At 39.5% G+C, this 72,089-nt stretch overlaps 3 protein-coding genes across 5 annotated transcripts in view; 2 read left to right on the top strand and 1 right to left on the bottom strand.

Annotated features, from left to right (window-relative positions):
- The window catches only part of LOC135462485 (colorectal mutant cancer protein-like), a 105,192-nt gene extending 92,172 nt beyond the window's left edge, over positions 1 to 13,020 (top strand). The window contains 8 exon segments of the mRNA XM_064739711.1: positions 849 to 960; positions 1,407 to 1,800; positions 3,079 to 3,265; positions 3,733 to 3,967; positions 4,988 to 5,170; positions 6,556 to 6,773; positions 7,873 to 7,975; positions 8,958 to 13,020. Of these exon segments, the coding sequence (XP_064595781.1) occupies positions 849 to 960; positions 1,407 to 1,800; positions 3,079 to 3,265; positions 3,733 to 3,967; positions 4,988 to 5,170; positions 6,556 to 6,773; positions 7,873 to 7,975; positions 8,958 to 9,035 (1,510 nt within the window). The 3' untranslated portion in view covers positions 9,036 to 13,020.
- A 9,213-nt stretch (positions 13,021 to 22,233) lies between these two features.
- Positions 22,234 to 42,192, bottom strand: LOC135462791 (uncharacterized). Its single transcript, XM_064740051.1, has 8 exons — positions 42,036 to 42,192; positions 37,975 to 38,004; positions 36,182 to 36,281; positions 34,380 to 34,510; positions 32,935 to 33,025; positions 31,402 to 31,538; positions 29,745 to 29,774; positions 22,234 to 24,896 (listed from the first exon to the last, which is right to left on the bottom strand). The coding sequence occupies exons 1-8, from the start codon at positions 42,079 to 42,081 to the stop codon at positions 24,832 to 24,834; spliced, it is 630 nt and encodes a 209-aa protein (XP_064596121.1). The 5' UTR covers positions 42,082 to 42,192; the 3' UTR covers positions 22,234 to 24,831.
- Positions 42,193 to 57,741: 15,549 nt separating this feature from the next.
- On the top strand, positions 57,742 to 68,162 carry LOC135463110 (uncharacterized). 3 transcript variants are annotated; one of them, XM_064740429.1, is made up of 7 exons: positions 57,742 to 58,157; positions 60,866 to 60,898; positions 63,226 to 63,555; positions 64,407 to 64,484; positions 65,314 to 65,754; positions 67,220 to 67,298; positions 67,845 to 68,162. In XM_064740429.1, exons 1-4 carry the CDS (start codon positions 58,073 to 58,075, stop codon positions 64,460 to 64,462), a joined length of 504 nt encoding a protein of 167 aa, XP_064596499.1. In that variant the 5' UTR covers positions 57,742 to 58,072; the 3' UTR covers positions 64,463 to 64,484; positions 65,314 to 65,754; positions 67,220 to 67,298; positions 67,845 to 68,162. The 3 variants fall into 3 exon arrangements, 2 of the variants coding, with proteins under 2 accessions (XP_064596499.1, XP_064596498.1); XR_010443520.1 differs by lacking the exon at positions 64,407 to 64,484 and having other exon boundaries at positions 57,752 to 58,157; positions 63,226 to 63,956; XM_064740428.1 differs by lacking the exon at positions 64,407 to 64,484 and having other exon boundaries at positions 57,754 to 58,157.
- The last annotated feature ends 3,927 nt before the right edge of the window (positions 68,163 to 72,089 follow it).

Raw genomic sequence — 72,089 nt, 5'->3', positions numbered from 1 at the left:
GTAGTAGATGGCCAAATTTTAGACCCCTGTTAATTGACCAGTGACATTGTGTGTTCATTTCCACCTCTTACTCATTAAGTGATATTATATCTAGCAAATCTAGCTCTTGAGTACATCATGAAATTATAAAACAGTAAATACACACACACACACACATATTTTGTACTTTAATTCTTCAACATTTTTGCATATGTGCAGTGTGTTTTTTCAAGCATATTCTGACGGCGTTAGTCTGTGTTGACTGATAAAATTGTACATTTTGTGAAGCTTTGAAATTGGCCAATTAAGCAAATGCAGTTTTGTCTCCAAAATGGATTAAAGAATGTGCATAAATTGCACTTAAAGTTGCTCTTTTGTATGTAAAAAGGTGGAGGAATTTGGGTACATAGTACTGTATTTCACCCTAAAGTATAGCCTTGGAAAATGGACAGTCAAGAGCACATAAATGCCATAATTTGATACTTTCGATGCAAAGACCAAGGGTTTTCTGATAAGAAAACTTCACTCAAAAGGAGACTCATGGGAGGCCCCATAAGGGCGTCAAACAGAACCCAGCAAAATGTTTCATGTAAACTTCAGGTCTAATATAATATTGAGTAATTTATGCATTCGAGATAACAGATGAGCTACACATTTGTTAAAGCTGTTGTTTGAAGGAATTCCACATTAGCTGAGTTGAGAGCACGGGACTTCACCTGGAGATCGGAGTTCAAATCCCCATGTGGCCCACAGAGTAAATCCTTCTACTCAATCGTTATATGTGTAAATTATTTTGCCTTTGTTTCACTAGGAACAATAATGACCAGTGGAGCAGTGGAGTGACAGTTTTTTCCATTTTCTGTTTTCAGATCGGCAGGAAGTTGTGAAAACTTTCCCGTGGCCAAAATTGCAGAATTGAAGAAGCTGCGTACAAGTTCCACTGATAGGCAGGTGTTGGGGTCAGAACTGTCATCGTACGGGGTGAGTTCTTTTTTACTGGGGCTTTGAGATGAAACATAACAGATGTAGATTCTTGGCTGTGAAACATAGACAGATGTAGACTCTGAAACGGTAGTATCCAGGGGTTGATCCCAAATTGAGTCCTAACTAAGACTTGAACATTGGTAATCTTGGCATTGTCTTCCTTGGCGTTCAACATAAGATGAGAAGGCGAAGTACTGGTGGGCCTGGTGTCAGAATAATATGACCTGGTGGGTCTTTGTGTCTGGTGTATTCGGCATGGTGTTCCAGTGAGGCAGCACCATAAATATGTGGTCATTGTGTCTGGTCTGTTACAAGTGGACACCATCGGGATATGACTGAGCTAACGTTTAAAATAACCTTAAGCCCCAGTAATCAAAATAATAATAATCAATGAAGTCTCTCCACCAGTGAAATATAGACAGATTATTTTGTCTTTGTTTCAGCTGCCGAATGCCAAGTTGGCGGAGCATCTGGCTCAGAGTTTGCAGGAGTGCTCCAACATGCAGGAGATCATACAGACACTTTACAAATGTGGCAGTGAAATATCCGACAGCAATGTACGCGAATTTGAAATCGAAACCGAACGATTGTCCAGCAAAATTGACCATTTGAAATCTCAGAATGACTTGCTGCAGCTAACGCTCGACGAAAGTCGGGCACACACGGACAGATTGAGTGTTCTCATGGGAAAATACGAGTCAAACAATACGGCACTGCAACTGGCCATAAATTATTCAGATCAGGCGTTGGAGGCGTTTGAGGTGCTTGTAGCGCTACTGGAAAGTGAGCAAGGCGTGCTACTGGCAAACTGCCGTGCGGCTGGGTTAGGGAGTTATGGTGAGTCAGTGGATTTACTCTTGTGTTTAAATTAACAATAAGAATACATATGTAACTTTTTTACATGCCGATTATGTGGTATGTTGAGCGTTGGCGTCTAAGAACAGGGAAAGCAATGTTAAACGAAATGTTAGGGGTGGTATCTCAAAAAGTACTGCCGATATTGGGATCAGGGTTTGCACTTGTGTAGAGGACAATAGCACAAGGGGGATATGCCATCGTTGATATGATGTGTGCATATTAAATACCGTAAATTACCAAATTCCTGACTTAGTGTATTGTGTATTAAAATCAGTGTTAAACAAAATGTTAGGGGTGGTATCTCAAAAAGTACTGCCGGTATTGGGATCAGGGTTTGCACTTGTGTAGAAGACAATAGCACGAGGGGGGATATGCCATCGTTGATATGATGTGTTCATATTAAATACCGTAAATTACCAAATTCCTGACAGTGTATTGTGTATTAAAATCAGTGTTAAACAAAATGTTAGGGGTGGTATCTCAAAAAGTACTGCCGATATTGGGATCAGGGTTTGCACTTTTGTAGGGGACAATAGCACAAGGGGGATATGCCATCGTTGATATGATGTGTGCATATTAAATACCGTAAATTACCAGATTCCTGACTTAGTGTATTATGTATTAAAATCAGTGTTAAACGAAATGTTAGGGGTGGTATCTCAAAAAGTACTGCCGATATTGGGATCAGGGTTTGCACTTTTGTAGAGGACAATAGCATGAGGGGGATATTCCATTGTTGATTCAGTGTGTGCATATTAAATACCGTAAATTACCAAATTTCTGACTTAGTGTATTGTGTATTAAAATCAGTGTTAAACAAAATGTTAGGGATGGTATCTCAAAAAGTACTGCTGATATTGGGATCAGGGTTTGCACTTTTGTAGAGGACAATAGCACGAGGGGGATATTCCATTGTTGATTTGGTGTGTGCATATTAAATACCTTAAATTACCAAATTCCTGACTTAGTGTATTGTGTATTGAAATCAGTGTTAAACAAAATGTTAGGAGTGGTATCTCAAAAAGTACTGCCGGCTTTGAGATCAGGGTTTACACTTGTTTAGAAGACAATAGCACGAGGGGGATATTCCATCGTCCAACTGATTTACTGATCCACAGGATACAAAGTGGCTTTAAGCTGCTCTTTACAGCGAGAAGGTTTAGTTCATAATGTAATCATCTTTAATAAATGTGAAAATGCATACAAATGCACCAGTGTGAGATAATCCATGAATAATATTTGTCATCACTTGTGTAGGTGAGATTGATGACCAGGCAGAAGTGGCGTCCATCTTACAAAGAGCAAATCATGCACGCAAAACAGCCGAAAACGTAGCCAAACACTTACTTCAGCGACTTGACCGAAGTTGTGGAATCAATGTACATATACCAGTATGCACTGCACCGCCGTGGGAAGATTTATCGTCCAATGGGAGAACTGGCAGGTAAGCACGTACAGCACAGCTTAGTGTTGAACAGTTGTTAGAGAGTTTGTTCATCTGTAGTCCTGGTTAGAAAGTTTGTTCATCTGTAGCCCTGGTTAGAGAGTTTGTTCATCTGCAGTCCTGTCCAAGCACCCAAGGGGAGAGATTTACACCTTGTCTGTCAGGTCATAAGTCCTTCAAGAAAAAATTTCCCAGACTTATTTTCAAATCAGTTATTCTTATTCAATTGAAAAGTGGCATGTGCCTTGGCAAGTTTTATTTGACTTACTTTCAACATTGTTATTAAGGGATAACAAATGTGCCCTCAATGGAAAAAAATAAGTGTTGTTTTTTTTTCATTTCTGCATTGTTATCTTAAACACTGCACATTTACAGTCACCATTTAACAGATATGTTTCAAGAATCCTAACATAGCAAACATTTGAAGAATTTCAAACTGAAGTTATGAAATGTTATTGTTTTCTCAGCACAACCAGTTCAACAGCAAGCTCGGGTGATATGGAATTCAGTAAGATAGATGAGCAGCGGCTTCGTGACTATATCCAGCAGCTGAAGAATGATAGAGCCTCTGTGAAAATGACAGTGATGGAGTTAGAGAGTATTCATGTGGACCCCCTGTCAAAGACGCCTTGTGGAAGCCCCGACTCTCAGAAGCTTGACTTAGAGAATGCTGTGTTAATGCAGGAGCTTATGGCTATGAAGGTAAGGTATAGCATTGGTAGTATCACTGTACCTTGTGTATCTCATGTTACTTTGGAATTCAGCAGACAGCTTGCAGGATGAACCATTAAAAACTTTTGAATCTACCATTGGGATGACAGAAGGCAATTCTGATTGGTTCATTTGTTTCAATAACTTTTTTACAATGGAGAGTGGGAAAAAGCTGAGTGCATGTAATGCTGCAGAAAACTGAGATCATATATGTCTCGCCAGACAGAAGTCGTCACTGACTGAGTGGTGAAAGGGTCCTCTTGAATACCTTACCTTGCATACCTCACGTGCTCCTGTGGCAAAGTGGATGGAGCTACAAAACGAACCTAATGTCACCTTTTTAAGGTCAATAGAACTATCAGAATCAGGCAATATGTCCAATTTAGTTATAGGAGAAATTTTCAGTAATTTATCATGCTGGTCTGCCCAGTGTCACTGTAAATGTGTCTTTAGTGAGGCAGCACTGTAAAGACGTTGACCATATTTAGTGACATGACTGAAATTCTGTTTAAACTAAAGCTGCAACAATAAACAGCAGTATGACATACAGATGCCTAACACTTCAGCAGAGCATGTTCAAATCCTGCTCCGGCTGATATGGCTGTGGCTTTTAAGACTGGATTTCCTCTCACCATAATGCTGGCCACTGTAGTATAAGTGAAATAAGCTTGAGTATGGCATAAAACACCAATCAAATAAATAAATAAATAAATAAATCAAATCTAACACTGGAAGGAGACTGCTTTGGTGGCTTAATTGTTAGATCATCTGTCTTGAAGTCTTGTCATTAATAAGACTTCATAAACGGTACTGGCTGCAGCCTTGTTTGACCCTCAGCACTGTGGGATTAGAGTAAGAACTGGGTGAGCTAGGTGGGGCGGTATGGACTCTCACTGAAAAATTCTTAAATACGACGTAAACCCGAAAGCTTAGATTCGTATATTTCAAAAATTCTGGAGTACTTTACATAAACTCCAGTCGGATAAGTATTGATGTTGTTGTTGTATGTAGGAGGAGAAAGCGGAGCTCAAGGCTCAGAACTACCTGTTGGACAAGGAGAAGCGCGCCCTGGAACTGCGCCTCAGTGGGAAGGAATCGCAGGAGCAGGCGTACCGCGTCCAGATCGACCATCTCAAGTGTGAGGTGGAGCAGCAGCAGGAACAGAAGCGACGTGGGGATGGTAGACAGAAAAAGGTATAGTCTACCTGTGGATGGTATGCTATGGGGATGGGTGACAGAAGAAGGTATAGTCTACCTGTAGATGGCATGCTATGGGGATGGTTGGCAGATAAAGGTATAGTCTACCTGTAGATGGCATGCTATGGGGATGGGCAGCAGAAGAAGGTATAGTCTACCTGTAGATGGCATGCTATGGGGATGGGCGGCAGATGAAGGTATAGTCTACCTGTAGATGGCATGTTATGGGGATGGTCGACAGAAAAAGGTATAGTCTACCTGTAGATGGCATGCTATGGGGATGGGTGGCAGAAGAAGGTATAGTCTACCTCTAGATGGCATGCTATGGGGATGGGCGGCAGAAGAAGGTATAGTCTACCTGTAGATGGCATGCTATGGGGATGGTCGGCAGAAGAAGGTATAGTCTACCTGTAGATGGTATGCTATGGGGATGGTTGGCAGAAGAAGGTATAGTCTACCTGTAGATGGTATGCTATGGGGATGGGCGACAGAAGAAGGTACATTCTACCTGTAGATGGCATGCTATGGGGATGGTTGGCAGAAGAGGGTATAATCTACCTGTAGATGGCATGCTATGGGGATGGGTGGCAGAAGAAGGTATCGTCTATCTGTAGATGGCATGCTATGGGGATGGACGGCAGAAGAAGGTATCGTCCACCTGTAGATGGTATGCTATGGGGATGGGTGGCAGAAGAAGGTATAGTCTACCTGTAGATGGCATGCTATGGGGATGGGCGGCAGAAGAAGGTATAGTCTACCTGTAGATGGCATGCTGAGAGCACAGCCTCTGTCACTGGGACACCTACATGTTCACAGTCCTGCTCTGCAGACAAAGGGCCACTTTACATTTCTCTCCTTAATCCGTAATTGGATCCCGATCAGGATCACTTGCCAATGTTTAATGGATCGGTCCATAGCCCAAAAGAGTCAATATGAAATTTGTTGAGACAAAGCTGCTTGCACTAAGCAGATAATTTTGTTTTGAAGTGACCTGAAGAGTCCTGTGGTGAAAGCTGCACTGAGTAGACAAAACAGCTGAAAAAAAAAAAAAAAGAATGAAGAACGGGGATGGGAAGGGGGAGGTGAAGTGCACACACGTAGAGTTGACAGCTATTGCCAGTAAAAAAAAGACCGTAATATTCAATGTAATATATGTGATGCTCCCAAAACAAGCTATACATCAACGAATTCATGTAGCTTTCTCTGTTATCCAGACTTGATTTATGTGAAAAGTTAAGAAATTTTGCGATAGTGATCCCAGAATACTATTGTAAGAGTGACAAATCCTTGAGTACAACATTAATCAACAATCTAAAGAGAAATAAGTACATACATGTAAATAAATAAATAAAAAAGAAAAAAACATGATTGTGTTGTTTCAGGAGGAAGACCAGTTAATAGCAGCAAAGTTACTGGCAGAGAGACATTCACATAATCCAGCAGAGATCGCAGAGGATCTGTCAGAGTCTCTACGACGGGAGAAAAAGCTGAAGCAGAGGGTTCAAGAGTTAGTGACAACGCTGGAAAAACTGTCGCGGAACTCTGAACGAAGGCACCAAGAGTCGGCAGAATTTGTGAACGATCTCAAGAGAGCTAACAGGTTAGTGGGCTAGAAGAGAATGATGCAGGGGTGTTAAAGAATGTTAAACTGAAATGGGTTCATGTTGTGAAAACTAAGTAGTGTAATTTGGAAGAGAAGGGGTTAATGGTGTGAAAATGCTGAGAAGAGAATGATGAAGGGATGTTAAAGAATGTTAATCTGAAATGGGTTCATGTTGTGAAAACTAAGTACATGTAATTTGGAAGAGAAGGGGTTAATGGTGTGAAAATGCTGAGAGGAGAATGATGAAGGGATGTTAAAGAATGTTAATCTGAAATGGGTTCATGTTGTGAAAACTAAGTACATGTAATTTGGAAGAGAAGGGGTTAATGGTGTGGAAATGCTGAAGTCTATTGGGAAAAAGGGGTGTAAATGGTGTGAGAATTGTGAAGTCTGTTAGGGAGTACATGGTGTAAGAATTTTACAGTCAGTAAGATTATTGTTTTAGGGCAAAGATGCAGTTATAGCAGGAACATTATTTCTATTCTATAACCCTCCTCAAAATGCTTCAAGCGAGTGAAAAGTAATTAAATAAGAAAAAACTTGTGATTTTTGTCAACAAGTATAATACCCTGTCTTATAAATGGACTCTTCCATGCCAGGTATGTTACGCTATTGCATATGCGAAAGGAAGTCTAACAGAAGACTTATAGTCTTTGATTGTCTTCTTTTCCTCTGGGGCCTCCGTGGCTCAGTCGGTTAAAGCGCTAGCGCAGCGTAATGACCTAGGAGTCTCTCACCAATGCGGTCGCTGTGAGTTCAAGTCCAGCTCATGCTGGCTTCCTCTCCGGCCGTACGTGAGAAGGTCTGGCAGCAACCTGCGGATGGTCGTGGGTTTCCCCCGGGCTCTGCCCGGTTTCCACCCACCATAATGCTGGCCGCCGTCGTATAAGTGAAATATTCTTGAGTACGGCGTAAAACACCAATCAAAAAAAAAAAAAAAAAAAAAAAATCTTTTCCTCTAATACCAAAATGGTTAAGGGTTATGGAATTTAGGATGGATGGACTTCCCAGATTTTCTGTTTTGAGATCACGTGTTAGACATACTGTCTGTGAAAAACTACAATACTGAAAGAATCTGATGTCTCTTACATTACAGTGCCTTGATATCTGCATTTGAAAAGGCAAAGAAAAAGTACCAAAGTAAATTAAAGAAGCTGGAAGTACAAATGGGTGCTATGACAGAGCGCTATGAAACACAGGTGAGTGTGACCATCAGTATTACAGTCATTGTCCTTGTTCTGCCATATTTGCCCTGTTCCTGCCATATTGGTTCTGTACAAATGGGTGCTATGACAGAGCGCTATGAAACACAGGTGAGTGTGACCATCAGTATTACAGTCATTGTCCTTGTTCTGCCATATTTGCCCTGTTCCTGCCATATTGGTTCTGTACAAATGGGTGCTATGACAGAGCGCTATGAAACACAGGTGAGTGTGACCATCAGTATTACAGTCATTGTCCTTGTTCTGCCATATTTGTCCTGTTCCTGCCATATTGGTTCTGTACTTGCCATAGTAGTTCTGTACTTGTCATATTGGTTCTGTACTTGCCATATTTGTTCTGTTTCTGCTATATTTGTCCTGTTCTGTGCTTGCCATATTGGTTCTATACTTGCCATATTTGTCCTGTTTCTGCCATATTTGTCCTGTTCTGTGCTTGCCATATTGGTTCTATACTTGCCATATTTGTCCTGTTCTGCCATGTTTGTCCTGTTCTGTACTTGCAATATGGGTTCTGCATTTGCCATATTTGTCCTGTTTCTGCCATATTTGTCCTGTTTCATACTTGTCATGTTGGTTCTGTACTTGGCATATTTGTCCTGCAGATGTCATGAACTTGCAATATTGGCACTGTTATTGCAATATTGGCTCTGTTCTTGCAATATTGGCTCTGTTCCTGCAATATTGGCTCTGTTCTTGCCATATTGGTTCTTCACTTGCCATATTGTTCCTGTACCTGTCATATTCATCTTGGCTCTCCACATTCTGTAAGTTTGTATAGGCTTATATACCTCATTCTAAAATCAAAAACAGTTTAAAAAAAGAAAATTATTAAACTCTGGATAAAGCTGTCTTTCTAAACATTTTATTACATACTTTGTAGAGGGTTGAAAGCAGTTGTCTCTGGTCCAGTGGGACAGTCTTTGATGAAATCTTAACAAGGTTGTTTATTTACTTTCAGATAAATCTCTTGAAGCAAAGAGTGGCCCTGCTAGAAGAGGAAACATCCAGGCCACCGACCAATGAAACGTCTTTATAGCATTTACTGCAGATCTGAAATTCTAACCCTGTGATTGGCTGTGTTCATTATTTGTTTCCATGACAACCCATGAGATTATTTCAGATACCTACAGTGTACATGTATATTTATGCCACCATGGGAAATGACATTTTTAATTAAGTGAATGTACAAATGTGCAAGGTGATTTACCTTTTCTGAGATTGGACAGAATTCTTGGGATTGTAGAAGCCATTGGAAGCTGTGTTGACTATACGTTGTTGACATTGTTGACATGTGGAACTGTCTGTGCCAAGAACTGCTCTTGTGACGTGAACATATAAATGTAGCTACAACCGTGCTCTTTCTTGTATGTGTAGCTGAAGGGACATATGAGCAGGTTGTGGATTGTTTTGTGAGCAACAACGACAACATCTCTTTGGGCTGACCCCGGAAAGGAGTGTCATACATCAACCACGAGATAAAAAGTTGAATGAAGTTGGAAATTTTTCTGGCCAGATGTGTTGAAGTTGTGCAAGCTCATCGAACACAGCTCTTGTTCGCAGAGAAACATGTACTTGTCTGGCAAACAGTGAAATCGGCGAAAGTGAAAGTGTTCATAGAAAAGTGATTTCCCGGAAGTTTTGCCCGATGTTTTAACAACATAATTCTCTGGACTTCCACATGTTTGTCTGTAGTGTACATGTATAATGCAGGGTACAGGTAGACGTTTTTATACAGGCCTGACTACGCCTCATCCATACCCTACAGCTCAATGTGTGTGAATAAGGAGGTTAGTGCAACTTCGGAACCTCATAGGATGGGATTATGTGTATGACGGAAAACCACTGGCAATCCGTGGCATACTTGTATGCAGAAGATAACATGTGAAATAAACCGAATTCATGTGAAATAAACCAAATTCATGTGAAATAAACCGAAGCGTAACAGAGCAAGCATGCCATTCTGACTTACAGGATTGTGCTTCCTTGTTGAAGTTAGAGTCAATATTATCTGGGTGCTTCTGGTTGGATAATTGGGATGTAATGATCTGTATGGTAAAAGCTGCGAAAGGCATTCAGCTAGTCTGCCAGAGTTTTGACTGTGGTGAGTCTATGGTGCATCAACTGGTGGTAGAATGGTGCCTGGTACTCCTCTGCAAACATTAGAAAAGGAAAAAAACTTCAAAATGGAAGGCTATATGTATGTTGGTGTTGACCTTGCGAGAAATCACTGATAGTCTTACCCTATTGACACTGCAACTAGAAGAAGGATTTTGGGACAGCTGCAATTGTTGCAAAAGAATAGCTACAGCAAACATTTTATGTGTGATTAATGCTAGCTTGCAAAATGTTTCTTGGACTAGTTTTTACTTAACTTATTTCATGCGGTTTTGTGCAAGACATTGAGCTGAATTGATTTGGACAGTTTTGTCTTCCTAGGTCTTACTGGACATGCAGTGAACCTGAAGCAAATTTGGACACTTTTGTCTTGCTGGGTCTCACTGGACATGCAGTGAACCTGAAGCAAATTTGGACAGTTTTGTCTTGCTGGGTCTCACTGGACATGCAGTGAACCTGAAGCAAATTTGGACAGTTTTGTCTTGCTGGGTCTCACTGGACATGCAGTGAACCTGAAGCAAATTTGGACAGTTTTGTCTTGCTGGGTCTCACTGGACATGCAGTGAACCTGAAGCAAATTTGGACAGTTTTGTGCAAAACTTAAGTGGGTAATCTATCATACATGTGGCTAAAATGAGTGTGGACAGTTGGGTGCAAACCGTACTTGGTGTACAGTATAAATGAAGAAAATATCAGTATCTGAAGTCACTAATATGCTTGTATTGTTTCATGTGTATGTCAGCCTAAAACAGAATTGTTTCAAAATACAGTGAACGGCTTGTCAAACATGTATTTATCATGAATGTGTAAATATGCACACTTAGGTTATTGTACACTGTATACTTGGCATTGTATTTCAAAACATGCATTTTTCTGTAACTTAATTCCTTGAGTTAAGTTCATTTTATGTGACAATCCATGGCATTGAATTTGATCTTATGCATGCATGTGTTTATATGCATATGCAAATGACTTGGCAAAAACCAACCAATGATGCAAAAGAACAGTATTTTGTGCGAAACTGCTTTATGATCCTCCACATGCTGTTTTTATTAAAACTGTGTGATACCTGTTTTTACATTGTATATTATCGCTCGTTTTTTGATACGTTTTTTTTGTAGGTTTATTACATTTTGCATAATAGCAATGGTGCATTCGTATATTGATCTACATGTATCTCATACATGTATTCTTCATGTAACCATGGTAACAGTCTAATGGCTTACATAGTGACAGAATGAAAATAGCAAAAAAAAGACTTTACGTCATAGAAGTTACATGTACTTTACTGAATATTGCAAAGAAGAGTGTGTATATTATTATATTATGGAACATAGCAAACATGGCATTTCATTGTAGAAAATTACGACAGAGATTTGCTATGCAGTGCAGAAGATAACAATACAGATCATTGCAAAACAGTGCAGTGCAAAATTCAGAAAATTAATTAATGACAACAAAATAATGTATTACATTACAGAACATTGCAACATAGGGAATAGCGATATATAAAACCATAACAATTCGACTCAGAATGCTGTTCAGAATGGTAACATTGCAATAGAACATTAGCTTTGAACACATCACTGGCATTAGCTACACATCAGTAGCATTTTGCCCTTGTGTAGCCTGTTTATGAGAGTTGTGTTGATCTTAAGAAAGAGTCTTGAGGTTTGTTTTCAATTCATGATGATCTCCTAGTTGAAAACATGTCAGTTTCAGCACCAGAAAATGAAATATACAGGGTGGAACAAAAGTCTGGGCCCCTAGGCAATTTACAATTTACAGTTTACAGTAAGTGTTTGAACAGCTTTCCACCTTCCCCCAAACACTTTCTTACTCAGGAGACACATGATCTTTGCACATTTCGAAGCATAGAGTTATTCCTTTTTATGGTTTCAATTTCTTGTGTGATTTTATCTTTTAGCGCTTGTAATGTTCTTGGTTTGTTAGCATAAACCACTGATTTAACATGTCCCCGTAAAAAAAAATCCAAAGGACTTAAATCCGGAGATCTCGGTGGCCGTTCAACCGGCCCTCATCGTCCAATCCATTTCCCTGGAAATGTGCTGTCATGTTAACTTATACATGATATGTAAATGATCCAAATTATGTTAAAAATGAATAAAAAAAAATTCTGTAGTAAATTGCCTATGGGTCATGAATTTTGCTCCACCCTGTATATGGCCCCGACAACCGTACATGCTCTGTACCCTCAAAAAATTCCATGTTAGAGGTACTAGTCCAATGTCTACAGCTGCATGTCTAGAAGCTATCATATCGGGACAGATCATTTCTTTATTTCTGTGAAGTTTATTGCACCCTTACTGGATCAATACATACAATTGATTAATATGAATTATGTTTTCAAATTTGCAAATTTTTTTTGAATTTGTTAAGGCTTTATTGTACAAACGTGTAACAAAAGTCTTAATTCGTGACGATGGCCATGTTTTGTCATTAGCATTAAAGAGAGTAAAAGAAAGTTTTTTTTTTGCAGAAATGAGATTTGAAAAAGTGAAGCTGGCCATACGCCTAAGTTGCGTATGTGTAAGTCTATTGATAGGCTGGCTTTTAAACCTTACAAAGCTCCAGTCCAGTGCACTGTGAGCAAAAGTGCAGAAAGCTTCTTTTGTAACTTGTTTACAAATACATATACAATATAATTAGACTATCAAAAATTTGTTATGTTTGGCATTTTATGCTTAAATATTCTTCTGAAGAAAATTTTGATTTGATATGCAAAAGAGATAACATGTATTTAGAAATATTTATGGGTATTCAAAAGAAGTTACATGTTACCTTTCGTTGAAATTTCTGAAAAATCTGATCAGATAACATTGCTTAACTCCAAACCACTAAACTGTACATGAAAATAAATCTTGGCAGTAATACTGATACCAGTGGTGAGAGGAAGTATTGGCAGTTTTGCACCTTGTCTTTGGATATATGTTAAAGACTGGTATGATCCCAGGATTCAGATTAAACCCATCTCTGTGGCATGAGTACCAATACATGTACATGTAATTGAGGTAACGGTAGGCCGTGGGGAGCATCCAGTAGTGTGAGGACGCCTTTGGCTGTGTTTCCCTTTCCTGGACATCATAAGGTATTGAGTACAGCAGAATGGAATGCTCTGGCAATCTGCCAATGGAAAGGGTGGAGACTCTGCCAGCGAATGTGTGTATGGATTACAATTGTTGTCAGTTCAAACCCCAAAGGGATTAGTAACCTCGGTAACTTATTAAGGAAGGGATAAGATGTACAGATAGAAGTTCACAGGCATCGTGTCATGACAGTACAAAGTGATGTAGGAGCCCAAGTGTGTAGTATGTACAAAGCTGTGTAACATGGCATTTTATTAAGTCCCAAATTTTAGAAACAGCTGCCTGTTCAATGATTCATACGTTTTGTGAAAGAGCTTTTTATGCCAACGGCCGCTGACAGTCTCTCCTTGTAACAGTTTGAAGTACTGAAATGTAGTAATATTAGGCCAATCTACTACTGCTTTCTTCTGTTTTACAAATGAAGCATTTATTAACCAAAAATTCAAGAAAATGGTGTCTCATATCTAGAAACGTTTATTGGCAAGTTTTGAGGCGTTATTTATACATTGTAAGACAATCATTACTGACAATTAAGGCAAGATGTGCTCTGGATGTTTGCCTTCCCCTCTGTCTGAGTGTTTCCTGAAAACCATGGCTCTGTCATATTATTGCTATACAAAATAAACATCAGTTCAAATTTCACTCTGGTCATGCAGTTTTCTGTTCTTGATGTTCTTTGATTGGATTTATTTGATGGGTGTTTTACGCTGTACTCAAGAATATTTCACTTATACGACGGCGGCCAGCATTATGGTGGGAGGAAACCGGGCACAGCCCGGGGAAAAACCACGCCCATCTGCAGGTTGCTGTCAGACCCATGTTCTTTGAGTTAATGTTCATGAAGCATTGTGTTTTATTTCAGTTTACTCCAGAATTTACATACTTATGTGTAAACGTAAGCGTATTGCGATGGCTGTTTTCAGCAGAGTCCACACCTGAACTTACATGGAATTTTTGGGGCAAGGTCAAGTGGTCAAGTTAACAAAGGCACTAATGCTTTTCAATTTCTGGATAGCGCAGCGTAATGACCCAGGAACCTCTCACCAGTGCGGTCGCTGTGAGTTCAAGTCCAGCTCATGATGGCTTCCTCTCCGGTCGTACGTGAGAAGGTCTGACATCAATCTGTGGATGGTCGTGGGTATCCTCCAGGCGCTGCCTCGTTTCCTCCCACCATAATGCTGGCCATTGTCGTATAAGTGAAATATTCTTGAGTATGGCGTAAAACACACCCACACAAAAATAAATAAATCAATTCCCAGAACACCCAAAGTATGGGTTCAAAACCAGCCTTGGCAGGTCGTCACCTGTGGAAATCTTTGCCAGTAGACCTACACATATCTTGCTACAAGTCTTTGGATTACCACAAGCTGACTGTTAATGTGAAAAATGCCTTATCATCGTGAACAACCAAATAAACACATACACGTGGGTGTGAGTGAGTGAGTAAGTGCGTGGGGTTTAACGTCGTACGTAACAATTTTCATATGACAAAGAAGGAATCCTTAGATTACATGTTATGTGTCTCCTTGTTGCAGGACAGATTTCCACCACTCTTTTATCTAGTGCTGCTTCACTGAGAAGCCTTATCGGAGGCAAGTGAGCCGCCCTGCCCGAGCTATTATAATGATACAGGTCAACCAGTCGTTGCACTATCCCCTTCATGCTGAACGCCAAGCGAGGGAGTTACAACTTCCTCTTTTAAGGTCTCAGGTGTGACTTGACCCAGGATTGACCCTGGATCCCGAAGCGGACGCTCTACCAACTGTGGTATCGGGGCGGTCATACATGTGGGTGTAATTCCATTGATTGTACATGCCTGTCCCTAAAATGGTGGTGCACAGGAATAATTCTATGCCTGACAAACTCTACCTGGGTCCTTATTACCTAAAGTGACGTGTATTGTGATGGAATGATCCCAAAATTAAGCCTGATAAAAGTGTGTTAATGGTGAGCTAGTGTCAAGTCCGTTAATGGTGAGCTAGTGCCAAGTCCGTTAATGGTGAGCTAGTGTCAAGTCCGTTAATGGTGAGCTAGTGCCAAGTCCGTTATTGGTGAGCTAGTGTCAAGTCCGTTAATGGTGAGCTAGTGTCAAGTCCGATAATGGTGAGCTAGTGTCAAGTCCGTTAGTGGTGGTCTAGTGTCAAGTCTGTTAATGGCGAGCTAGTGTAAAGTTCGTTAATGGTGAGCTAGTGTCGAGTCCGTTAATGTTGAGCTAGTGTCAATTCCGTGAATGGTCAGCTAGTGTCAAGTCCGTTAATGGTCAGCTAGTGTCAAGTACGTTAACGGTCAGCTAGTGTCAAGTCCGTTAATGGTCAGCTAGTGTCAATCTAGAATCAGAATAGTAACTTACAAAAGAGGCTACAAGTTGAATTCAGATGCGATGAGGGATACTTGGCTAGGGAAAAAGGTTTCCTGTTGATCGTGATCTTCAAAATCCTCTCCCTCCCGCCATTCCTAAAATATGGGCTTATCATTAATTTGATTGGAGTTCTACATTGTACTTAAGAATGTTTCCATTTGACATAGGCCAGCATTATGGTGGAAGTAAATGAAACTGACAACCAACCATATTGCTGGTAGACCTTCCCAAATATGGCTAAAATAACTTGAAGACAAGTTTATTTATGAGAAAAAAATGTCAGAAACGAAACGTGTTCATGAAATTATATATATATATACATATATATATATATATATATATATATATATATATATATATATATATATATATATATATACTTGAAACACTGATGCAGTGCAACCATCAAGCCCTTGACTATTGAGGTGGGATGTTTAAATCCAGCCCTCGCTCTTTTTTTGTTTTGGCTGCAGCTTCAAGTCAGGAGGTCTATGGTATACTGTGCATTACAATGCTCTGCAGTTTCCTATGCTCTGCAGTTTCCTATGCTCTGTGGTATCCTATGCTCTGCGGTATCCAATGCTCTTTGGTTTCCTATGTTTTGTGGTATCCTATGCTCTGCAGTTTCCTATGTTTTGTGGTATCCTATGCTCTGTAGTTTCCTATGCTCTGTGGTTTCTTATGTTTTGTGTTATCCTATGCTAAGTGGTATCCTATGTTCTGCAGTTTCCTATGCTCTGTGGTTTCCTATGTTTTGTGGTATCCTATGCTCTGCGGTATCCTGTGCTCTGTGGTTTCCTATGCTCTGTGGTTTCTCATCTTTTGTGGTTTCCTCTGCTCTGTGGTTTCCTATGTTTTGTGGCATCCTATGCTCTGCGATATCCTATGCTCTGTGGTTTCCTATACTCTGTGGTTTCTTATGTTTTGTGGTTTCCTATGCTCTGTGGTTTCCTATGTTTTGTGGTATCCTATGCTCTGCGGTATCCTATGCTCTGTGGTTTCCTATGCTCTCTGGTTTCTTATGTTTTGTGGTTTCCTATGCTATGTGGTTTCCTATGTTTTGTGGTATCCTATGCTCTGCAAAACCCTATACTCTGTGGTTTCCCATGCTCTATGGTTTCCTATGTTTTGTGATTTCCTATGCTCTGAGGTTTCCTATGCTCTGCAGTTTACTGTGCTCTGCGGTTTCCTTCACCCATAACCCTGACTGCTGTCCAATACATACAAGTGAAAAATTCTTCAGAACTGTATTAAACACTAAGCAATCAGAAAACCTAAAAACACCAAAAAAAAGGAATTGTTAAAGGCCAAGAAAAGTAAAAAAAACACAACTTTGGGTGCTGAAAGTTACATTTTAACAGTAGGATATCGAAATACCTTCCAAAGAAGCTTCAAAAAAACTTTCTACGGTCAATACAGCTCTTAGAATCCGGCCAAATGTGATAGGCAAAGTTTTAGGTCATTTACCACATGGGAGGTTGTGATGAATGTAGACATTGGCCAATGTAAGCCTGGTCATTTACCACATGGGAGGTTGTGATGAATGTAGACATTTACCATTGTAAGCATAGTCATTTACCACATGGGAGGTTGTGATGAATGTAGGCAATGGCCAATGTAAGCATAGTCATTTACCACATGGGAGGTTGTGACGAATGTAGACACTGGCCAGTGTAAGCATATTGATTTACCACATGGGAGGTTGTGATGAATGTAGACATTGGCCAAGGTAAGCATAGTCATTTACCACATGCGAGGTTGTGATGAATGTAGGCATTTACCATTGTAAGCATAGTCATTTACCACATGGGAGGTTGTGATGAATGTAGGCAATGGCCAATGTAAGCATAGTCATTTACCACATGGGAGGTTGTGACGAATGCAGACACTGGCCAGTGTAAGCATATTGATTTACCACATGGGAGGTTGTGATGAATGTAGACATTGGCCAATGTAAGCATAGTCATTTCCCACATGCGAGGTTGTGATGAATGTAGGCATTGGCCAATGTAAGCATAGTCATTCACCACATGGGAGGTTGTGATGAATGTAGACATTGGCCAATGTAAGCATGGTCATTTACCACATGCGAGGTTGTGATGAATGTACACATTGTCCAATGTAGGCATGGTCATTTCCATGGGAGGTTGTGATGAATTTAGGCACTGGCCAATGTAAGCATAGTCATTTACCACACAGGGGGTTATGATAAATGTAGACATTGGCCAATGTAAGCAGTCATTTACCACATAGGAGGTTGTGACGAATGTAGACATTGGCCAATGTAAGCAGTCATTTACCACAGAGGAGGTTGTGATGAATGTAGACATTGGCCAATGTAAGCATGGTCATTTACCATATGAGAGGTTGTGATGAATGTACACATTGGCCAATGTAAGCAGTCATTTACCACATAGGAGGTTGTGATGAATGTAGACATTGGCCAATGTAAGCATGGTCAGTTACCACATGGGAGGTTGTGATGAATGTAGACATTGGCCAATGTAAGCACAGTCATTTACCACATGGGAGGTTGTGATGAATGTAGACATTGGCCAACATAAGCACAGTCATTTACCACCTGCGAGGTTGTGATGAATGTAGACACTGACCAACATAAGCATAGTCATTTACCACATGGGAGGTTGTGATGAATGTAGGCACCGGCCAATGTAAGCATAGTCATTTACCACATGGGAGGTTGTGATGAATGTGGACATTGGCCAATGTAAGCAGTCATTTACCACATAAGAGGTTGTGACGAATGTAGGCACTGGCCAATGTAAGCATGTTCATTTACCGCATGGGAGGTTGTGATGAATGTAGACATTGGCCAATGTAAGCATGGTCATTTACCACATGGGAAGTTGTGATGAATGTAGACATTGGCCAACATAAGCATAGTCATTTACCACCTGCGTGGTTGTGACGAATGTAGACATTGGCCAATGTAAGCATAGTTATTTACCACCTGCGAGGTTGTGATGAATGTACACATTGGCCAATGTAAGCATGGTCATTTACCACATGGGAGGTTGTGATGAATGTAAACACTGGCCAATATAAGCATAGTGATTTACCACATGGGAGGTTGTGATGAATGTAGACATTGGGCAATGTAAGCATGGTCATTTACCACATGGGAGGTTGTGATGAATGTAAACACTGGCCAATATAAGCATAGTCATTTACCACATGGGAGGTTGTGGTGAATGTACACATTGTCCAATGTAGGCATGGTCATTTACCACATGCGAGGTTGTGATGAATGTACACATTGTCCAATGGAAGCAGTCATTTACCATATGGGAGGTTGTGATGAATGTAGGCACTGGCCAATGTAAGCATGGTTATTTACCACATGGGAGGTTGTAATGAATGTGGCACTGGCCAATGTAAGCATAGTTATTTACCACATGGGAGGTTGTGATGAATGTAGACATTGGCCAATGTAAGCATGGTCATTTACCACCTGCGAGGTTGTGATGAATGTACACATTGTCCAATGGAAGCAGTCATTTACCATATGGGAGGTTGTGATGAATGTAGGCACTGGCCAGTGTAAGCATATTGATTTACCACATGGGAGGTTGTGATGAATGTAGACATTGGCCAATGTAAGCATAGTCATTTCCCACATGCGAGGTTGTGATGAATGTAGGCATTGGCCAATGTAAGCATAGTCATTTACCACATGGGAGGTTGTGATGAATGTAGACATTGGCCAATGTAAGCATGGTCATTTACCACATGCGAGGTTGTGATGAATGTAGACATTGGCCAATGTAAGCATGGTCCTTTACCACATGCGAGGTTGTGACGAATGTAGACATTGGCCAATGTAAGCATGGTCATTTACCATATGAGAGGTTGTGATGAATGTAGACATTGGCCAATGGAAGCAGTCATTTACCATATGGGAGGTTGTGATGAATGTAGGCACTGGCCAATATAAGCATAGTCATTTACCACATGGAAGGTTGTGACGAATGTAGACATTGGCCAATGTAAGCATAGTCATTTACCACATAAGAGGTTGTGATGAATGTAGACACTGGCCAGTGTAAGCATATTGATTTACCACATGGGAGGTTGTGATGAATGTAGACATTGGCCAATGTAAGCATGGTCCTTTACCACATGCGAGGTTGTGACGAATGTAGACATTGGCCAATGTAAGCATAGTCATTTACCACATGGGAGGTTGTGATGAATGTAGACATTGACCAACGTAAGCATGGTCATTTACCACATGCGAGGTTGTGATGAATGTAGACATTGGCCAATGTAAGCATAGTCATTTACCACATGGGAGGTTGTGATGAATGTAGACATTGACCAACGTAAGCATGGTCATTTACCACATGGGAGGTTGTGATGAATGTACACGTTGGCCAATGCAAGCATAGTCATTTACCACATAGGAGCTTGTGATGAATGTAGGAACTGGCCAATGTAAGCTTAGTCATTTACCACATGGGAGGTTGTGACGAATGTAGACATTGGCCACTGTAAGCAGTCATTTACCACATAAGAGGTTGTGACGAATGTAGACACTGGCCAGTGTAAGCATATTCATTTACCGCATGGGAGGTCGTGATGAATGTAGACATTGGCCAATGTAAGTATTGTCATTTTCCACATGGGAGGTTGTGATGAATGTAGACATTGGCCAATGTGGGCATGGTCATTTACCACATGGGAGGTTGTGATGAATGTAGACACTGGCCAATGTAAGCACAGTCATTTACCACATAGGAGGTTGTGATGAATGTAGACAGTGGCCAATGTAAGTATTGTCATTTTCCACATGGGAGGTTGTGATGAATGTAGACACTGGCCAATGTAAGCATGGTCCTTTACCACATGGGAGGTTGTGATAAATGCAGACACTGGCCAATGTAAGCAGTCATTTACCACATGGGAGGTTGTGATGAATGTACACATTGTCCAATGGAAGCAGTCATTTACCATATGGGAGGTTGTGATGAATGTAGGCACTGGCCAGTGTAAGCATAGTCATTTACCACATGGGAGGTTGTGATGAATGTAGACATTGGCCAATGCAAGCATGGTTATTTACCACATGGGAGGTTGTAATGAATGTGGCACTGGCCAATGTAAGCATAGTTATTTACCACATGGGAGGTTGTGATGAATGTAGATATTGGCCAATGTGAGAAGTCATTTACCACATGGGAGGTTGTGATGAATGTAGACATTGGCCAATGTAAGCATGGTCATTTACCACATGGGAGGTTGTGATGAATGTAGACATTGGCCAATGTAAGCATTGTCATTTACCACATGCCAGGTTGTGATGAATGTAGACACTGGCAAATGTAAGCAGTCAATTACCACATGGGAGGTTGTGACAAAAGTAAACACTGGTCAATGTAAGCATAGTCATCTACCACATAGGAGGTTGTGATGAATGTAGACATTGGCCAATGTAAGAATAGTCATTTACCACATAGGAGGTTGTGATGAATGTAGGCAATGGCCAATGTAAGCAGTCATTTACCACATGGGAGGTTGTGACGAATGTAGACATTGGGCAATGTAAGCATGGTCATTTACCACATGGGAGGTTGTGATGAATGTCGCACTGGCCAATGTAAGCATAGTCATTTACCACATGGGAGGTTGTGATGAATGTAGACATTGGCCAATGAAGGCATAGTCATTTACCATACGGGAGGTTGTGATGAATGTAAACATTGGCCAATGTAGGCATAGTCAATTACCATGTGTGAGGTTGTTATGAATGTAGACATTGGCCAGTGGAGGCAGTCATTTACCACATGGGAGGTTGTGATGAATGTAGACATTGGCCAATGTAAGCATAGTCATTTACCATACGGGAGGTTGTGATGAATGTAGGCACTGGCCAATGTAAGCATAGTCATTTACCACATGTGAGGTTGTGACGAATGTAGACATTGGCCAATGTAAGTAGTCATTTACCACATGAGAGATTGTGATGAATGTAGACACTGGCCAGTGTAAGCATATTGATTTACCACCACATGGGAGGTTGTGATGAATGTAGACATTGGCCAATGTAAGCATGGTCATTTACCACATGGGAGGTTGTGATGAATGTACACATTGGCCAATGTAGGCATGGTCATTTACATGGGAGGTTGTGATGAATTTAGGCACTGGCCAATGTAAGCATAGTCATTTACCACACAGAAGGTTATGATGAATGTAGACATTGGCCAATGTAAGCAGTCATTTACCACATAGGAGGTTGTGATGAATGTAGACATTGGCCAATGTAAGCATGGTCATTTACCATATGAGAGGTTGTGATGAATGTAGACATTGGCCAATGTAAGCAGTCATTTACCACATAGGAGGTTGTGATGAATGTAGACATTGGCCAATGTAAGCAGTCATTTACCACATAGGAGGTTGTGACGAATGTAAACATACTGTAAGCATACTGATAATGTGAGATTCGGAGGACAAGCTGTGCAGAAGGCCCCCAGTTTTCTTCTGTGACAGTGCGTGTGCACCTCATAGTTGTTTTATGAGTGCACATACACCAATTTTTTGACATAAATGACACTAAAAAAGAAAAAAAAAAAAAACCCAACAAACACACAACTCTTGTAGAAAGAGGTTCATGATTTATTCTGATTTATTCCTTCAACAACTTATGCTGGAGAAGATGAAACACTGTGACATTGTACATGTGTTCAAGCTTTGGATGAAAATAGCAAAAACTGTAAATTTACAAAACTTTACCACACCAAAAACCTATTTAAAAAAAAAACTTCTAAAAAATGTCAATTAACTTTGCACTTGTTTGATTTCTTACAAATCAATTCACGGACTCTCCTGAAGCGTGCCTTGCAATATGTGCACTAGGCCATGAAATTCTTTTGTTAGAAACTCAACATGGCCGCAAGATCCAACACGGATGCAACTGCAAATTGTCTAGAAAGTTCAGACTGTTGAACGAAGATTGTTTCAGTTTGGATAGGGACTGTTAAAGCTATGGGCCAAAAGTGTTAAGGCTTGGGCAGGCAGGGGTTGTTCAGATTTGGGCATGGGCTGTTCAGCTTTGGACAAAGTGTTTAGATTTGATGCTGTACAGGTCAAAGATTGTTCAGCTTTGGAGAGAAAATGTTTAGTTGTTAACACTAAAAAGCATTTTCTGACATGATGGGTTTGAAAAGAACCTGGCCCTGACTTTTAAAGAACCATGATTTCTATGAGTGTAAATATAGTCCTACATCACTAGTCCGTCAACATCAACCTATACACTAACAACAAAAACAAAATACTAATACAAGTAATATACTCTTACTACAAAAAGGGAGCCCACACCTCATATAAAATGTGTAATAAAAAAAGTGTATACAAAGGTTTAAAAAAAAACAAACACATAGAAAAATTAGAAATAAAAACCTAAACTGCGTTATACAAAAAGGGGAAGTTTGTGTACCACTAGAGACATTGCATACATGTACCATTTAAACATGTTTCATAAGGTGACACTTCTACATGTACCATTTAAACACATCTCACCAGGTGACACTTGTACAGGTATATGTATGTACTGATATCTTGTAATATAAAGGTACATGTGTAGTGTAAAAAATACAGGAACCTCAAAATTGCATAGTTTGGCCATCATAAAAAGACCTGAATTTGTTTTTTGATTCTTTGCTTTTTAACACATATACAAACAGTAACCGCATTTTTCTGTTAAAAGGAAATAAGAAACCATGGCAACAACAGTTAGAACCTGAAGTTAGACAAGTAGCCATTTTACACACAGAAAAGCTAATTAACACACAAGGTAGAGTGACCAACAAAATAACACATACCTAATTACATGTACTTGAGTCATGCTGTTTTTTCATTACTTCCTCTATGACTATACATGTAGAAAATGAGTTGCTTATAATGTAGGATAGCCATAGCTTGTAATGTAGGATAGCCATAGCTTGTAATGTAGGATAGCCATAGCTTGTAATCTAGGATAGCCTTAGCTTGTAATATAGGATAGCCTTAGCTTGTAATCTATAACAGCCGTAGCTTGCTCTCAGAGTACAATAAAAAAAAAAACAAACCCATGAAACCTTTCAGAAATCCTGCAAGAAGCTTTCTCTCTCTGCCTAACTCTCTCTACATATATCTATACAGATGTGTATATACAGTACATGTACTTGCCCCTATTCAGTAATTAATCAATTTCGAGTCTTCCCTTCCCTGACAAAAAATCTGAATGAAGTCTTCAGATGTTTCCATTTTCTGATAAAACAATATTAATAGTAATGACGCACTATTTGCTGTGAAGATCCAAACCTAAATTTTTGGTTACATCTGCATTTCTCAAAAGTGCCCCAGAAAAGTTGGTGGCACATGTCCCCAAGGGCATCTATGTGTATTTACCAACTTAGCCGACTCAGGATTACATATTTTATTAAAGTTTAAATAAAAGTCAGCAGGTAGATTGACCCTGACACTAAGTGACAAACACACAAGAAGGAAAATAATGTTGTAACCATATCCATTCTGCAAACTTGCGAATACTGAGACACAAATGTAGATGAACCTCTCTTGTAACATGCATTAATCACAATCAAATGCACAAAACTTGCCTATTTTACATTTAAGTTCACTGCTAACACCTACTTAAATAGGCTCACTAAGTTACAAGCCGACTAGTACACACAGACGCGTTAAGTAATAGGCCTAGCTCTGCAATGGCACAAAGAAACATTAAAATGGTAAGATTTTTTTTTTTGTCATCAACTCTGTGATAAAAAAAAAAAAACACACACACAGGTTTCATTGACAAGAATATATATGGCACACACCAGGCATGCTCCTCAGCACACCTCAGCGCACCTCAGCACATCTGTGTGCACCTCAGCACACCTCAGTACACCTCAGCGCACCTCAGCACATTAGTTCAATGTATATAAACACTGAATAACACTGGTTAAAAATGTCAGATAAAAAATATGGATCAAAGTCAACATTAGAAACTAGCTGTAGTTGGTGGGTCTTCATATCACTTTGCAAAATGGCGTCTGTTCACACTCGAATTGTCCTCCTCCGTCAAATGTCCACCGATACGATAAACCCAAAGAGGATTGAGCAATGAAGAAATACATATAAAGACATAGAATGTTTGACAGTAAGTCTATCAGCTTCAACAAGCAGGCCAGAAATGGGAAGATCCACCCTGTGACCAGTTACACAGACTGAAGGTCATAGGGTAAGCCTTAGTTAACAGCCAGAGTGCCAACAAACAAGGAGAGCAGTCCCAGGACAACCATGGACACCGAAACTGAAACAACAAGAATCTCTGGTTTACTGATTGATAGACGACTGTGTAAAAGGTATCAGCTATAAGGCATGAATCAGTATCTATTACCAGGGGTGGAAATAAGGCCATCATTCAAAAATATAATTATCTCTGTATATATTAATCTGACAGTTTTCTCCCACCGTAATGCTGGCCGCGGTCGCACAAGTCAAATATTCTTGAGTACAGCATAAAACAGGTCACATATATAAATAATTAAACAAATCTAACCAATCCTCCAGATAGGATCCTACCAGTACTGGGCATAAAACCCATTATTTTACCACCAAATTATTAATTTAATTTCAATTAATTAACTTGACCATTGCCATCACCAAAAACTTATTTTCATAAGAACCCCCATGAAAGTATACTTCATGACCATGGTTTTTTTCAATATACTGATCATAGTCAAGAAACACACTGGTTTTTAGTTAAAATCACGTAATGGTCATTAAATCATTCACATTTGATGAATTTCATGGCCGTCAAATTTTCTTGTGAAAAAAAGCATGCCTCAAAAAAGGGTCCTACTCTTAAAGCTTAGGGGCTTTTTTTGGTTTTTCTTTCGCCCAATGTTAATTTCTCTAAAATACCAATCTCTTTCATTAGCCAGAATGAAATAAAAATTTTTTTACTGACAACTTTTTTCTGAAAAGGTTAAGTTACACCTAACAAAAGATTTTTTGGGATGGCCAAAATCATTTGGGTTGGATTCTAACACGTGAGGAGTCCCACTTATAACACATATGAGGAGTCCCACTTATAACACATTTGAGGAGTCCCTCTTATAACACATTTGAGGAGTCCCCTTTATAACACATGTGAGGAGTCCCACTTCTAACACATTTGAGGAGTCCCACTTATATCACATTTGAGGAATCCCCTTTATAACACATTTGAGGAGTCCCACTTCTAGCACATGTGAGGAGTCCCCCTTATAACACATTTGAAGAGTCCCACTTCTAACACATGTGAGGAGTCCCCCTTATAACACATTTGAAGAGTCCCACTTCTAACACATGTGAGCAGTCCCCCTTATATCAAGCCTGGGATTAATATTAACAGCTGGTTCAGGACATAATGACAAATCTTCCAGCTATTGACATTATTAACGAAGTTACAATGTTATTTACATTTCAGCTTTGTCCTGTACCAACAACAAAATACTGACTGATGAAGGACAATGTCTTTGGACTGTTCCTTAACCCAGGCTTGTTACATTTGCATAGACCATGGAGACCAGTTGGATACGACTTAATACTGGAATTCTTCAACCTTTTGGCACATTTGCAATGTGTTTATTCAAGCGTAGTCTGAAGGCATTACTCTGTGCAGATTGATAAAACTGTACTTTTTGTAAAGAACTGAAATTTGCCAATCCAACCAATGTAGTTTTGTAACTATGCGTATTAAAATTGCACTGCAGGTTGCTCTTCCATATGACAAGAGGTTGAGTATCTTCACCCCTGGGGAGGGTCGAAAAGGCTCACTATCACAGCGCACACAACACACATATGCACAAGGGAGGAGCTTATCAATATTCAGTATCTGAGGTCTGCAGAAATGTTGCGAGACTGCCATTGGAATTCACCAGTAGGGGTAACTGCCTGCAGGAAGGCCTATCACTTTCCAATCAATTTCCATGCACCGTTAGAATAGTATTCATACATCTATTACAATGTTTTCTACTCTATCAATGTATTTCTATGATAACCCTACTTTAAAATCCATCGGCTACTTTGTACACTCATACAAATGGAAAACAGATGATTTACTTTCAGATCATTGTAATATTTCTACGCAATTCGTTTTCTCACCAAAATGTCACTTTAAGTATACACTTGTGTCAACCCTAAAAATACAGCTTCAGACACACGCCTTTTCTGCAGTCAGGAATGATTATTTGCCACTAATTTTAGCATCAGTAAGATCATCAAAATCATTAAATGTCTCTATTCCTCCTTTTATGTTCATTGTTTTATTAATTTATTTGATTGGTGTTTTACACCGTACTCAAGAATATTTCACTTATACCACGGCGACCAACATTATGGCATAACCGAAAGTGAAGTCAGCAAACCGGAAGTCGTACATCCCAAAACGAAAACGGCTATTTTAACAAGTTTCAAAATTGAAGAACTTCTGCGGCTAAATTAGCATGGCAGAAATGCGTGAAATTTAACTAGGTAGTAGAAGTGGGGACTGTCTTTTATATGAATAAAAGTTTAGGTGTCCCAGGTCACGTGACCCAGCTGCCATGTTGGGTTGCTACTAAAAGTTTTGGGAAGCATTTTCTTCTGAACTTAACATCAGAATGACCTGACATTCTCTACAAGGAACAACTGTTCACTGTGAATTACTTTGACAGAGGCAGAATGCAATATGTCAGGAAAAAACTGGAAACGGAAGTGATGTTGTCTCAAATCAAAAATTTTGAATCTTTTAAATATGCTACCTGACGTAATTTCCTGATCACAAATCTGGTCTTATTTTATTCCAATAGTGCATATTTTTGTCGCAAATTGCCATCAAAGTGCGAAAAGTTGCAATTTCCCCCCATTTTTGGAAGTCATGTGACACAAAACGGCTATAGCTGCAGAGCTGAAAATGGCTGAGTGCAAAGGGCTTTGTGTGGATTCTGTGAGTGCGGAAAATCTTTTAAATGGCTTATTCAATATGGGAGTTGCAGTGCTTGAAAAATTGTTGATTTGGCACTTTGACGTCCCTATGTTATACAATGCATTATAAATGTGTTTATGACTAAGATGAAAGTAGAAATGTTGACAGCCAGCTACCCGACCTAGTTTGACGTCCTGATCACAAATCTGATCTTATTTCTTTGCTACGATGCATATTTTTGTTGCAAACTGCGATCGAAGTGTGAAAAGTCGCATTTTCCGCCATTTTTGCAAATGACTTGACAGAAAACTGTTAAAGCTGTAAAGCTGAAGATTGCCCAATGAATAGTGCTATACATGTTCTTTACGTGTGCTAAAAATCTTTGAGCTACCCTCACCAAAATACAGCATCTACAGGGAGGTCACAAAATGGCTATAGCTGTAAGGCTGATTATCACTGAATGCAAAGCGCTATATTTGTACCCTACGTGTTCTGAACATCATTGACATTGCACGCCTTCAAATATTGTCCAAAGCTGGATTAACTCCGTTTGGCACTTTACATGACACAAAATGGTCATAGCTGTAAGGTTGAAAATGGCTGAGTGCAAAGGGCTATATCTGTACTGTATGTGTGCGGAAAATCGTCGAAGTGTCTTAATAAATGTGGGAGTTGCAGTGCTTGAAATATTTTCCAAAGGCTGATTTACTATATTTGGCACTTTGATGTCCCCATGTTATATAATGCATTTTAAATGCGTTTATGACCAGGATGAAGGTGGAAATGTTGACAGCATGCTACCCGACGTAGTTTGAGGTCCTGATCATGAATCGGGGCTTGTTTCTTTTGCATGACTTATCATTTTGCCGCCACTTGCCATCAAAGTGCGAAAAAGCGCAATTTACACCATGTTTTGGAAGTCTCGTGACAGAAAACTGTTACAGAGGTGTTAAAGCTGAATATCACTGAGTGCAAAAGCGCTATATATGTACTCAACATGTGCTGAACATCACTGAGCTGTGCTGAAAAAGCGAAAAAACATGCCCGCCTTCAACTATTGTCCAAAGCATGATCATGGTCTTATTTTATTTTCCGGCGATGTGTATTTTTTTTGAATTTAGAAATATTGTAAGCATACCATCCTGAGTAGTTCGGAGCCCTTTTGACTCTGCTGATATCCTTGTACATTTTTCTGGTTTAATCACAGAATATTGTGTGAATATGGGTGTTCATAGTTTTTTGCCAGTCATGAGTGGAATGCTCTTAAGTACTATACAGCGACATTGAAAGTGTTGCAATTCACCAGGTACTCGGCGAACAGTACACTTCTTGCCGTTTCTAGTGCACAGGGATCCACTTCTATGGTATATGCGCATACATGCACATACCGGCCCTACTGGCTTGAAACCCGGCATCGCTGTCCCTGACAGCTATATTTATTATTGTGATGCTTTGACTTCATCATTACTATTATTGTGATGCTTTGACTTCATCACTATTATTATTGTGATGCCTTGACTTCATTATTATTATTATTGAGACGCCTTGACTTCATTATTATTATTACTATTGAGACGCCTTGACTTCATCATTACTAGTATTGAGATGCCTTGACTTCATTATTATTATTGTGATGCCTTGACTTCATTATTATTGAGATGCCTTGACTTCATCATTACTATTATTGAGATGCCTTGACTTCATCGTTATTATTATTGTGATGCCCTGACTTCTTCATTATTATTATTGTGATTACTGAACACCTACGGCTATGATTATAAAGTAGTACATGAAGAAGTCTCAGGATAAAACTCAATTCTATCTGAACATAATGAGTCGCCTGAATTGGCTTGCTCACACTGTCTCTGCCCTGTTGTTCAGAAATGCTGTGACGTGAGGTTCAAGGGTCAGATGTTTTTATTTTGGTTATATAACACATGTTGAAGTAAATAAGACACTAAATATTACACTGGAGCTAAACCATGCTCATTTCTAGTAGGACGTCAAACAAACCTACCTTCCAAACAAAACTCAAACAACCTTAAGTTTTTAGATCTAAGAACTCGCAGAATCAAAACGGAAAAAGCGCAAACTTGGTCATGGATGAAATTTTGGCCAATTACATTCCTAATGTTATATATATATATATATATATATATATATATATATATATATATAAACACATGAAGAACATAGACGGTAACATACCCAACTTGTCCACACTGTTAGTTCCAAGTCCTGAAATTACAAAAAAAAAAAAAAAATTCAGGCATAAAAACACTCTGAATCTTACCAGAATAAGCTTCCATGAAAGTAAGTGATGTTCCTTGTCAAAACTTGTTCTACTCAGTTATTCATTCATTTATTTATTTGATTGGTGTTTTACGCCGTACTCAAGAATATTTCACTTATAAGATGGCAGCCAGCATTATGGTGGGTGGAAACCGGGCAGAGCCCACGGAAAACCCACAGCCATCCACAGGTTGCTGACAGACCTTCCCACGTATGGCCAGTGAGGAAGCCAGCATGAACTGGACTTGAACTCACAGCAACCACATTGATGAGAGGCTCCTGAGTCATTACACTGCACTAGCGTGCTAACCAAATGATCTTCAGTTATTCAAGAGCCATTACATATAAAGACTGACCTTACCACAGAACCAACGTTTACACGAGAACTGATGACGTTCCCTTCCATGGTTTACAAAACCTACCAATGTTCCTTTCCATGGTCTGCATGTTTTCTTTCATTCAAAGTTAGTGATGTTCCACGTTCCGGAACACCAGAAAAAGTTTTTCCTTGAGAGTTAGTGGGTTCCTTGGTATGCTTTATCAAGGCAAGTTTTTACCACTATCCTTACCATGGCTAACCAAAACTAGTGTTTTTTCTTGGAGATTTAGCCCTGTTCCTTGCCATGGCTAACCAAAACTAGTGTTTTTTCCTGGAGATTTAGCCCTGTTCCTTGCCATGGCTAACCAAAACTATTGTTTTTTCCTGGAGATTTAGCCTTGTTCCTTGCCATGGCTAACCAAAACTAGTGTTTTTTCCTGGAGATTTAGCCCTGTTCCTTGTCATGGCTAACCAAAACTAGTGTTTTTTCCTGGAGATTTAGCCCTGTTCCTTGTCATGGCTAACCAAAACTAGTGTTTTTTCCTGGAGATTTAGCCCTGTTCCTTGTCATGGCTAACCAGAACTAGTTTTTTTCCTGGAGATTCAGCCCTGTTCCTTGCCATGGCTAACCAGAACTAGTTTTTACCCTGGAGATTTAGCCTTGTTACCTGCCCTGGCTAACCAGAACTAGTTTTTTTCCTGGAGATTTAGCCCTGTTCCTTGCCATGGCTAACCAGAACTAGTTTTTTTCCTGGAGATTCAGCCCTGTTCATTGCCATGGCTAACCAGAGCTAGTTTTTATCCTGGAGATTTAGCCTTGCTACCTGCCCTGGCTAACCAGAACTAGTGTTTTTTCCTGGAGATTTAGTCCTGTTCCTTGCCATGGCTAACCAGAACTAGTTTTTATCCTGGAGATTTAGCCTTGTTACCTGCCCTGGCTAACCAGAACTAGTTTTTTTCCTGGAGATTCAGCCCTGTTCCTTGCCATGGCTAGCCAGAACTAGTTTTTTTCCTGGAGATTTAGCCTTGTTACCTGCCCTGGCTAACCAGAGCTAGTTTTTTTCCTGTAGATTTAGCCCTGTTCATTGCCATGGCTATCCAGAGCTAGTTTTTTTGCTGGAGATTTAGCCCTGTTCCTTACTATGGCCAACCAGAAAAACATTTTCCTTTAGAGTTTGATAGGAATGTTCCTTGCCACAGCCTATCAGGACACGTTTTTCCTAGAGTTTTAGAAATATTCATGGCATGGCGCACCTGAGCAAGTCTTTCCTTGAGCGTTTGCAATGTTCCTTGCGATGGCTCGAGACAGGAAGTACATGACCTCGCTCTGCTTCTCGCCACAAATGTCCTTCACCCTCTTCGCCAAGCACATTGTATCCTCTTCAAGATTTCTGCAAGAAAGAATAAGACTATTCCTTTGGCGAGGTTAAACACTAACAAACCAATCAAAGCTACTCATTTGGTGGATTTAAACACTAACAAACCAATCAAAGCTACTCATTTGGGGTTTTAACGTCAGGTATTACTTCACCAGAAAAACATTAAAGGCAGGATAAAATATGGAGGCTTTTTTGGATCACATCTAAAAAAAAAACCCACTATCTAAAAAAAATTCTAATGTCTTGAAAAGTATACATTATTTTTTTTTACTTTATGTACACTTTAAACACCCATAAATTAATCTTAGCTACTCACTTAGTGGATTTAAACATCAACAAGTCAATCAAAACTACTCACTTGGTGGATTTGAACATCAACAAGTCAATCAAAACTACTCACTTGGTGGATTTGAACATCATCAAATCAATCCAAACTACTCACTTGGTGGATTTAAACATCATCAAATCAATCAAAACTACTCACTTAGTGGATTTGAACATCAACAAATCAATCAAAACTACTCACTTGGTGGATTTAAACATCATCAAATCAATCAAAACTACTCACTTAGTGGATTTGAACATCATCAAATCAATCCAAACTACTCACTTGGTGGATTTAAACATCATCAAATCAATCCAAACTACTCACTTGGTGGATTTGAACATCAACAAGTCAATCAAAACTACACACTTGGTGGATTTGAACATCATCAAATCAATCAAAACTACTCACTTGGTGGATTTAAACATCAACAAATCAATCAAAACTACTCACTTGGTGGATTTAAACATCATCAAATCAATCCAAACTACTCACTTAGTGGATTTGAACATCATCAAATCAATCAAAACTACTCACTTGGTGGATTTAAACATCAACAAATCAATCAAAACTACTCACTTGGTGGATTTGAACATCATCAAATCAATCAAAACTACTCTCTTGGTGGATTTGAACATTATGAAATCAATCAAAACTACTCACTTGGTGGATTTGAACATCATCAAATCAATCAAAACTACTCACTTGGTGGATTTAAACATCAACAAATCAATCCAATCTACTCACTTGGTGGATTTGAACATCATCAAATCAATCAAAACTACTCACTTGGTGGATTTAAACATCATCAAATCAATCAAAACTACTCACTTGGTGGATTTAAACATCATCAAATCAATCCAAACTACTCACTTGGTGGATTTGAACATCAACAAATCAATCAAAACTACTCACTTGGTGGATTTGAACATCATCAAATCAATCAAAACTACTCACTTGGTGGATTTGAACATCATCAAATCAATCAAAACTACTCACTTGGTGGATTTGAACATCATCAAATCAATCAAAACTACTCACTTGGTGGATTTGAACATCATCAAATCAATCAAAACTACTCACTCGCACATGTTTTCTGGGTCTACTTTGTTTTTTGGAGGACATCGACTTGTAATGTCAGGCTTGGAAAAGCATTCAGAATACTTCTCTATTTCTGGAATCAAAGATTGTTATGAAAACTTAAGATCCTTTTTTCTCATAACTTCTTACAGGGTCTCGGGTTCCATGTTTTACATCACTTTCAAGGACCTAATATTGTGTTTTCCAGCACTTTCAAGGACTTAATGTCCTATATTTTCCAAGCTCTTCCACAGTCCAATAGGTTTTACAGCACTTAGAAAGGCCTAATATCATATACTTTACAGCACTCAAGGTCCTAATATCTTGTACTTACAGCACTCAAGGTCCTAATGTCTTGTATTTACAGCACTCAAGGTCCTAATATCATACGGTTTACATTCCTTTCAAGGACTATTCCTTTCAATAACAAATTTATTTAATGGTTGAATTAAAACATTCACAAGTGATGTAAAATTATGTTTAACATGAAGTATGTTTAAAGAATAAATTACCAGAAAGAAATCCCCCCAAAAATGAAGAAATACATGTAACTTTTGGCCATTCGCATGGACTTCTAAGGTCTCTAAAAGCCTTGCAATAGAACTCAAGTACTTTAAAGGATTTTAACCAATAGTTGGAACCACGTATTCTGTACATTTTCACAGATTCTATAAAGTCAGAATTCAGAGAAATTGCCAAATAAACATAATAGGAGAGTTTTGATTTTGGTCTTTTTCGTTGTTGAAGGTAAAAAACAGTCCCTCTGAATCTTGTAACTTGTGCAAAATGTGAGGCAGCCTTTGCTGACATTAATTAACCGATCACCTGTCTCAGCCGTGTTCCAGAGGAACAAATGATACCTCTTTCCTTAAGAAACTTCTTAAATTCACAAATGTTCACAGCTCAATTTTTTGTGAAACTCCACTTCAGACACCTGTGTTGTAGTAAATGTGATCCTGCAATAGTTGTTTTTGACAGGTCACATTTTGCTTGCCCACGGGTGTTTTCACTTGCCCAGGGCAAACAGGCAAGCATCAAGTTCTAGCACTGGATATATTCCCTAATAATGGTTGCAATATATCGGTATACAAGTTGTAGGGCACAACCGTACATAGAATCTTGTAACTTTTATCACTGTTTCACTCGTGTATTTATCAATTTTGTTAAATATATTTCTTTTTTCATGTAATTTCTGACGCTGGGATTAAAGTGTGTGGCGAGGAAAGTGTGTGGCTGAGAAAGATGGAAAGAAAGGAATATAAAGTATGAATAAACTACCCTCAACATTTCCTCAACATTTTCATGTATGAAAGAGCAACTTTCAGTATAATTTATGCGCATTTATGGTTGATAATATGCTTGAATAAACACTTAGCAAACATGCAAAAAGGTTAAAGAAATACATTTGCACTTTCTTAAGGATGCCCAACAATCCACGAGAAACTTACCTCCGATCTTCTCACAGACTTTGGACTTGACCAGTAAGTCCTCAATGTTAGCCTTAACGGTGTTCACAGCTGACATGCACTCCTGGCCACCTTCAACATTGTTCAGGCAATCGAGCACTTCCTGTCTTTTACTGCACAACAACAATGGGGAGGCGACACATTTTTTATATATATATTATTTTTTTATCACTGGAGGTGGCGATGGTGTGAAACAAGATTTTGAGCCATTGTTATGTCAAAACATGACTGCCACGTAATGTCTAACACGTTACAGTGTACATGTATTGCTTTCTGCTGTAACGTCATTCTTGTCATTACTGTAATGTCAGTCTTGTCATCACTGTAACTTCATTCTTGTCATTACTGTAATGTCATTATTGTCATTAGTGTAAAGTCCTTGTCATTACCGTAACGTCAGTCTTGTCGTTACTGTAACATCATTCTTGTCATTACTGTAACGTCATTCTTGTCATAACTGTAACATCATTCTCGTCATTACTGTAACATCATTCTTGTCATTACTGTAACATCATTCTTGTCATTACTGTAACGTTATTCTTGTCATAACATCATTCTTGTCATTACTGTAATGTCATTCTTGTCATTACTGTAACGTCATTCTTGTCATTACTGTAACGTCATTCTTGTCATTACTGTGATGTCATCATGAGCTGAGAAAGCAATATCTGAAGTGAATAAAATGACGTCAAGATCCTGCTTCTGAGTGCTTGACAGGTTCTCATTGTATAAAACAAATCTCATATTATGGCTCCCTTTATCTTACTTTATATTTCAAGGTCAGTTTTATGGGTTGAGGAAACCAGAGTGGCCTGGGAAAACCGTCTGCAGGTTTCTGCAAGACCTTCCCACATGCAAGCGGAGAGGAAGCTAGCATGAGCTAAACTTGACCTCATAGGGATTGCACTGGCGAGAGGCTCATGGGTCAATGTTCTGTGATAGCAGGGAAGCACTTTAACCCAGATTTATGTATCCTGCAAAACTCCTGCATATCACTGGTGCGTTAGGATGAACCATTATCAAGACACAGTGTGAGCAGCCTCAATTGCATTGCTTATTCACTCACTCTTGCTTATATAACTGTACTTCTGAGATGCACTAAGCCAGTGTCTGCTTCGGTAGCAGTAGATCCAGGATCAATCCTGGGTCGAGTCACACCTAAGACTTTAAAAGAGGATGTTGTAACTTCTCCCTTGGCGTTCAGCATGAAGGGGATAGTGCAACGAATTGTTGATCCTTATCAGCATAATGGCTCCGGCGGGGCGGCTTACTTGCCTTTGGTAAGTCATCTTAGTGAAGCACCACTAGATAAAAGAGCAGTGGAAATCCGTCCTGCAACAAGGAGGCACATTACATGCACTCTAAGGATTCCTATGACTGAAAAATTGTTAAGTACAACCTTAAACCCCAAGCACTCACTCACACACTCACTAAGCCCGTGTTAAAATGAACTGAAATATCCACTACCCGTATGTTTTAACATTACAGCTACAAGCCTGTCCTCTTGTCAACAGGTAAAGCTGTACAGAATGGCTTTTGTGAAGACTTGATATTACACTTCAAAAATCCTTTTTCACTTCACACATGGGGAAGGCCATCAGTAGCTTACCAAAGGTTGGTGGTTTATTTCAGAGCGCTCTGGCTTCCTACGCCCTGAAAACTGACTGCCAATGTGCAAGTGGAAAGTTCTTGAGTATGGCACTGAACAACAATCAAATTGAAAAAAAAAAAAAAAAAAGGATATAAACCTTAACATTTACTTCAGTCTGCATACCAACACTTACGAACAAAGTTCGACGAGACCGTTGACGTTGCCAAACCGTTGAGCCGTGGCTGTTTTGTACACCATGGTACACTTGCCCATGTCCACCATACACTGAGAGTCTACGAAAAGCAAACATTTCCTTTAGCATTAGCCATAAAGGTGGAGGGAACAGACTTAAGTACAGCAAACTTCATATGAAAGGATACAAAGGATTATTTGTATCATCACTTTTCACGCCCTTTTATAAGATGTTTGAATCAAACTTTCATATGCCCACAGATCAATGGATAGGCTTCCGGTAGCTTATTTATACATGTACTTAAAACTTAACATAAATATGATTGAAAAATCCAATATATAACACACAATAAACTTTCCACAATGTTTCAAAATAATTCAAGTTCTTTCTTATTCTAGGGCCAGTGGGATCCTCGAGGCCAATACCACAAACATACATGTAACAAGGTCATTTCTGATGAAAGCCAAAATTTGAAATACAATCTTAAAGGTTATTTTTAGGCTTTAGAAATCAAAATGTTGTCCACTTCATCAATATTATTTTATCACAAATGCACCCAATTTTCAACTTCCCGATACCAAAAACTAGGCATTGAGAACAGATTTAAATTTTGACTTAAGTCAGAGATGGCTTTGTGGAATCGGGTGCATCACAAGCTGGACACAATATTATTATCAAATCATGTGTCTCCTCACTTCAAGATGATCTCCATGGTGACATGTTTATATTGCTGCATCACTGATGTGCTATGCTGCTGACACTAAACCGAGTCCTTTATTTTTTTGTCATCATTTAATTAGTTTTAGTGTATTGTGATCTTTTTTAAGGAAGTAAAGGTCTTCAATGATTGTACTTTTCTTGGGCCACACAAATCTAAACCTTTGTTTCACGCCCAGACAAAATTCTATTTCAACATCATAGGAGGCAGGGCCTAATCTGGCCTCAGAAGGGCAGGGGGTGGAACCACCGGTGAAGGGCACCTCATTGTTGAATATTTTGATTCTCATACAGTTTTAAGGGCCTTGGTTTCCACGGTTGACCCTCCACCCCACGTGCACACCACAACACGTACCTGACCCAAAAATTCAGTTTAAGGATGGCTTGTATTTACTGATATGTGCAGAACTTTGCCATCCCAGATGACATGCGCATCTGATCATCACACTGTATCATAGATACCCCAGGACATCATTAAAAAGTTGTTTGTTGTTGGTAACAAGCCCTGTTTTTAGAATTTTTTTCTTGAAAGTAAATGGGAAGTAATTCCCGGCCCGCATAATATGAACTAATTGAATTGTCACGGGTCCAATTCTCGTCACCTGCCTCAGGGCATACATTTTCGATTTTAAATGCTCTGTAAAAACTTTGTTCTTTTCATAACCAAGTTCTTTCACACTGAAGTCAAACATGCTTTCTTGATTCTGGATCCAACATTAAATTTGATTAAATTTACGAACTTTAAACCTAAACAAGTGAAGTTGAAAGGCATCCATTGCTTTAGCCACTGTGGCGAAGGGACACAATTTGCCTTCGCCACACAGAAATTACATTCCCCAAACTAATGTGGCGACTGGCTAGCCGAAGCCTGGCGAGTAAGTAGATAATCCGAGTCTTATAATAAATTCGTGCTGTTTCCTGGTGTCACCATGGCAATGTTATGAATCTGTAATTAGATTTGTAGCTCACTAGCCAATGAAAAGGCCCTGGATTGGTTGTGCTCGTAGCTGACGTGATAGTTTTCTTTTCACTTAACAGGTGCGAGAAATTATAAACTTACGGCGAAGGATACATACCTGACTGTCCCACAGAGACATGAAGAAGTGCTGAAATGTACAACAATCTTTATGAATTTATTTTTTTTCATGGACATTATTATGAGGTACATAACTTATAATGGCAGCCTCCAACATGGTTTGCTTTAAAGCCAGGCCCGCAGGAGTTCCTGTCGCTGTGGGTTCAAGTTCAGCTCATGCTGGCTTCACCTTCGGATGTATTTAGGAAGGTCAGTCAGCAACCTGCAGAGGGTTGTGGGTTTCCCACAAGCCCTGTCCAGTTTCCTCCCACCACATAGTTGGCCACAATCGTATAAGTGAAATATTACTGAGTATGACATAAAACACCAATCGAATAAATAAATGATTTATAACAATATTACCAGACCTATATACAATATAATTTCAGTGAGTACCTAATAGGAAAATGACCATCTAATCCTTAATTCATTCATTTTTTTACTTATCTGATTAGTAAATAATTAATCTGCTTGTAAGGAACAACAGGCCAGCTTGTAAAGAACAATAGGCCTGCTTGTAAGGAATAATAGGCCAGCTGGTAAAGGAACAGTAGTTGTGCTTGTAAGGAACTACAGGCCAGCTTGTAAGGAATAACAGGCCTGCTTGTAAGGAATAATAGGACAGCTGGTTAGGAACAGTAGACATGCTTGTAAGGAATAACAGGCCTGCTTGTAAGGACTAATAGGACAGCTGGTAAGGAACAATAGTCTACCTTGTAAGGAACTACAGGCCAGCTTGTAAGAACAACAGGCCTGCTTGTAAGGAATAACAGGCCAACTGGTAAGGAACAATAGTCTTGCTTGTAAGGAATAATAGGCCAGCTGGTAAGGAACAGTAGGCCTGCTTGTAAGGATAACAGGCCAGCTGGTAAGGAACAACAGGCCAGCTAGTGAGGAACAACAGGCCAGCTTGTAAAGAACAATAGGCCTGCTTGTAAGGACTAATAGGACAGCTGGTTAGGAACAGTAGACATGCTTGTAAGGAATAACAGGCCTGCTAGTAAGGACTAATAGGACAGCTGGTAAGGAACAATAGTCTACCTTGTAAGGAACTACAGGCCAGCTTGTAAGGAACAACAGGCCTGCTTGTAAGGGATAACAGGCCAACTGGTAAGGAACAATAGTCTTGCTTGTAAGGGACAATAGGCCCGCTTGTAAGGAACAATAGTTGTGCTTGTAAGGAACTACAGGCCAGCTTGTAAGGAATAACAGGCCTGCTTGTAAGGATTAATAGGCCAGCTGGTAAGGAACAGTAGGCCTGATTGTAAGGAATAATAGGCCTGCTTGTAAGGAACAGTAGGCCTGCTTGTAAGGAACAACAGGCCAGCTTGTAAGGAACAACAGGCCAGCTTGTAAAGAACAACAGGCCAGCTTGTAAAGAACAACAGGCCAGCTTGCAAGGGATAACAGGCCAACTGGTAAGGAACAATAGTCTTGCTTGTAAGGGACAATAGGCCCGCTGTGAACTACATCCGTCGTCACATGACTGTCACATGACTGCCACCATGACATGACACAAGATTATTTTTTGTGGCGTGAAACTACAACAAGTGAGACCTCATCTACTTAAGCATTCAGAATATAGGTTATGTCACAAGAGTGACAACTATCTTCTAATCAACAAAATGTAAAAAAAAAATATATCAACCTTTGAGAGTCACAGAAATGTTAAGAGATCTTTGTTAAGTCAATGTATTTAAGCATAGGCAGAATACCCATATCTGACTAAGTTTGTCAAAGCTGTCAATTTAATGTAACTGGGGTCACGACTTTTAAATCACATCCGAATGGTATAAAAAAAAGAGTACATGACATTTATCCTAGGTTTTCCAAATCAATATACAAAATTAAAATATGCATTGAATGTACATGTAGGTGTTATAGCTTAAATGCTGCTTGAACTCTGAAACTTGCCATTAGCCATTTTCTGAGGTCCCACATAATCACAGCTTACTCCAAGAAATGCACCTTTTAAACTAGAAAGTGACCTCAAGGTCGGTAATTCTGTGCGCTCCCATTGCTTGCTAATGGACAAAGTTTCAGTCATTTACGTTTCACTTTAACAAGTTATTATTAATTATTATTCATAACTTATTTATGAAGTTATTATTATCTCCTATTAAAATAGACAGTGAGATCTACTTTCAAATTCAACCATTTTTAAGTTTCTCTGTCCTTTCTTTCAATTTTTTACAGTACATATTATCTAAGAATAATTGAACATGTTATACTTGATAGTTCCAGATATTACACAATATTGGGGCCTCTGTGGCTCAGTTGGTTAGCGCACTAGCGCAGCATAATGACCCAGGAGTCTCTCACCAATGTGGTCGCTGTGAGTTCAAGTCCAGTTCATGCTGGCTTCCTCTCCGGCCGTACATGGGAAGGTCTGTCAGCAACCTGCGGATGGTCGTGGGTTTCCCCTGGGCTCTGCCCGGTTTCCACCCACCATAATGCTGGCCTGTATAGGTGAAACATTCTTGAGTGCGGCATAAAACACCAATCAAATAAATATTACGGATTAATTAATATCCGTAAGCCTGCTCAATAATAATTGTATGATTGTATGATTGTATTCATAGCTTTGCAGCCATCTCATCGCTGCTCTCAGCTAATCATCAGCAGATTTTCGCCTTATTTTTTTTTTTTTTTTGATTGGTGTTTTACGCCGTACTCAAGAATATTTCACTTATACGACGGCGGCCAGCATTATGGTGGGTGGAAACCGGGCACAGCCCGGGGGAAACCCACGACCATCAGCAGGTTGCTGGCAGGCCTTCCCACTTACGGCCGGAGAGGAAGCCAGCATGAGCTGGACTTGAACTCACAGCAACTGCATTGGTGAGAGGCTCCTGGGTCATGACACTGTGCTAGCACGCTAACCGACTGAGCCACGGAGGCCCCTTTTGCCTTATTGGTCATGGGACTAAATACTGGTGGTGAAAACAAAGCGAATTTAATAAAGGTGACGTATGCCTTAAATCTGATCTTACCATACCAAAAAATACTGCTTTTAGGTACAAAATTCTTTCTGGAAAAATAATCAGAATGTGACTAGCCTTCAAATAAGATAGTTCCGGTGTCTTTTAAGTACTATAAACTTTAGGAATCTACAAAAATCAGTATTTCACCCATTCAGCTCCATGTTATTCATCACCTCCTGGTACATGTACTTGCCAATATCCTGAATACTCGAAACTATGAATATTAAAGTAGACGTACATGGATAATTGAAGACAGATAAAGCACAGGGTGGGAATCAGTTGTGAAGTCTGTTTTCCAGTGCATCTGTAACCATGGTTTTAGTTTTACATGCAACACAGGATATCTTGTGCAGGAAGCCTAAACTGTCCAATGTACAGCCCACATATAGCGATTATTTTTTTTTTCTTTTTCTCTCTCATAACAGTAAAACTCAAGTTAATTGACACACACTGATTTGGGATACTCCCTGAAGAGCGGATCCTGGTGGGTATTTATAGCATTTGGGCAGAACGGGATGCCTAGCGCTAGGGTCTGCACGGTTGTTGATTATGCGATATCTGCCTGTAATAAGTCGTGAAGCTCCTGGGGTGGCTAAGTTGGCTGTGGGGCTGTTATACGGGCCTACCGATTCACTGTACAACAACCAACGCTTGTTTTCAGTTAACGGACACTCGGCTATTTACAGAGAAAATACTGTTTAACTTATTAGCTGAAAGTTAACAAAAATATCCATCTCATTCACGACTACATCACTAATTAACTTGGTTGTTTGTTTTAAGTACAAATCTACGCTTTCGCTTTGCGGACGTTCACGCCACGGTTCCACAGTATACCATGTAATGCCGGACAGGATGTTATGTTGTCTGACAAACTATGATTTCCAGTTGTGTATATCAAGTGTAATTCTCAGAATATCGTCCAACCTTCCCAACATTTGTCTGCTCGCCATGCACTGGTGTGGGCGACTGAAATGCCCGGATGACTCACCCTACCAATGGTGTCAATGGTGCACTATATGTAGCTGACTGTCTGGCCAGTATTATGTATGCCGTACTAAAAGCTCATTAAAATACTTACCCGTAAAACACACAGAAGAGACAAACGCTTGAGCCAGGAAGTTCATTTTGAAAGGTTTCAATTCACTGTGCAGAGATCAATCTGTCGAAAATTCCAGAAAGAGTCGATATGACGCAAAGCTGAATCAGTTCTGGATGGGGAGGCTGGCTATGTCAGATCGTTGACGTTATCAGCAGAACCTCAGAGGCCTGAGACGAACACGGTTTCATGAAATACTAAACCGGACATGAAGTACGGATAAGACTAGGCCTACGCAGTAACTGCTCTATGCAGCCCAGCCTTTTAATGAACACGAGCTCTTTATAAATCCGAGACATGTATTGTCGGTTCTTTAGGATAATTAATGTTACCTATGATAGATTCTATATTACAATTATATATGGGCTCGACGATGTAACACAGAACTACATGTAGGCTGTATAGCTGCCCAACTGAATGGGGTTTTTTGTTTTTATAAGGGGGTGGGGGTGGGGGTGGGGGTGGGGGGTGGTGGCATATTTGTCGTGGCTTAAAAATGATGCAGAGAAATCAGCAGAAATCATTTTGAGGCCGTCAAGCAAAATGATTCTATATAGATACTTAGCTTATACATATATATATATATATATATATATATATATATATATATATATATATATATATATATATATATATATATATATATAATATATATATATATATATATATATATAACCTAGGCTGTATACTTTTGTTCCCACTGATCATTGAGCTTTATTTATTTATTTCATTTGTGTTTTGCGCCGTACTCAAGAATATTTCGCTTATATATGACGGCGGCCAGCATAATGGTGGGACGAAACTGGAGTAGGCCCGGGAGAAACCCACATCCATCCGTAGGTTGCTTCCAATGTACGACCGGAAAGGAAGTTAGCATGAGCGAGACTTGAACTCAGAGCTACCGTGTTGGTGGGGGGGGGGGGGGGGGGGGGGGGGCTCCTGGGTCATTGTGCTGTGGCATGCAAACCTCAGAGGCCACTGACTCCCAGATGACCTTTTGTAACTTGCATGTACAAATATAAAAGGTCAAAGAGATTGAACGATGCATTGTGATTTCATATGTGGATTTGTTTCAAACCATTTTCAATAATGATGAATAACATACTAGTATATTAGCACCAACATATCAGCACAACTATTAGAAATGGTTTAAAATAAACCGAAATATAGTCCTATCGAATCCTGACTAAAAGTGTATAGTTTATTTTATTCAACATACTACTATACTGTACTTTATTATTCTACTATAACACATGTCTATGTTGCAGTCAGTTTCATCCGCGTTGCTACGTATATCCATTATTCAGTACGGTTAGTACCCATTAGCATATATGGCTGTTCTGGCTGCGGCATTGAGTCAGGAGGTTTGCCAGGTACTTGTTGATGGTCTTTTGTTTATTTCAGGAACTCTCCCGTTTCCTCTACCTATGTACGCGACCACCATAATATAATGTAACCTACACGTTAGACACCAAACAATCAATCAATCAATCAAGTAAAACTGTTCGGTAACTTTTCAATTGACAAAGTATTAGTAAGTCTTAAATACTGCTTGAAAAGTTTTGTTTTTATTTCTTAATAATAAAAGAAATATTAAATAAAGTAAAAAAAAAAAGAAAAAAAAAACTTCTCAGCGTTCTTCTTAGGCGTAAGAATGATGTTAATTGCAATTCATGTGACTGTTATGGTCACATGTATTACCAACACCGGCTTACAAGGAGGCACATTACATGCACTCTAAGGATTCCTTCATCGTCACGTGACTGAAAAATTGTTAACTACGACGTTAAACCCCAAGCACTCACTCCAAATTCAGCGATGTCCCGCATAGATTAGATACCGGTATAGATTATATACGCAAACGTCCTTAAAGGAGAAGAAAACTTAAAAACATGACACTATAGGCTGAAAAGAGCACATTTTTTTTATGTCTGGTGGTGCCTGTTGCATAATTTTGCGATTTTTCCTCGCCATACACGTAAAGCCTGAAAACAGCAAAGCTGGCATAAATCCATCGCGTCCTCCATCTTTAATATCCTGTCATTTAAGCTGGGGGTGTGTTGCCTCTCAGCCAATGAGAGTCGTTAAAACTGCCGGCTTGTTCGTGTTAACTCAGAACCTACGTCCAACATTCCGGTTTCCCGATCGTCAAACGGAAAACAAACTTTACTGTTCGCGACCTTCCGGGAAGAGAAGTTCTACCGGAAATGTACGAACTGCACTTCGGCGGTTTCCGACGGCAATTCTCCTCCAAACACAGAAGACTTCAGGACTAGTTCTTAGGCAAAATGGAGTCGCCCACAGCGGATTTTGGCGCTGACTTTATTTATAATTTATCAACTTATATCAACTTATCAGCCCTGCTGATATCATATCTGCAAAGAGTTCATCTTACTTGTATAGTAACCCACATCCAGGGATATTCTAACGGTATATCATATCAGCAAACGCCCTAAACATACACATGTTGTATCTCATATTTCGAGATGTCCTGCTCATAACGCATATCTGCAAACAGTTAATATTCTAGTTACTCCATTGTCTCCACACTGACAGTGCGCTAGATTTGTCGGTGTTATCATGTAAATTAGCTAGCTTAAATTATGCGTCTCTCAAACAGTTGTGGGTACACACTGTAGTCTATTTCTTTTAGCTAGTGGCCTACATTCAGCTATCAGTCATAGTCGCTGCCAAAATTGTCTTTCTTTAGTGATGCAGCTACAAGCTTTACACATTGATATGCTGTACGTCTATATTATTGCATGGAAAATGCAATAAGTGCTAATGTTAAACGCTATAAGCCTGGTTTGCACAAAAAGAACTCATTGCCTCTGATGACACCATAATTGTTCACAAACTGAAGGACTTCTGTTGACTCCAATGGAGCACTGTGTAGCGAAATTCCAGGGAATTAAGACCCGAAAATAATTGAGATAAAACTGCACTGACCAACATGTGGAGACATAGGTGCTAATGCAGTTCGAACGGTACCGGTAGACTATCACAAAGAACAAGCTGTATTCAACACTTTCTCCTTGATCAATACACTTATGCTTAAATTTGAAGATTTCGCAAACAGCTCAGCTATTTCTAGAACTGATGAAAAATGAAGAGAATTCATCTCTTTTTATCTGCTGCACGTCTATATACGGTGACAGTGATGTAACGCGAGCACTGATAGCGGCGCATGCGCTGCATGGAGTAAGTTCTGAACAGCTGTTGAATGCTTTTTAACATCCTCTGGTTTTGTACACAACACATCAGCATGGAGAGTAAAACTACAGCTACGACCACAGTGTGATTATTGGCAAATGATCACACGAATTCGGTGAAATACGGCCTCTTGTCAGTTTACCTCAGTTAAGGTTTTATTCTAACTGTTCATGTAAAAGCTTAAAAGTAGCTACTCACACGCCTATTAGCACCATGGCTTAAGCAGAGATAAAGATTTAAAAATGCAATGTTCAAGCCTCGCCACCGTCATTTATTGCCACGTGTTTAAAACATGTTCTTGCCACGAATTGGTTGAAATATAATGTCGCTGTGGCGTTAAACCATAACCATTCATTCATAGTCAACCAGCAGAATTCTGGTTTCCACAGGCATCACGATACAATACTGAAAAGACTTCAACATGGAAACGCCGTGGAGAAAATCGGAGCGCCTAGGATATATCACTGATCTTTGATAAGTAACAACGGAACTAAGGGCAATTTCTGTGTGATTTTGATGCAGAAGTTTATTTTTATTATTATTTTTTTTAATTTTACTTTTTTGGTGTTTATGTGTTTATATTTGTTTGGTATGAATGTATTTCACATATTCCAGTGTCCAGCATTATGATGGAAGGAAACTGGGCAGAATCCGGAGGAAGCCTCGCACTATCCACAGGTTTCTGGCAGACCTTCCTACAGTGAAACCGAGATGAAAGCTAGCATGAGCCGGACGTGAGACCTTGTTCTGCTCTAGCACGCTAACCACTTGGTCACGTGTGGGAGTTTGGGATACGTCGCTAATGTCTTTTGTTTAAAGCCAAATAGGGTTTCCTCGTCATGTTTCCCTTGTATCGCTGTCAGGAAACCATGTTATGGGTGGAGAAGGACAAGAGGAATCCACGTTTTGGTCTCTATGGAATTGACAAAACTCCTGACTTAAGGCTACACCTGAAGGAGTGAAGGAGAACTGAACTGACTGTCAAGAACGATTGTCTTTTTCCAATGTAAGTTATCTCCCTTCTTCCTGCGTGGCGACTCCGATCTGTTGGCGACATTACTGATTTCCTCACTGTAAATGTTTTGACAAACACGTATGTGATGATGCTGTGCAATTAAAAGTACATTGGAATTGATCTTTTAATCGGTACCTTTAAATCCATGACGAGTACACGTAAAAGCATCGTTGTTCTCTAATTATATTAGAGAGTTTCTTTTTCTTTTCTTTTTTTTGACTTTTGAAATAGCTCCTCTGCTATTGGTCGGCCATTTGAATGAGTGAGTGCTTCGTGCTTAACAATTTTTCAGTCATATGACGGCGAAGGAATCCTTAGCGGCCATTCGAGAACCTAAACTAAACAGCCTCTTTGGCGAAAAGAATATTGTCAGGTTTCAGTTTGAAACATATTGTACATGTATTCATTTACCGGATAAGTGAAATAATTTCATCATCGGGTGTCACGATCAGAATTTTCTGGTCAATTTAAAAGTGAATCTATGTAAAAAAAACAAAAAAAACAACAACAAACAAAACACAAAAACACATAACCCAATCCAGACAAGGCTGTGCATTAAAAAAGAGGAAGTACTTGCTGTCTGATTCGGAATGTAAGTCTGCAACAACTTTGCCTGAACTTTTCATCATTTGAAAATCAGTTTATTTGCTGCTTATCGCATCTGGTGGTTGAGTTCAGATCTGTTGAGATTTGGATTCCGTGTTTTCTGATATGTACCATATTACCTATCTTAAAGTCTGGAGATTCGCATATTACCCCGCAGTGTGTGGCATAAAATCAACATATATAAGCGTTTCCCAATGTCACATATATTTCTATGTAAAAATCCACCAACACTTAAGATTGACTTAATTATGTGCTTAGGCTCAGTTGGTTAGCGCGCTAGCTCAGCGTAATGAACCAGGAATCTCTCACCAATGAAGCCGCCGTGAGTTCAAGTCCAGCTCATGCTGGCTTCCTCTCCGGCCGTACGTGGAAAGGTCTGACAGCAACCTGCGGATGGTCGTGGGTTTCCCCAGGGCTCTATCCACCCACCATAATGCTGGCCGCCGTCGTATAATTGAAATATTCTTGAGTACGGCGTAAAACACCAATCAAATAAATAAATAAATTATGTGCTTAGAAATAGCACGGAAAAGCGTCCAAATCTCTATTTCTGGTATGCACAAATGATCACATTCAACAGTCCTGTGTCCATCTCGGCCACCTTATTTGACGTTTTGGGGACATTTCACTGAGCAAGGAACATGCTATTGAAATGAAAGGCAATTAATTAATTTGACACTGGGTTGGCCAGAAAATTCAAAATGTTCGTCTAGGGATAAAAAAGGCTTGTTTCGTGTCTTAATCCGGGTTGTAAGGTAGACAATTTAAAGAAAAGTGCTATATGTTCCAACAAGCAAGACAGTACGATTTTTTTAAAGGATTTAATTAACGGATTGTCTTGATGTTCTGTATGTTTTGTATATCCCATTAGGATCATATTAATGGGTTGGTTGTTGTGGTCTGTAAAATAGGAACAAAGAGTGAAATCCAGAAATGCAAATTTTCTAACGAATGTCTTTTTGAAATACCCTTAATTATCATTTCACTTGTCATCGGATCGGATCGAAATTGATATCTTCGGAGTGGGTGCTTTAACACAGAACAATGGTTTTGAAACCTCTTACCAATGCAGTCGTCAACGCTTCTTTCCTCCTGTATCGTACGTGGAGAGATCGGTCAGCTACCTGCCAATGGCCGTGGTAATCGCAATATAGGGAAACTTGATGTATAAAGTTGTGCGGGATGCATACCCTACGTCATACCTTCTGTCAAGTCGCTACAGCTGCCAAAAACGGGTTCGTCACTGTGTCCTTTTCGCTTCGACGAGTTGTTACGCTTATGGTAACGATAGCAGGCTTACTCATCTTGCTCTTAACGCAGCCAAGAGCTAAATATGGTGGTCATACAGGGATGGTCTTTTGATATGCTTTGTTTTTGGTAGAGGAAAATCTAACCAGCATGTAATGCTATGGCGTGATGCGAAAGACTGGAGATTTATATTTTTGGGATTGAAATTGACAAAATTTGTCACATAAATCTGAAGGAAAACCAATCCGCTTATGTAAACCATAAATGTTCCGGCACGGTATGCATGTACACGTAGGTCGGTTATAGGATCTGTCCTATTTCCATCCCCTTTACAAGTTGCGTCTCTTCTCGGCAAATGTGAGTGACTTCCAGATGAATTGCTCCTGGTTTTGCCCCCAGGCTTTTGGCGCCAAGAAATTTGGTGATAATGGAGTGCTAATTTATCAAAAAACCAAACCGAGGCTATTGACGGAGATGGCTCTGTCACCTAAAGCAATTCTCCATCGTCTGGAGCGAAAGCCGAACGCCACTGAGGCAGTTTGTTTCTGTAAAATTAATTTTGCCACGGGTTGTTTTTAGAGCATTATAGTCAAGCGTGAAATACGTTTCTTTCATGCAGGGATAAGATCTGAGTGTATACAAGTGGGTCATATGAGTAAGAGATATAGGCCTATATCATTTTTTATACTCGCATTCTCGCGCAGTGTTACGTTGACTCCCTGATACTTTAAACATAAAGCATGCATTACGAGTACCCTGTTCAAAAGCATATGTTAAAATGTCAACAGTCTATTAAAGTTAAAATGACACTTCATGTTAAATGCTGTAAACTGCCACTGGCAATATCTTCAACAGTTTCACAGGATAATGATTCTTGGCAGGTTGTAATGTAATATTATATTTCACAAATTTTAACATTTACATGTACGTGTATAATGCATTATACATTACACACACCATTTTGGCCAAAGATAGGGTAAGGCCGTAACATGTTCTAAGCATTTTGTTAAGTGTTGTGAAATAAGATAATACCATAATCTTGCATTTAACATCATAAAAATCATAAATCAGATTTCAGTTTTATTAGTCTAAGACTAGGTACTGTATCTCATCCGAAGACTTTATCTCTGGGCTGTGTAGCCTAATTACGGGGCTAGGTCAAGTACTGGTTCACGAAGATCAGTGTTCACCGGACCGTGACTTGTCTGTTTGCATATTGTGACTGGGCGGGGTGTCATGTCTGGTGTCTGTGTATTGTGACTGGGTGGAGTGTCGTGTCTGGTGTCTGTATACTGTGATTAGGCAGGGCGTCGGCTCTGGTGTCTATATACTGTGAGTTGTCGGGGTGTCGTCTGGTGTCTGTATGCTGTGACTGGGCGCGGTGTCGTGCCTTGTGTCTGTATGCTGTGACTGGGCGGAGCGTCGTGCCTAGTGTTTGTATACTGTAATAGGGCGGGGTGTCGGGTCTGATGTCTGTATGCTGTGACTGGGCAGGGTGTCGTGCCTTGTGTCTGTATGCTGTGACTGGGCGGAACGTCGTGCCTAGTGTTTGTATCCTGTGATTGGACGGGGTGTCGGGTCTGGTGTCTGTATGCTGTGACTGGGCGGGGTGTCGTGTCTTGTGTCTTTATGCTGTGACTGGGAGGAGCGTCGTGCCTAGTGTCTGTATGCTTAGGAAAAAAATGACATTAGTTTTTATTAGGTAAAGACTGGTTTTAACATTTAAGCCTGACTTATTTGTTGATACACTTTTGAACAACCGTTTTTTTTTCACTTATACGATGGCGGTCAGTTTTATGGGTGAAGGAAACTAGAACGTCCCAGGGTAAACAACCGAGCTTCACCAGGTACCTTGCAAACGTCTTAACTCCAAGCCGGGGCGGAGATGGATTCGATCACACGAACTCATAGGTCAGAGACCTGACAGATTTGCTAAACGATAAAATGGCGTTTCAGTCAGGCGGCACTATATTGGCATTGAGACCTGCCTGCTACAAAACAAACAAGGCCTGTTAACTAGTGCGGATGGTTGTGGGTTTCCCCCGGAGTCTGCCCGGTTTCCTCCCTTCATAATGTAAGGCTCCGTCATATAAGTGAAATATTCTTGAGTACGGCGGAAAACACTAATGAAATGAATGAATAATGAGTCAGCACTCTCCTTACTTTTGTGGGTGACTTAAATAAACATATAAACATATGACCAAGATGTAATATGTCCAAAATCCTGTCTTAGACATTCCTTCTATATTAGCAATAAAATAAAAACAGGAGAATAAGCACATTTCATTATATTATTATTTTTATTCAGAATCAGTTAAGATGGATAGTTCGCAGCACGGCTTCTGTTTTGGAGATAGATTAGCTTTAAACATCGCAAATCAATACCTCATTTAATTTTATTCAATTAACCTATTTGTTCTAGCCATAGCGCCATGCGTTGACGAAACTTAGACTTGTCTCATTCTCACCAGCTTAGCCTTCAGTCCTATACCAAGTCATACATCACAATTTAACATTTTTAATCTTGGCACTATATCGCTTGACGCTCAGCATGTTAACCCTGTGTCAGTTAAATGTGATGGGGCGCGAAGCAGAACAATAAATATGTCGACGTTGGGTACTGCCTGCTAAAAGGAGACAGCGACCTGATATGACCGAAATAATGTTGAAAGTGACGTTGAAGAAGGATCAGCTAATCCAGTCATTCAACATGTCAAAACTAAGCGTTACCAAAACACAGGTTTCCATTAATCTAGACATTTTTTCTGGCTTAATACTCCCTAGCTATTCGTGAACAACATAGGCCATAAGGTTTCAATTAGCAAGGATGTAACTCAAGTTACGAACACCAGTCGCACTTGGTCCACCGCCACTTGGACAACATACCTGGAAACACGGACAACAAAGCTGGCTACATGGACAACACGGTTGGCAACATGGACAACAAAGCTGGCAACATGGACAACATACCTGGAAACACGGACAACATAGCTGGGTACATGGACAAGAAATCTGGCAACATGGACAACATACCTGGAAACATGGACAACACGGCTGGCAACATGGACAACAAAGCTGGCTACATGGACAACACGGCTGGCAACATGGACAACATAGCTGGCAACATGGACAACTTAGATCAATCCCGTTGTCAGTTGATATCGGTTACCCGCACACAAGCAACATTTATTGTCCATATTTGAAGATTCCAGCGGCGTCACCTGATACGTTAAAGGTCATATGACCAAACAAAGACGTGTGACATCGGTCCATACTCGCGTGACTCTATATTTTCATAGCTGCTAATTCCACATAAAGTGAAAAGAAAGAGCGGGTCCATTGTTATTGCAGAGATATTTTTGCTCAAGGTTGGCTTTTTAGCTCTCTAATATTTTAAAGATGCTTTATTTTTTGGTAGTTTGAAAATCCCAAAGTGCTACAAATGTTTTAATAGCACGCAATAAAGCTTCAGGTTTATCCGATGGCTTACAAAACTGAGGCGCTCAAAAGACACATGCTTCCATAATATTTCAATAAAAGACATCTTGCTGAGCTCTAAGTGGCATAAAAACGATGCCATATTTATGAATATTGTTATGCTTTTGACTTCATGTTAGCTGTACACTGTCAAAAATGACCGTGCTCGGCTATTTTAATGCAGAAAACTGGTAATTATGTTACGCAACACTTTTCAGGGTATATTCATGCAAACTTGAATATTTCTTTGTCGTACAAAATGGTAATCTTGTATTTTTTAAAAAGCAGTTGATGTTTGTTAACGTACATTATTTACCGTTGTATGTGTTTTACGCTGGAATATTTTAAAATGCCTGATAAGAAAACTTACAATGACGTTAAAGACAATTCTGACAACTTTGTCGTCTGGTGGGGTTCTGCGGGAAGTAGACCCGAATTGGATAAAGTCGCTTATTCATATAAAGCACCTGCTCATTCGGCTGCGGTTTGAAGTCAGAAAGTTTCTCTCTTTGTCTTATTTAAAGTAGGACTGAATTCAGCCAAGTTATAAGCCACAGTACGACTCTCCTTTTTATTCCCGTTTCCTTGGTAACCACTTGAATCCTTTTAATTCGATTCACAGTATATCTTTTTTTTCCAATCGATGTATTGAATCATGTTTAAGAATACATCCTTTAAGGCCACGGAAAATGATTTAATGCTTAATGAAAGGGATTTGGCCTAGCAATAACCGTGATGAACATCAAAGCTGTCCAAATGGAAATAAATCGATGAAAAAATGCGATAGCGTTAGGACACTACGCTTGACATTTATTGCCCTTTTCTTAACTGATGCGAATTTGCAAGGCTAAATCTCTGCAGGACAACATCGTGTTGTCAAGGATTGCAAAAAAAGGTCTCAACGAGAATCTCGAAGATCAACGGTTTTTGACCTAAAGCGCTCGCAAGAAATTACCAAGGCGAACAACTCTTTGGCGTTAGCCGTATAAATGAGCACAGACATTTATAACCAAGCTGGTACACGGGAATTTTTGGGGGAAAATACGAACTATGCACTAAGATTGGAAATAGACCCTGCTATACCCGGTTTATGTTAAAAGATCACCAAAGGAAAAGCAAAACTTAAACAGAATGATGTTATGTGCACGACTGCCGTCAGTTTCTAAATATAGCTTGCCACTGTTTACACATGCTAAGTTCAGGGAGTGCTGTCTGCCTCTACCTTAGAATATTCCAGAATGCGCGCAGGTCGGTGCCTGTTTGTTTACATCAAGTGTTCAGGAATTTTCTTATTCTGGACAATTCCACCAGGCTATATAAGACGAGAGAGAACAGAGAACGGAGAGAAAGGAGAATTATTGAGAGCTTGGATGCTTTTGCTGTGTATTACTTTAGTAGGCCATTTGTGCTGAATTTTGGTGTCTTTATAGCCTCTGGCTTTGTTATATCCTATCTCCACAGAGCACTTGTTCAGTCTGAACTTGTATGTTTAATTTGTGCTCTTGTATACACAGTGCTTATTAGTACACGGACACTGTCTGTGGAATTTTATGTATATTTCGTCATACACTCAGTTATACTGTGGATTTTCCCTCTTGTGAATTTGCCTCTGAGCATTTATGCCTGTGTGGTATATATATTGTGGAATATATGCGTCCGTTTGGACTTGACACCGTAAGTACCTTAGTATTTGTATAGATACTGCTATGCTTTCTTGTTAAACTTTGTTAAACTTAGTACTTTAATATTTGTATAAGTCTTATTATCTGTTCTTGTTAAGCTAATAAATTGTTGTAAAATAAAATCTGCTGGTTTTGGTTACTTTTTTGTGCGGCTAAACTGTCGTGTATTTCGAACAAGCCATCTCTTTATAATACAGGCAGTTTGGGTCGTAACAATGAATACGGAAGTATAAGTGTAAGCAACACCATAATCTCAGAGGGTACTAAATGTTCCACAGGGTAAAACTTACACAGTTGAGATAAGAAGCAGGTAATACCGGTATGACCAAGTACATTCATCCAACACACAATTCTGAAATTATTTTTTTGCAAATGTATCTAGCAAGGGGTAATGAGGAAGACGGGTTTTAGTGCCACGAACATTCATGTTAAATTTCTCAGGGTTACTCCGCTTTTACACCACGCTTGCTGTTCTATCACGACTGATCAGCAGGACCAAAAAGCCGTTCGTCTTCGACCCAGAGTTAGAAGCGCTGAGCTGTTATACGAAAACCAGAAAGCGAAAACTGGAATCGGTATCCATCATTACAAAATGATGCAAAAACGAGGAAGTGGAATTTACCAAAACCGAACTCTCTCAACAAGCACATAAAAAATGGCATAATTGATTGATTGATTGATTGATTGTTGCTTGACGCCACACTCAAGACATTTCCATTTATAAAACAATAGTGATTGAGGTAAACCACCGACCTTTGGCAAATTACTGACAACGCACGGACAGGTGCGCCATATTGATAGAAGATAAGTGGTTTTCAAGCAACGGAACAGTATATTTATTTATTTATTTGATTGGTGTTTTACGCCGTACTCAAGAATCTTTCACTTATACGACGGCGGCCAGCATTACGGTGGGAGGAAATCGGACAGAGCCCGGGGGAAACCCACGACCATCCGCAGGTTGCTTCCAGACCTTCAGACGTACGGGGAACAGTGTACAAAAGGTCCTACATTCGCCAACCGTGGGACCTGAGGAAATTTCTGTGCGCATACGCTGAAATCTGATATTTCATTTGTTAATTTGATGCTTTGTAGAACATTGTTAAAATGTTAAAAACGACTAAAATATATGTACAGGAATGTGAATTCTGACTGGTTTATTGGTTTCCACAGGTGACATGGTAGTCATGCTGAAGAGCTAGAAATCTTCGTCTGTGCGCAAGTCAGTCAGATAGTCCGTCAGTTAGAGTTCGGTGTTGTTATATAGATGCTGATGTTGTTGTATTGAGACTTTCTACTGTTCTCTTGCAGGAATATCCTGTGGTCACCAGATTACCTGAAACAGGACGAGGTTATGCGTGACTTTGCGCTGATAAACGGAAAGGGAAATAAAAACATTTTTCAGGTCAGGAACTAGGTCACGTGATCTTTGAATCAGGGCCAATGCTAACCATCTAATGGCCTGTTATAGTTTCGTTCTACAAAGCCTGCGTAAGTTTGCGACGGGTGCAGCTGTCATGGCAACGTATCACTTGAAGAGTTTGTGTCATAATGAAATTTACGTTTGTGCAAATTTGAGCTCACTTTTTAGCAGGAGTGAGTGAGTGAGTGCTTGGGGTTTAACGTCGTACTCAACAATTTTTCAGTCATATGACGACGACACTTTGTAGCAACGAAGCTGTGGTGTTTGTGTTAGGAAAGAGGTATTTGCCATATTGAAAAAAGGTACTTTGCACCTTAAATCAGAATTACTGGTAAATTATAGAATTCGAGCTGTTCAACGATACATTTGTGCTATGAATTGTGATTTATGTGAAAAGAAACATTAAGATCTGGCGTCTAAAATATGCCCTAATAATGGCAATGTCGCTAATGGCACCATCGAGAGCCTTGAATACATGTAATGAAGTGTTGCATGAGAGAGCTAGACCATTTACTCGTTTGCCAAGACGTGTAATCAGTAAGAGGTAAAGGAGAAGAAATCATAAAATGATGCGAATATCAGATGAAATAACGTGAAAAGTTATTCGCAAATATCGTCTTTAATATTTTTTTCTCGATTTTTTCTCTCAGGGAGAAAGAGTACTTGAAAATATGTTAATATATCAGGTATTTGGGTATACGTCGTCTTTCCAATAAACTCTTTTAAATGACTATATGATCCATGTCTAATAAATTTGTTTCATTGTAAATTTGTTGTTTTCATGTATATGAAAGACATGCGTTTAATTTTAATTAAGATAATATTTATGAATGTATTAAAAATATAAATACATGTATGATTAAAACTCAGGTTGTCTGAACACATTTGTTAGCTGAAAATTCTAACACATACAATATGTAACATTTCTAACACAAACAATATGTCAGAGACATGCGTTTAATTTTAATTAAGATAATATTTATGAATGTATTAAAAATAAAAATACATGTATGATTAAAATTCAGGTTGTCTGAACACATTGGTTAGCTGAAAATTCTAATATATTTATTAAAGATGCATAACATTGTCATTTGGAACATTATTATACAGAAAAAGCAGATACGTATAGGTGGTCGCAAATACCCACCATACAAAAACTATTTTCAAAATTCCTTTTTCTCATTAAAGAAAAATCGAAAAAAATATTTTAGGCCAAATGTATTACTAACTTTTCAAAATTTTTCATCTGAACTTTCTGTAATATTTATGTTTTCTCGACCTTTAAATCTTACGTATGCGAACAGAATGAACCGAACCTGCTGGCTTGCTCTCCGGTCGCATGTGGGAAGGTCTGCCAACAGCTTGCCGATGTTCGTGGGTTTCCCTCCGGTTCGGCCCGGTTTCCTCACAACTGTGCTATCGTGGCCGGTCTGAGATTAAGGAGAGAAATAAATGTTGCTAATACGGGTTTAGGTGCATTGATGAATGACAGTCGTTGAAATTTAAAAATGCAAAACCATGTCTTGTCGGCTTCAACTAAGAATTGTCATGAGTAAGATCTTCAAATTTTCTTTTTCTCTTCATTCTGATCGCCTAAATGATTCAACATGAAGTTTAATCTTGGCAGTCCGTGAAATTGTTCAAAGAAAAAGCACGGAGTAAATTTGCATTCTGAAATTTCTAATTTCCGGAGAACGAGAGCGCATTCCAGCAGGGTGTCTAGCGACGTCCTGAGAAGCAACTTGCTGTATGAGTGAGAGATCAATTTTTCCGTTTACCCGAGGGACTCGTGAAAGCTTTTGCATCCTTTTTTTTTCAACTGTGGTTCAATATTTGACATCAGTCAAATCGATCAGTATTTTCTTTGTTCTGTTAATGAGATTGGGTAATACATCGAGTGACATTTATAAATGAGGTTTGGTCTAATCAAGTGTAAGTTTCCTTTGACTAAATTAATCTGATAATATTTTGGCTCTGATTACAGTCCCTTGCACGCTGGACAACGTGACATATTTTTACAGATACGCCAGACTCCGCCTGTCTGGATTTGGCTCTTTTGACTTGTGTACAAAACTGTTCTTTATATCACCTCAGTCCACCTGCGATTGTTTACGTGTAAATCAATAATGAATCAAGCAATCAATCTCTCAGTCAACCTATCGGTCAATCAGTCAGTCGGTCTTGTGAACAAAACTATTCTTCTATATCGCCTCAATCCACCTGTGATTGTTCACGTGTATATGTAGACCTCAATCAATGTCAATCAACTAATCAAAAATTCAACCCATCAGTGAATCAAATAAATCAGTCAGTCAGGAGTCAATTGCGTCATTTCGAAAAAAAAATGTCTTCAATACAAATGTGTTTAAGGGAACCGTTATCATTGTGACAAAAGATATCCTATTTGGGTCGCTGAGTTCAAGTCCAGCTTATGCTGGCTTCCTCTCCGGCCGTAAGTGGGAAGGTCTGCTAGCAACCTGCGGATGGTCGTGGGTTTCCCCCGGGCTCTGCCCGGTTTCCACCCACCATAATGCTGGCCGCCGTCGTATAAGTGAAATATTCTTCAGTATGGCGTAAAACACCAACCAAATAAATAAATAAATCCTATTTGGGTATGTCTAACATTAATCTCCTGATTGATGTGACAAATGATTCGGCCAAGACTCGATGTCACACCCCACAGCGATACGAGACAAACGTCGATCGATGTCACGTGATGCGTCTGTTTAATATGTTAGCACGTACCTAAATCAACCTGGTGTAAACACTGTATCGACCACTGTAAGTCTATACCTCTTCGCCAAATATCCATGTCTAGGCCACAGAGCAGTTATGTTATAGCCATTCTTACCTGAGTGTTTACCTGACCGACATTTCCACATTTAACAGTTAACCAGTGGTGTGTGAGCATATTACAGTTTGAGTTTTGTCTTCTTCTGATTGATACCTTTTCTGATACAGGCAATGATTTATAATCCGGTGCGCAGAATATTTGCTAATTTTCGGCCCTCCTGGATACGAAACTATGTTCGTATTTAAACGCCAGTTTGTTGATAACGTGGCCTGATTTACTCAAAACCGGTTTCCACACCCGAGTTTTTTACGCTAGCAAATGTCCGTCCTCATTCGCCTTTTGTAGTATTACACCAGATGCTTCTTTTTCACATTGTGGCGAAATCAGACAACACTTGAACTAGATACGGGTATACGTTATTGCGAAACAAATCACACAGTGTATGCTTTCAAAGATTTTCGCACAGTGATGGTGCCCCATGGACTGAGGGAACCGACTGGAAACGCTTTGTTCTTCTGTAATACAATCTGAACCTGTGTGACGGCACTGAGACTTTACAATATGGACTTTACACTCGGGCTGCATCCCCAGAGTATGGAACGAGTCTACATGACTGTATTTATAGTTATTTTTGTTGGGTTGCCACGTAAGTATTATCATTTCTACGTGGATTTGTTTCTTTCATATATGAATAGTTTCGAAAACGATAACGGAGGCCTAGTTCCTGAATTACAGGAATTATATTTTATTTTATGTTGTGTTAAGTTCACTTTACGATATGACATTTTTTGGGGTTTATTTAAGTCATGGGGAATCCTGAAAAAAGTGTTTGGGTTTTTAGTATATTTAGGAATAGTACCCTCTACATATATTTCTTCCACTTCTCAAAGTTGCATTAGTATATAGCTTTCAGCTAAATGCTGATTTTGATATCCTTAATGAAATAATGAGCATAAGAGTCATAAATTTTTAAAATATATTATTCAGGTTATACATTTGTTTTAGGGTAAAATTTTAATTAGAATGAAATTTTAGGTGATTAACAAAGTTTTCACGTTTTCACAACTGATTATGGAGATTTACACTAAAACATTCTAAGAAATATTTTACGTGGTTATATATTATCATTTATTACCCATAAAAGCCCTGCGCTCGAAGGTCAGTTAGCTGTAATGTACACAGTACCTCACTGGTTTGGCACATTAAATGCTACAAGCCTTTACTCTCGCTTTCAACACGATGGAAGCTGTCTTTACTCTCACTTTCAGCACAATAAAAGCTACGTGTCTTTACTCTCACTCTCAGCACGATGAAAGCTACGTGTCTTTACTCTCGCTTTCAGCACGATGAAAGCTACGTGTCTTTACTCTCGCTTTCAGCTCGATGGAAGCTACGTGTCTTTACTCTCACTCTCAGCACGATGAAAGCTACGTGTCTTTACTCTCGCTTTCAGCACGATGAAAGCTACGTGTCTTTACTCTCGCTTTCAGCTCGATGAAAGCTACGTGTCTTTACTCTCACTCTCAGCACGATGAAAGCTACGTGTCTTTACTCTCGCTTTCAGGACGATGAAAGCTAAGTCTCTTTACTCTCGCTTTCAGCTCGATGAAAGCTACGTGTCTTTACTCTCGCTTTCAGCACGATGGAAGCTGTCTTTACTCTCACTTTCAGCACAATGAAAGCTACGTGTCTTTACTCTCGCTTTCAGCACGATGGAAGCTGTCTTTACTCTCGCTTTCAACACGATGGAAGCTATCTTTACTCTCACTTTCAGCACGATGAAAGCTACGTGTCTTTACTCTCGCTTTTAGCACGATGGAAGCTGTCTTTACTCTCACTTTCAGCACGATGAAAGCTACGTGTCTTTACTCTCGCTTTCAGCACGATGGAAGCTGTCTTTACTCTCACTTTCAGCACGATGAAAGCTACGTGTTTTTACTCTCGCTTTCAGCACGATGGAAGCTGTCTTTACTCTCACTTTCAGCACGATGAAAGCTACGTGTCTTTACTCTCGCTTTCAGCACGATGGAAGCTGTCTTTACTCTCACTTTCAGCACGATGAAAGCTACGTGTCTTTACTCTCGCTTTCAGCACGATGGAAGCTGTCTTTACTCTCACTTTCAGCACGATGAAAGCTACGTGTCTTTACTCTCGCTTTCAGCACGATGGAAGCTGTCTTTACTCTCACTTTTAGCACCATGAAAGCTACGTGTCTTTACTCTCGCTTTTAGCACGATGGAAGCTGTCTTTACTCTCACTTTCAGCACGATGAAAGCTACGTGTCTTTACTCTCGCTTTCAGCACGATGGAAGCTGTCTTTACTCTCACTTTCAGCACGATGAAAGCTACGTGTCTTTACTCTCGCTTTCAGCACGATGGAAGCTGTCTTTACTCTCATTTTCAGGACGATGGAAGCTGTGATTTATAATCATGATGATCAATTCAGAAACGATCTGTATCACGAATGTCTCTACAAGGTTGCACTTGGCAACTGAAACACCTGGTAACTGAAACACCTGGTAACTGAAACACTTGGTAACTGAAACTCCTGGTAACTTGAACACCGGGTAACTGAAACACCTGGTAACTGAAACACCTGGTAACTGAAACACCTGGTAATTGAAACACCTGGTAATTGAAACACCTGGTAACTGAAACACCTGGTAATTGAAACACCGGGTAATTGAAACACTTGGTAACTGAAACTCCTGGTAACTTGAGCACCAAGTAACTGAACCACTTGATAACTGAAACACCTTGTAACTGGAAAACCTGGTAACTGAAACACCTGGTAATTGAAACACCGGGTAATTGAAATACCTGTTAATTGAAACACCTGGTAACTGAAACACCTGGTAACGTAAACATCATGTAAATATAGCACCATATGGATGAAATAATGTGTAGATGCGACGTCAGTCAAACTTTTAGTGTCCATTGTCTTTTTTAAAATCTAAACATTTTAACTGAATTTAATTTTAAAAAAAAAAAAACAGTTCATGTAATTAGATAAAGCACTAAGCATATGAACACTATGTAGAGGTAAAAAAGGCTAGGTAGATGAAACAATAAATAGACTTGTAGATGGAATGCCTTGTAGATGGAACATTGAATACTGAAGCCTGTAGTGTCCACAGTCTACCATTAAATTCAAGCATTCCGTTGTGTTCAGTTAGATAAAAAACGTTTCAAATGCATTTTATGTATACAGAACTTTCGATTATCTGCCAAAAAGGGGTGGGAGGGAGGGGGAGGGGGTGGTCATTCAAGGAAGTATCATGTAAAGTTTTTTCTTTCTTATCAACACAATAGTGTGATCCCGCTATGCTCTGAATTCTCACTGTTCGGTTTCAGATGTACGAGGGTGTGGATCACCAAGCAGACCAGGTATGTATGCGACAAAGTGTATGTGTGCTTCCAGGTGACAGCGGGCCTGACAGGAACGCACAGCAGCATGGTGCTGTGTCACTGTTACACCGCAGGCCTACGTAAAGCACTGTGCCAGCCGCACGGTATTTTGTGACAGCAGTTCAGTATTCTCGAGCAGCTATAGAGTAAGGTGCATCAACTACGAAGTACCAGAGAGCAACCACACAGCATTGTTCGGTTACCATGTAGGATCGTAGTGACTATTGTACAACACTTATAAGTTTTAAAACGGCGTGACTCTGTGACGTGCGGTTCGGTATCCGCACAATGCCGTGTAGGTAGAGTTTATACTCCAGTTACATAAATACATTAATCTAAAACTAACAATGGACTAGTTTTCATACTTCTGTGAATTTTGTCGCCCACAGATCTGCACTGCTCTATTATTCTTAGAGCCGCCCAGATTAACATAAACATATTTTGATGAGAAGTACATATTATAATTATGAATACGATTTATGATCAGGATTGTCTGCTAGTCATAATAATGTCAACGAAAAGACCAAACTGATACGTTTATTGAGGTGAATTTATGACCACCAAAGCAAGAAAAAGATTTACCAAGTTTACCTTAGCAAGAACTTCACTAACGTAACGCCTTCAATCCACACAAATATTCAACGCTCTTGTTTGCATCTTTAGTACATGAATTCTGTCTGCTGTAACGTGTTTACTGAAACGCATTAAGATTAAACACTTTCTAGAGCCAGAATTTTAAAATTGTACAGTTGTCTAAATTTTGTGCTGGCACGATTTTTACTCAGGAAAACTGGTTGAATTTATATATAATAACTGTATTATGTCATAATGAAGAATTGAAAGCATCTCCTCCACATTTTAATGGTTCTCACTGTTTTAGACTCACAGTGAAACCTGGGATCAAAATAATAAGGTAAAGATACAGTATTCCCACACAAAAAAACACTTGTGTTGAAAATTAACACAACGTCTTATGTTGTTTTCATTCAACACAGAAATGTGTTAGCCCAACACAACCATGTGTTACATAAATGTAAAGTACACATGTTTGTGTTACAAAATAATGAAACACAAACTGCGTATCGTTAGCAGTTGTCCACACAAACTTGTGTATTTTGCAACAAAATATTGTGCATGTAATCCAGCACATCTTGTATTCAGTTCTTTCAAGCAAAGACCTTGTGTTCATTCAACACAAGAGTTGTTCAAATAGGACACAAGACTTGTTGAAAGAACACAAGTCTGTCTTCAAACGACACAAATGTTGTTTTTTTGTGTGCGTAAGTATCACCACGATACTTTAACTGTTTATTCTAACTTTCTCCATCACTTTATCCCTGCATGAGTGAATGAGTGAGTGGTTGGGATTTAACGTCATACTTAACATTTTTTCAGAAACAGGACGACGAAGAAGTCCTTTAGAGTGTATGTAATGTACAACTTCCTCTTTTAAGGTTTTAGGTGTTACCCGACCCAGGATTGAACCTGGATCAACCGCTCCTGAAGCGGACTCTCTAATCTAAAATTGTGTCGTTGTGTCTTTTTTTATTCTTATACTCAACAACTTGCTCAATATTATGTGATTAAATTCACGTTCACGCACGTCTATGAGTCTAATCCTGTATATATCGGGTGGGCATAAAAATGGGCCGTACTTTGATACTGCATTGCTCTATTATCCTTTGTTCAAACCCTTTCAAACTTAAGACATTCAAATGGCGAGATTTTGTTAATATACCAACCAATTTTCAAGGTCATAGCTTGAGTAGTCTGTACACAGGGTTAAAATGAAAACATAGCCTCAAATACGCACGTTCCGTTGACCCACATTGCATTACCTGTCAGGTGTCATGAGTAGAGCGCGCGCTGCACCTGTGTGACACGCGTCAATCAAGTGTCGTCTGAAAAAATTGTCTGGGGTGTAGTGTCAGAGAAACCCTTCTGCCAGATAGACCCAAGTTTTGCTGAGTCAAGATGGTTTCTCGGCGTCGGACAAGGAATTGATCACCTTTTCAATTAAAACAAGAAAGAACATCATTTTCTAATGTCCGGAACATGAGTTTTTCAGTCTGTTTTGATTTTAGTCCCATGAACAGAAATCTTAAAGGATGAGACTGAAATTTTGTCTGTACACGTAGGACATAATGGCTTTTGAGTCTGTAAATTTTTAAAAGCTGAGGTAAGAGGGTTTCGGAGATACTGAGTGTCAAAGTACGGCCTTTTTTCATGCCCACCCGATATATTATGACGTCTATTTTATTTCAGATAATTAGCCTAACTGATCTTCCTTTTTTGTTCTTTTCAAGTTGTTACCATGTGCTATAACAACACAGCAACTTTTGATACAATCGGATTTGCTACATCCGAGAAGAGAGTTCAGGGATCGTCGACTTGTACGTGCAACCTGTCGACAGACGGCGCTGGTGTACTGATCAGGGTAGAGATGATGCCGTCCACAGATCCCAGTTGTGGTTTTAATAAGATTGTACTGAAAAGTCAAAGTCCTTTCGCTACTAGAATGGACTGTCGACAAGTGCAGTCTTCACGCTTTAGTGTTTCTGAAACAGCATCTCTGCAGCAATCTCTTCAACAAAGAAGCGATGCCCCTGTTTGCATGAAATACACAGTGATTTCCGGTAAGTCAAATAAAAAATATGGCTCCAAGCTCGTTATGCAAAGACGTAGCGTACGTGCACTGAAGCGTAACAGCAAAGAGAAGATGTGTTTCGACATGGCTTCGAACTGATTGGGACAGGCGAAAAATCTAAAGTAAACAAACATGAAAAATTTTGTCAAGGAAAGTTTCTATGTTTAACTGTAACAGCTTTCCGGTTAGCTCTAGACTGATCTGGTCTGAGGTTTGGCAAAAGGTTTTCGGCCAAGGACAGCCCCAAACCAACAGGTACCTGCCCTTGTCAAATAAGTTGAGGCTCGCAGTACAGCCTTTGTCTTTAACGATCGCCAAGGAATCTCTGGGCCATACGGAATAGGAAATAACCGATCGACCTCGTGCTTGCGATAAATCGACAAACGTAAGGTAAGGAACATAAACGTCTGCAAATTTCAGGAACACGAGACGTATTTGATGAACAGTTTTTGTCTCAAACGCCATGATGGCAAGTGCATCAGATATTTTTAAAAATGGAGCACGTTCTGAAAAGCTCACATCAGAGCAATCTCGGAAATTCTACGTTCAGCTAGTTGTGAGGTGAAGATATCCGTATCTTAATATCCGAGTTAAAAACCCATTGTGAGCCACACAGCCGCTTTACCTTGATGATGACTATATATCGGAAAGGGAGAGTTACCTCCCCTGCAGCCACTTTTTCAAAGTCTTCCTAAAGGTGAATGGGACCACTTGAAGATCTTTGTTTTGTGAATATTTATATTGGGACCATTTCATGTTATATGTTGTCATTGTTTAACAATGTTATAAATGTAACGCATGTTTAATAAATATATTTATGTCAGAAATTTGTCTTTTCAGCTAACAGTTTTAAAGGAAAAGACCCTCTAAAATCGAAGCAGGCATCATTTACTTGACCACTTAAATCTATGCATACACGTATATATACTTTCATTCATATTTTTAGATATTTTGTGAAGAATTAAAGGCGTTCAAACGTCTTATTTATAAAAGGGGCTTTAAAGACCATACCATCAGAGTTTAGGAACTCTGACGTCACAGAAAGTTTTTCGAACTCTAATCAGGACAATGAATGTTGTACGAACTCTTTTTACTCGTGAGTAAAAGGTTACTGAAATTATGTTCTCCAAAATTCATTCCTTCTGAACACCAGGGAAAAAATGTGACGTCAGAGTTCCTAGATACCGTCAGTATGGCCAATAAAACCCACAAAGAAATCTAACAAAATAGTTGAAAGTATTTTTACGCATAGTATTCAGTTCTCCGTATCAAGAACCTTACTTCATATTTTAGCTTTCTTTTACTTTAATTCTAATTATATTTTAAATATGTTTATAAATATCCCCATAATTTCAGGTTAAATGCATGTGTTTTGATGTAAAGAACAAATTTGCTTTGAAATAAATTTATTAAGCATACAATTCATTTTTCGTTAGAACATCATTATGCAAGGATAATAAATACCAAGATGTGGTCCACCAAACAAACATATTTTTTAATTACCTTTATGTCTTGAAGGAGAAATCGAAAATACTATTAAAACCCAGATTTACAAATAAGTTTTCAAGCTCTTTCATTTGATATTGCACCATTTTATGTTTTCTTCCCCTTAAAGTCCTCGTGAGATCGTTCAAGCTCATTGGTATTGCGGAGTCAAATTACTATTTGAAATCACAATAAGTATGTCTGTAAGCATGACCTGAGTGTCAAAATCACTTTTTAAAGTCAGAAATATCATATTTTCCAGGTAATAAAAAGGTGACAATGAGCTGTAGTGGCGAAAACTTACCACAGACTCCATCTACGGTGGCGGGGAGAATTACGTCGACAACGACAAAGGTGACGACCTCGTCGACAAAAACGGGGACGTCACATCCTGTTGTGACGTCGCAACCGACTAAAAGTGTCACTAGAACTACTTCTTTCTCAACTGAGCGCACGACACTCTCGACAAAACCCACCCGCAACAGCGCAGAGTACATCCGCGTCAATAAATAGTACGCTAGGCCAAAGTGTCGTTGCGACAACTGTGGAATTTAATACAACTACAACAACAGTTAACAGTTCTACTGCAGAAGAAGTAACAATGACAGTTGGACACAACAGAGAGTGCAGCTTACTCTTCAATCGTCGCAGACACCAAAAATGTCTACTGAAAAAGACAACCAATTCAATAATAAAAATTTGGGTAAGTATTGTTTCTGGAAGGTATTGGCAACACTGTGACGATGGTCTTTGATATACACCATTTCCATATAAGGGTATATTTAACCTACCCCGTGATTATGTGTAGCATCAAAATCAACTTTTATTTATTTATTAGACTGATGTTTTACGCCGTAGCCTACTCAAGAATATTTAAGTTATACAAAGGTGGCCAGCATTACGGCAGGTGGAGAAAGCAGCTTTGAAATGATCATACTGGCAACACCTAGTTGACTCATTGTGTTATCAGGTTTGATATGATAATCATAATAATAGGGCTATGTATACATATATTTATTGCTCATGTTTTTCGCCGTACTCAAGAAAATTTCACTTATACGACGGCGGCAAGCATTATGGTGGAAGGGAACCAGACAAAGGCCGCGGGAAGCACACAACCATCTGCAGGTTGCTGCAGACCTTCCCACAAACGACCATCTGGCAATAATAAACTTAAAATCAACTTTCATTGCCCTTCGGCTCCCATGATAGTCTCTCGGTAATGACGTTGTTAATAGTTTGTACTGGCCTACATGTTTTATATAAACCCACTGTTTTTGTTATCCACTTGGGGTTGCCTCCGGTTATGTTTCGACTGCACTGCCCGGTGCTTGTGTTTTTCACTGAATCACCACATTAAGTGAATGATTATGGCATAGCGCCACGACAAGACAATGTTGCTGACATATATTGGCGACACAATATGGAAACACCAGTCATGACACCAGATATGACACCAGTCTGTCGAGATCTGGTTCAGTAGAGTTGGTGCTCTAAATGCTAGTCAAGACAGTGCTATTTTGGTGAGCTAGGCTACTCTTATCCTGATCAACAAGACTGAAGGATGCCGTACGAAACAGACATGGAGCCGAGGTTTTAAACAATTAGGCATACGCTGTATAAATACCATTTGATGGATGTGACTTCGATAGTTTCAGAACAATTTCCATTATGTAATCTGGACATTGATGGATGTGACTCTTCGATAGTTTCAGAACAATTTCCATTATGTAACCTGGACATATTCCCAATACGACGTTTGAGTGAGTCGGATATAACGTCAAATAAGACAAGTTAGCTGAATTGGAGCCAAACAATAATATATAGCGCCATGTGTGCCTTAGTCTCTTGCGAGACGTAACATAGGCAAAAACGGAAATAACAGAAAACATTGAATTTCCGTACGGAAAGGGCATTGACGCCGGTTTAAATTAGCTGTGATTTAGGAATGGAAAAAAGGCGGTGAAAATCGTAGTCAGTTAACCATTTTTTGGAGTCTTAAGTGTGACCAGGCTGGGGATTTAACGCTGGAAATCTCCATGGAAGATACCTTTTTGCTATAATAGCCTGTACTTGACGCACAATGTGGTACGATATATTTTGAAACAGCTTTCTTCATTTCAAGATTTATGTATTTCTTTCATTTATTTTTTTTTTTGTTCTTACAGGAGGGATTATTGCAGGCAGTGTAATTGGCGCCATTGTTTTCTTCATACTCATGGCGTTCGTAGTCGTATGTTTGGTGAAGTAAGTTTTTAATATTTATCTTTACTTTGTTTAGTGGACGTACTTACCATACGATATGATTATTTGGAAACCAAAAAGGCTCAGGGTGATAACTTAATTCCCAAAGAATACAGTGAGGGCTGGAATCGAACACCTTACCTCAGTGGACAAAGGCTGGTCAAAGATTGGTCATGGCGTTCAGAAGTCAATGGCTGGTGGGCCATGGCGTCCAGCGGCCAAAGACTGGCTGGTTATGGCATACAACGGCCAAAGGCTGGTTGTTTATGGTTTACAGCGGTCAAAAGCTGGTTGGTTATGGCGTCCCGCTGCCAAAGCCTGGTTTGTTTTGGCGTCCGGTTTTCAAAAGCTGGTTGTTAATGGCGTCCAGCGGTCAAAGTTAGTTTGTTATGGCGTCCAGCGGTCAAAAGTCTCATGTATATTTCTAAATTTTTATGTTTTTGAAGTTGCTATCATTTAAAATGTGTAATTAAATGTTTTGTCATACCTCAATTTCTGTTTATGTAATTGAATTGCTCAATTCCGTTAAAATTGCATTTTTTTTGGCAGGCGGAGAAAGAAGAGGAAATACCCACATACCCACAAGCGTATGCCAACGATCAGGCAGTTGAACACGTGAACCTCGCCTATGGCAGCTACGGGGAAACCAAAGCTTATGTAAAACAAGATGGCGCTTCTCCTGGGGGTAACACTAAAACGCAGACTGTACTCGAAAACGGAACCCCTGAAAAACCAGTACAGAAAAACCATGATAATGACTTTGTTGCCGGATTGTATGCAACAGTAAATAAAAACAGAATGCATAAGGCGGATACACTATTTTAGCATAGTGTCCTTTTTTGGTCTACGTTTCAGGATTTTTTCATCTGCTATAATAATATGATGGATAAATGAGACATTTTAGTTTTGCATGATGTCGTATCTATTGTCCGTATGGATGAGAGCAGATGGACATAGCGGACACACCACCTTCATTACAGTACAGTACGTCACTGTACTACACAATGGCTAACAGAATGTGAAAGATACCCCGAATTCTACTTTAGCAACGTGTTACGTTGGTTAAAGCAAAACTTGTTAGCCAGATGCCATGTTTTAGCATACAGGGACAAGTGCCACAACCACACGACCGGCATATTGTTACAGTACAGTGTGTAGAATGTATTACATCATGAACATGGGGCTTAACATGAGATGGTTATATATGCTTCGTATGACGAACAGTGGAGGAGCTATATTGCCGAATTTGTTAGCACTGCGGTATATGATGTAATGCTATACTTTAATGCTACTCTGTAAAAGCCAAACTCAAATTGCTAAGTTAGCTACGCTTATTTTATTTTTGAATCGCTTGCGGCAATCAGTGAGAGCAAAACAAATTTGGCGAAAAATGACCAGTTTTATAATAGTGCTACATTGTATGCTAAACCTGGTTAAGGGAAAATGATTGAGACGAGAGTACCTTGTAATTTTATTATTATATTATTACCATGGAATTCACGATAGACTCTAAATGGTTTGTTTTAGTTTGTGCCATACTGTCATATCCAGCACCCAAGGTATCTGGACACCCCACTATTGTGTCCTCTGGGTAGGAAGATGTCACACGCAAAACATGGCGCTTTTTATTCAATTTGCAAGAAAAAAACTTGTGTGCCCGAAGAACTTATGCTTTATAACTTTATTCGTCAATTTTTTCAGGTGTCATTTGTGTCAGTTAGAATCATATTGTAATTTTCTTTAGATAAAAAGAGTCTATGTCTATCAAATATAAAGAGACAAAAATTGAGACAGTGTGTTTGTGTTTTTCTGACCTCATCACCGTGAGCCAGTGACGTGGCATTGCCTCAAGATTTCTGTACAAAATTTGCTAGTTATGTCATTATGTGTAAAGCGGAGGTAGACATGAGCGCATGTGCTGAAAAGATTATGCAGAAGGCCTTCCGTTTTTGTTCAAGTGACGATTTTGTTCATTTTAACATGGCAACTTCCAATTTACCGTAGCAGTTTTGATAACTGTGGAGGCATCTGTGCCAGTTTGATATTGGTGTGTTGGAAAACTTGGCGTCTTCCAGCAAACTGGGGATAGTTTGTTTTTTTCAGTATTTATATAGCGCTTTCTTATCTGCTAGCTGATTCTTTGACTGCTCATATGTTAAGAGGCATTCGCCTATACTTCCACGAAGTTCTCGATAGGTGGTGATCCCAACTCATGGTGACTTCTGCAGGGCACTACGCATCGTAAAATGGCGAATGCGTGAATTGGGTGTAGTCGGCAATTATATGAGAAACATTGACTGGCCTAAACAGCAGCTCAACATGCATTTTTTCGGTTGGTCTAGAATATGAACCCACCCACAAAATTATATATGGAAATATTTTTTGCAATATATTGTTTAAACAGTTTTATGTACACATGTAATGGCTTCGCCCTTACCACACGACACTTGATCGATGTTAACTATCAATACAAACTTTATTGTGCCTTTTACATACGAAGCCTTGTATGACTTTATTACATTATTTATATATTTTTTCTATTACATTACAATTTATGACAAAAAAATGACAACAGCAAAAAACAGACGTAAATGTGTAATTTAAATGTATTTTATTCTGTAGCACAAACACAACACCCTCATGATATACAAGTTTAGACTCGACAACGTAAGCCACGCACACTAGTTTGCATTCCCGAAAGTCTATTCTTCGAAGATTGATTGACAAACTGAGCGAGAATTATGTCGTTGAGAAATTCTTAGCAGCTAAAGTATTTAAGAAATACACACACACACACACACACACACACACACACACACACCACACACACACACACACACACACAACACTCATATATTATATACTATATATTTGTTTACATGTGGTCATCCACAACCTCCCCCCACCCCCCCCCCCGCGCTTGAAAAATGGCGTCACCTGATCTCAGAGCGAAAACGCTGATTTATGACCCAATATTGACATTATTTTAATGGCGAAAAACACGTAGGATTAAATATATGTTATATAGTAAAAGGGAGGCGACTACATGAGTGGAGATTGTTGATTCGACGCTCCATATGCATGTAGATGTTCTACCGCTAACTACTGTTATTTATTTCAGAAGATCTCCCTTCATATACAATCTGCGATCGCGTTTAATCGTTTATTTCAGCTTGTACAAAATATCGTTTCTGTTAAATAAGACAAAATACGTCGGACACTTACAAATAAAAGCCTGCTATTTATAGCAGATGCGATTTGTGTCAATTTCTTTGGCTTCGCTTAAAACCACATTCTTAATTTTGTCTTAAGCCCGTTTCTTAATGAAAGCACCTGCTGCTGTACTAAACCGTTTGCGTTTTTCGCATTCCCATGACAGATGTTGTAAACTTGGAGTAGTACAAAGCAATACGTACCGCGGTACTCAGTAATATTTAACACTCAAGCAAGAGACATACGCAAAGTACTGGTTGACCCGGTGTAAGCATATTGTTACTGAGTGATGCCTGTGATATCTTCAGCATGACGTTCTAGTCAACTACGTGTAGCGCTGTTGAAACACGGAAGTATATTGTTTCCGGCATGGTGTTCTTATTTATTTGACTGGATCTTTACGTCGTACTCAAGCATATTTCACCTATAGCTTACAGCATTATGGGACATGGGTGTTTCTACTGAGATACATGTAGCACTCTTGGCATTGCATCTGGTACAGTGACTGACCGAAGCATGATGCGTTCCAGTCAGGTGCATGTAGCACTGTTGCATCGAGGACCGGTCTCACACTGTCACTGAGCGAAGCGTGGTGTTTTACACGTATTACTGTTGGCACTCAAGCCGGTCAGTATACTTTGACTGAGCGAAGCGTAGTGTTTTCGACAAGGCGTTCCAGTGGGATACATGTAGCGCTGTTGGCACTCAAGCCGATCAGTATACTTTGACTGAGAGAAGCGTAGTGTTTTCGGTACGGCGTTTCAGTGGATACATGTAGCACTGTTGGCACTCGAACCGCGTCAGTATACTTTGACTGAGAGAAGCGTGGTGTTTTCGACACGGCGTTCCAGTGGGATACACGTAGCACTGTTGACACTCGAACCGGTCAGTATACTTTGACTGAGAGAAGCGTGGTGTTTTCGGACACGGCGTTCCAGTGGGATACACGTAGCACTGTTGGCACTCAAACCGGTCAGTATACTTTAACTGAGCGAAGCGTGGTGTTTTCGGCACTCTAGTCAGGTTGGAGTAGCGCTGTTGCCATTAGAGCCACAAGTTACAACTTCCAACTAGAATAGGTAAACTAATTGTAGTACGAAGTTACAAGTTACAGCTTGTAACTTCAAAATGACGGTCGCTATTGAGATCGCCCAGCATACTGAGGTAAACATGTCGTATTCGGTGTGATGTTTCAGTGAGCTAAATGTAGTACTGTTGGCACTGAAACCCGATCAGTGAATCATGGCGTGTTCAGAATGGCTCTCCAGGGATATTTTCAGTTGTGGTGTTGGCATGAAAATCGGCTACTACACCGCTGTCAGCAATCCAAAAAAATGCTCGTGTTATAGGATACGTTAAAACGCCATATACTGAAATAAACAAGTTTTCTTCAAGCATATTCTGAGGGCATTATCCTGTCTAAGCTGATACATTTACGCTTCTCGTGAAATCCGGAAACTATAAACCCAACCAATTTAATTTTGTCTGCAACATTCAAATCAGAATGTGCATAAATAGCACTGAAAGTTTCGTTCCACATTGAAGGTTTCGTGTCATCTCAAGGGCTATGTGTTTTTTTTA

This window comes from Liolophura sinensis, chromosome 2, assembly GCF_032854445.1.
Source record: "Liolophura sinensis isolate JHLJ2023 chromosome 2, CUHK_Ljap_v2, whole genome shotgun sequence".
NCBI classification, from domain to species: Eukaryota; Metazoa; Mollusca; class Polyplacophora; order Chitonida; family Chitonidae; genus Liolophura; species Liolophura sinensis.
This window is presented reverse-complemented; position numbering and strand designations above follow the sequence as displayed.

Excerpts from the sequence above, each read along its gene's own strand:
- LOC135462791 (XM_064740051.1), bottom strand. The coding sequence starts at position 42,081 with ATGAACTTCCTGGCTCAAGCGTTTGTCTCTTCTGTGTGTTTTACGG. Across the intron at positions 38,005-42,035 it reads CTCTTCTGTGTGTTTTACGG|CACTTCTTCATGTCTCTGTG; the intron begins GTAAGTATTTTA and ends TGTACATTTCAG. Across the intron at positions 36,282-37,974 it reads TGTCTCTGTGGGACAGTCAG|ACTCTCAGTGTATGGTGGAC; the intron begins GTATGTATCCTT and ends TGCTTTTCGTAG.
- LOC135463110 (XM_064740428.1), top strand. The coding sequence starts at position 58,073 with ATGGACTTTACACTCGGGCTGCATCCCCAGAGTATGGAACGAGTCTAC. Across the intron at positions 58,158-60,865 it reads TATTTTTGTTGGGTTGCCAC|ATGTACGAGGGTGTGGATCA; the intron begins GTAAGTATTATC and ends GTTCGGTTTCAG. Across the intron at positions 60,899-63,225 it reads TGGATCACCAAGCAGACCAG|TTGTTACCATGTGCTATAAC; the intron begins GTATGTATGCGA and ends GTTCTTTTCAAG.